General features: G+C 43.5%; 1 protein-coding gene across 1 annotated transcript; it reads right to left on the minus strand.

Annotated features, from left to right (window-relative positions):
* Positions 1-5,900: 5,900 nt before the first annotated feature.
* Positions 5,901-40,773, minus strand: fut8b (fucosyltransferase 8b (alpha (1,6) fucosyltransferase)). Its single transcript, XM_070926069.1, has 9 exons — positions 40,571-40,773; positions 30,983-31,101; positions 29,771-29,933; positions 24,884-24,998; positions 20,444-20,681; positions 14,843-15,089; positions 7,750-7,926; positions 7,378-7,528; positions 5,901-6,380 (listed from the first exon to the last, which is right to left on the minus strand). Exons 1-9 carry the CDS (start codon positions 40,771-40,773, stop codon positions 6,042-6,044), a joined length of 1,752 nt encoding a protein of 583 aa, XP_070782170.1. The 3' UTR covers positions 5,901-6,041.
* Between the last annotated feature and the right edge of the window lie 31,316 nt (positions 40,774-72,089).

Below are 72,089 nucleotides of genomic sequence, written 5' to 3' on the forward strand. Positions count from 1 at the left end.
CCGCAGCATTGTGACAACAAAGTCCAATGGGGCAAACTGTGAATTAACCCTGAGTTTAGCCAGATTATCTAAACCAGGCGCAACAGCTGTGGTGGCCAATTACAGAGAGTGATTGTTCACACTGGAAGATAACGTTGGACAGGGGGTCTCTCTTTAGTTTGTTTGTGGGTTCACTATGATTTTCGGTTCAGGTGTGATCTCTTCTTGTTTATCCTCCCGACACACAATCCTTAATATCAAGTTAGAAAATTACAGAAAGAGACGGAGAGAAAAAAGAGCATGTGAGAGAGAGAGAGAGAGAGACAGAGAGTGGATGAGCATGAAAGTGAGGCAAACGGAAAAAATGGAACCCTTATCTGGTCTGAATTGTATTGTGGTTCATTATTAAATAAAAGCAACACTCAGCACAGATTTCATCTGCTAAATGCTGAAAGGCGTCGATGACAGACCGGTTACCTTGCATGCTGATGACCTGCTGTAGTTAAAAATCTGTGTTTTGTTGTTGGAGGCGTAACAGGGAGTGATGAGGAAAAGTGCAGAACAGACAGACTGCCTCAAGTTAAAGTTAATTACCACCAAAAATTAATTTCCCGTAATAGCGTGTGAATTATAAGTATAATTAGTATTCATCTTTTTTTGCCCAATCATACAGTTTCCTCGCGGCCCAGTAGCATATGGTCCATGGTCCAGTACTTGTCTGTTGCCTGGGGATTGATAACCTCTTATCTGAACCACTTTATTTAATGGTGAAACCAAACATTAACGGTAACATTCCCTCATGACAGAAAAATAATCTCACAGTTTGCCTTCATTTTCTCTTCCAAATACGTTTGAACTGGGGTTTGTTTAAAGGCCCTGACGACTTGTGGTGTTTTCTCAGTCAGCTTCTCCGTATGAGCAGAGGGGTCTTACATGAACACACTGAAAGTTAGAATAGTTCTTACACACATTAGAGATTTCTTTATTTCTCTTTTTCCTCTGTGCTTTTCTTGCTGGTTTGAAGTAGACGGGGCTACGAATACTGGGCTGTTTGGTCACTGTTGATCAAATCTGTTCAAACCGCCCCAGCACAGTCCTGATTATTAGTTGAAGACGTTTCTTTAGCTTTGATTTCTCTTCAGTCATAAATATTTAATGTTATAGAGAAATAAGATTGGAGGCGAAGATTGGAGGCTCTTTAAAACTTGTTGACTGCTTTGTCTGACTGCTCAGGTTTCTTGCCCTGTCAGACGCATTCCCAGATCTCAGCAATTACTAGACGAAATATGAATATAAGACGTATGTTTTGTAATAAACCACAATTATCCTTTAAAACATCATCATATGCTTTCACAATATTACATTCACTGCCATCATTACCATGTATTAATACGCACTATTATGACATCATTGTCACAGTGCTAATAACACACTTGGTCTTCATCAGGCTGGTAATACAAAGCGCTTTGTCTGGTTTACAACAAAGGAAGCCACAGAGAGTCGAGTGACTGCCGCTCCATTATCTGTGCGACATCACAGAGCCCTCAGACCAGCTGTGTTCTTCATGAAACTGTCAACAACTGCACTGTTGGTACTCATGAAATTGTCGTCAAGCGCGTTCTGCTGACTTATCTGACAAAAATCAGCAGTCTATTAGTTACTTAAAATGTGCTTTAATCTTTTATCACCTGCTGTTAAGCTTGCAGGATGATAGCAATATGTAGAACTTTCAAGGCCTGCCAAATACATGAATATGAACATGTGTATGTATCAATAGATTAGAGTCTCATCTTTTCGGTCTTTAAGTAAAAATACTCTCGGCTCCATGCATGTATACAACTGAAAGCTTAAACATATGGTGTCCCCCTTCAATCAAAGCAGTCTGGCAGTCCGACAATGTCATAAATCCGTGAAAATGTTGTGTCAAAACTCACTGCAAGGGTCTAACAAAAATAATCAAATTGGTTTTAATTCAGGCAGACCTCCAAAAAGGGGTGTAATGGCTGTGTTAGACCTGCTGTATGAGGCAAAAAAGAAAATACACATTCCTTATTTTATTCATGAAGAATAAAAAATATAGATAAATAATAAGTAGAAAAAAGAGTTGTGATTTGGTAGCAAAATGTTTTTGTAGAGTTTGAAGAGGTGTCTGTTTTCCAAATAACAATGTAGTCCTCCAGTGTGCCTGCACTCCATTAGAAACAATGATTTACTGGGTTCACAGCAGGGATCACAGTTAAGTACAGTACGTACGTGTGCCAACCAAAATGCCTTTGTTCCTCTGAGTGATGATGTACTCCTCGCCGGCTTAAGTTGGTCTGCTCTGCGCCAAGAATCAGGTTCATAGCGAGTCGAGATAACAGGTGGGATTAAAAATACAGAGCTAATAAAAGCCAAACTGCCGTTTGCAGAGTTGATTTAAGGTGAAGGGGAGAAAGATTGACACCCTACTATCTTCTTTGCCAAACTGCCGATTGCCGAGTTGATTTAAGGTGAAGAGGAGAAAGATTGACACCCTACAATCTTCTTTGCCTGACAGTTTCTTGTTGGAGTTCCTCCCCTCAGCTTTGATGTGGGCCAGGTACCGTAGGGCAGAGTTCTCTTGTTACTGCTGCGCCGACAGAGTTCTGATTGGAGCGAGCCTGGACTACAATAATCATTTCCATTTCCTCTCCCTTTTTCATGAGTCAGTCAGAATTAATTCAGCTGCCCTTTTCAAGATTAGAAATCCACAAGGCGATGGCGTACCCACTTATCTCTATGTAATATAAATTCCATCAGAGTTACACGGCCACATTGAAATCTTGGTCCATGTTCTAGGAGCATTAAAAGGACAGATTCACATTTTTCAAGCTCGCCTGAAAACAACACTCACAAGGCCCATATGTACAGTACATTGAAAGAGCTACTGGTCACCGTAATTGTTCCTCTTCCCATACTGGCTGGGAAGTGATTCCTTCCTAAGGTGATTCCAGTGTAAGAGATGGGACACAAAATCCAAAGTCATCGATCTGCACAAAAGCTGGCTTTATGTACGGCAATGTCAGTCGGTCCACCACCTTAGTCCAGAGTGAAATGGCCAAATACCTGCTAAATTAATGACATTCCCATCAGCCTCAGCTGTACTTTGTGTTTAATGTTTATTAGCAAATGTAAGCATGCTAACTTTAGGTGAAGCTTTAGCTCAAGACCCCACTGTGCCTAAGTACAGCCTCAGAGAGCCCACTTTGGGTGACTATCCCTCCTCTGCAGCTCAGCAAGGAAACAAAAAGAAGGAATTTTGCACAACACAAGGACTGTGGATTTTGTCCCCCATCTCTTACATTGTAGTCCCCTTGGAAGATCTCTTCATGACCAGTATGGAGAGGAGGAAGCAATGTACCTATGGCCGTGTGAGTATTGCTCCATGACAGACTTGAAAAAACAAGAACTATCCTTCAAAGTAAGGTTGTGGGAAAATCCAACCTGTTGACACATGCGTTTTTGAGGCACTCAAATGGGAGCTTCCCTTTCAAGACACAGCTTCACGTGGGAGGCCTGCAAATGGCCTCACTGTGCTCTCAACACAAATGCAGAGAAAGAAACCCGCCTGCTAAAAACCTGAATGCTCTCCATCAGGAGCGGGGTCCAATTAACAGAATAATTAACTGAACTAACGTCTCTCTTAAACGACTGTTACAGGCCACTGTGACAGCAACGAGTGTATTTTAATTAAAGTGCCCTCCAGTTAGCGCGTGCGTTTATAAAGCCCACGAGGGACTCTTTCCCAGTGAAAAGAGATGTTCAATGAACTGCTATACGCTGCATGTGCATTGCGAACGCTTTGTCAACGTGGGCTAAATTGGTTGCGGATTGTTCAGGCGGGGGTGTGTGTGTGTGTGCAATAAAACTATTACTCTCCCCCTCACACACACCAAAAAGCTCATCTCCACCACCAGTGCTGCGGCTTTCCTTATGGGCGCCCAATGAAGCATGCAGATCAGCGTTGAAATTAAAGAGGGATCTGTAATGAAACTCCCAGAGCCCCCTCAGTAAGAAAGTAACAAGACAGCCCATAAATAAGACACAGAGAATGAGATCATAAACGATTTAGACATGCAGGAAGTAGGAAGTAGGACACGAGACATGAGCAGGAAGTCTTCTGGTGCTTTAATGACGTACCTGCGTTGTGGCTCCGCGGGGAGGGATGTTTGGTATTTGGGGCACAAATGTCATGTAGCTGTCACAAGGCATATTTAAATGACGAACTGTAATGTCTCTGTTGAAGGTACTGATCTTGCTCTTCAGTTTGAAATGTAAATCAAAGACAGATTGAAGAGATTTCGCTCTGAAATGACTAGAATATAGATTCACACTCTTGCTGAATGATTTATAAAACAAACTACTGGTACTTCTTGAGGGTAGGAGGAAGCTCTAATCCTGGGATGCCAAAATTATATCAATTTTAGAAGCAGGGTCCTCCTTTTTATGGAGATATCAAAAGAGGAACTTAAGGTAATGACTTTAACTCCTCAAAAATGGATGGATACCCTTCAGGAAATGAACCCTTCAAATATAAAAAAAAAGCCTTGATTTTCACTTTGGGAATGTGTGTAATGTAGTTGAAGCATGTGCAGCCTGATTGAACGAGCAGGTGCCACCCGTTAAGAGACAGAGGAGCAGATGGTGAACAGAATCAGACCGAAAGGAAAAAAAAAAAAATGCCATGTTGGTTTCTCAAGTTTATTCGATCTGTGGTTATCAAAGACAATGCCCAAGAACATAAGTTATGACATAAAAAAAAATGATGGGGATGAGTTTGATATGACATAGCATCATCATTTTTAAACATAGGCATATTTTTCCTCATTTATTTTAAAACAGCAATGTTAAAAGTAAAAAAACAAACAAACAAACAAACAAACAGATGGACAGAAGAGACAGCAGAGATGCCGAAAAAGGACATTATCTCAGTGGAGTGCTTCTTTTTGGTGAGCCTCGGGACGGCTCCTGTGTCTGTGTGTGTGCGTGCACCATGAGTTCACCATACTCCACATAATCTTACCATTGTTCACTAGAGGTCACCAGCGGAGTGACTGGAGTTCACCATTGTTCCAAGTGCTGGGGGCCGAGGACAGTCCCCACTGTCACCGCCAGTCTCCCGCTGGCCACACAAACACTATTCAGTCGGGAGGAAAGCCGGAAATAAAAACACACATTGCTCACCAATAACCAGGCACCAAGTCGTGACATGGCCCCTTAGACTTAAACAGCACACACACACACTTACACACATCCATCCACACACCCACACTGTACAGTATACAATGCACAAGCCCCATACACACAAAATTAAGACCGTTAAAACACTCGATAAAAGCACAATATGGTATTATAAAATTAATTGCACATGTAGAGACGAGATGGAGGAAGCACAGTGAGTGGAGCGGGGGGGGGGCAGCGGTGAGCATGGCAAGAGGAGGATACAGTACATTCAGTAAACAAAAAAACAGGAGAGAAAAAGAAAAAAGATTAGAATCAAAACCACTGAAAATAATTAAATAAAAATCAAAATACGTTTTTTTTCCAGTTTGTCATTTTTTTTTTTCAGTCATTGATTCGAAGCTAACTCTGGGGTGTGCCAGTCTTACAGTAGTCCCAGTCTTGTCTCCGGAGAGCGAGCTCGGTCAGTTGTGTAGATTTTAATTGTTTTCTTGCTTTATTTAAAATCAATGTTCAACGTCTACATCTCTACAGGCCCAACGTCAGAGCATCGGGCGGGGGAGTAGTGGTAGGGTGCAAGTCTTCCATGACCTGACATATGCACAGGCATTTACACAAGTGCGCACACACACACACACACATTCGCGCACACATACGTACATACACACACGCTCTCACATAAACACACAGAGTGCATTCTCATTCCTATCACCCCTGGGTACAGGCTTTTTCTTTTCTTCTCAGCTTAGCGCACTGAGTACGCCTCTCTCTTCTATACAAAAGCAGCCTCCTTCCCTGGAATCGGAGTCTGCGTGTTTCTCCTCACTCCGTCTCTTCTTTTATTTTTTTCATTTCTTCTTTTACTTCTTTTGAGAGTTGAGCAGTTTGTCTGCCTCGGGGTACGTCGGGTACTTCACCGTCTCGATTTTCTCTTTGACCTTGTAGGAAGGGTAGAGGCCAGTGCGGCCCAGTTTGCGGTTGATGCCTTTGGAGTATCCATCCCAGTGGTTGCCGGCCACGCCGATCACGTCGCCGGGCTCCAGGGGAATGTCCTCGCTGTTGCGTGGCTGGTGGGGGTAGATGGCGATCTGGTTGTGGGCGTTTTGACCTCCAAAATAGTAGATGTCATCCAGGGAGTAGAAGAAGGAGGAGGCGTCTGGGTGCAGCATCTGCATAATCTCATAGGCCACACGGCAGACCTGAGACAGGAACAGAACCAGGGATTAGTTTCATACTTAGATCTATAAATGTACATAAATGTACTCGTCTTTATAACAAAGCTGTAGAGGCAAGAGAGCACGCTGGTAGAGGTACAAAAGGACTTCTGGCAGTAAGACATATACAGTTAATTTCAGTACTCGTAAAAGAGGGATAAAATGCGCTAAGCTACTCATTCCACTCAGTTCCTTGAAGTGGACTAATAAGCCCAGAGTGTGAATAGGAATTATGTGGCTCACACATTATTTTTAGGGTTGGCAGGAAGCCCGTCCACTCCGTGTTATAGATAATCAGAACACTGGATGACAAATACCATTGTAATGTCAAAGCCGTAATAGATGGGCTAATTGTTTCTATGCTTTGAAACATGTGAGTGAAAATGGGACAATGAGGTTGTTGACAATCACATGATTGTGATTATCAAAATGGTTCTGGTTTGCCTTGTGACAAACTGGAAACATCAAGTGACCATTGTCTTTCCGACAGCTCGAACAGCTTTTATCAGTTTGACCTGATTTAGATTTTTTCTAAAGCCTAACAACTGAACCATCTCCATGACAACTAAGCAAACGCTGATGAAGGCCACGACGATGAAAGCTCCAGAACATTTCTGGTAAGTGGACCTTGTGTTATGAGCTTTTTTTTTTTCTTCAAATCATTTATTAGAACTGTAATTTATGTGTATTCAGTATCATGTTGTGGAAGTCTTATGGGAATCATGACTTTCCAATGTAATTCTATTTAACAACAAAATAACTGCACTTTTACTATATATCCAAACATGATTCATTTTATTCCACCGCCATGCTTCCTTGTCTGCTAGCGAGTGCACATCAAAATTCCAGTCAGCTCTCCATGCAAGTTTGGACTGCTTTCATCTCAACATTAAATCCATCCCACCCTTCGTTTTCATACGAAAACACATCAAAATAGCATTTCATGCCGTCTCTACATGTGGACTGAGGAGAGTGTGCTGACCTGTGAGGAGAAGGTGCAGACCAGGAAGTCAGTCTGAGACAGGAAGTGGATGTCCAGGATGACTCCCCTCAGCGAGTTCTCGGTGTAGCGGTTGTGAAGGCCTGCTGACCACGAGATGGAGTTATCGCTGATAAACTCATAGTCTGGATACCTGGAAGGGACAATAAGGCCAGAGTAAGTCACAAGACAAGAGAAGGTCAAATGAATATGGTTAGATACTTATGAAACATATGGATAAAAACATACTCTCATATACCCATCGGACAGACTCAGAATGGCCATTAACACACACACACACACACACACACACACACACACACACACACACACACACACACACACACACACACACACACTCCTTTGGACACTGACTTGGTCTTGGCTTCCTGCAGCAGGGAGGGATCGTCGGTGGCCAGGTAAACTCGTTTCTTGTCGACGTGGACACGTCTGGCCAGATGTTGGAACTGCTCCTCCACATGCAGCATGTACTCCTCTATGGGGTGGAAGGCCGCCTCCGTCCCCACTTTATCCGTCCTCCTCACATGGACTCTACAGAAAGACACACAGGGACATGAACAGGGTTACAGACTGGCATTGTATTTTACTGTGAATGAGAAGCTTTTCATTCTATTTCACTGCTTTTTTGTTTGGTTTCATGTAACCTTTGATGAAGGTGGTGTTGAGTTTTAGACATCTGCACTCTAAGCTAGTAGGGAGTACTAAAACAGTTACGGTGGCGGCCCTCATGTCTTCACAATTACGTATGAAATATAATGCAGCTGTGCACTTCGTTGGTGTGTTTGGACGGTGGGAGAACAATGGGTCTTACAAAGTTAAGCACAATTTCAAGGAAATAAAAATTCATGACATGCAAGACCTACTGCTATTTATCAAACTTTAAGAAGTCTGTGGCAGCTGGCGAGCTGAGCTGCCAAACCTTTTGACAATATGTTGCCAATTAGGTTCCCGAAAAACATTATCCTCATATTGATGCCTTGGTAAAGTTCCCGTAAATTAGTTTCTGTCTCACATCAGGGGTATTGTTAGTGCTAGCATTCACAAAATTAAGGATAATTTCCCTTTAACATTTGTCCATTATGATGGAGAGAGGCCTTGCACTTGTTCCATCAAGTATCTTCCATTTTGGGCTGCAAGAACTTCCTGTTTTACACCATGAAGCAATGTTTGTTTTGTGCTGTAAAGCAAAACAGCTTTAGAGCCACTTTTAAGTATAAGCTGCTTTAATGCTGAGCCATGCAGAATTACAAAGTGAGATATCACGTAAAAAATGGCATCTTGCCTGCTTCCTCAAAACAAATGTCTGTGTTTAGACACATTCAGGAAAGAGCGCTTTGACAAAATAGAAAACTTTTTCTCAGACACACACAGGATTTGCAAATGTTCACATTGTTCTATTGTCAAGTACATAACAAGAAGACTGTAGGCTTTTGTAGGCTGTCCTAAAGCATTGTGTTATATAACGGATGATCTACAAATGAATCATAATTAAAGGAAAACGAGGTGAAAGAATATCCCTGACTGCTGGTAAATCAATAACAACGCTGAGGACCTTACTTCTGAAAAACCAGTCTGTTTTTTCGTTGACGTGTTTTCACGTGTTGTAACATTTTAAAATACTTGTTCAACAGTAATTGTTTTTGTGCCAAAGTAAAATCAGCCAAAAAAAATGGCACTTCAACTTGAACGGCATACTTGGGGAATCTCTCTATTGTTGGTATAATGCAAACAAAACAAAATGCAATGGGCAAGGGACAAAGGAAAAAAGGAAAAAGAAAAGTCAAACAGTGACAGAGAGAGGAAGTTTAAGGAATGGAGTGAGGCAGAAAGATGGACAGAAAGAAAAATAACCAGCACAACTGTGTCCTTGTCATTGCTTCCAGTAAGCAAGGACAAAGACAGAGTGCTGTCACCGGCTGGACATATGAGAAAAAGAGCACAGCGTGTAAACAGAACAAAGGATGGGCAGGAACGGAGAGATTTCCTCTCCTGACACAGACGCATCTCTCAAACTGACGCTGAAACACAATTTTTCATCCAGAACTAGTCAATTACAATATTACCCAGCCACATCTGCATTGTGACTTCTGGCCTTGAGGAGCAAATGAAATTACATAATCTAAGAGGAATAAATGTATTTTTCAACCTTTACTTGTTGAGGGAAAATTGAGTTCACATTCACCTAGTTCCATCTGGGAGCTGCCCAGTACAACCAGCTGTCTACTGCTGACCGAGGAGCAGCTCCACTGGTACACCCCGGGTCAGGAGCCTTTTTAAAGACACTAAGGAATATTAGTCTTCCCCCATTCAGGATTTCTCAGTTGCTCCGGGTTTCAAACTGCTTTTCTCACCTCAAGGCCTCATCTAACTCTTCTGTGAGAAGGTAGAAACGGTAAGAGGTAGAAAAAGTAAAAGAGAAGGTTCAGAGAAAGAGAATAAACAGGCTGTACCTAATTTCTACCACTTGCCAGTGAACAATCAGTGACTATTGGGGATGCTCGCCCTTTATTTACGTGGCAAATGAAACCCAAAGAATGGAGTGCGAACAAGTGGGAGGCAGGGGTGTCGGAGTCTTTCATTCGGTCTCTGTCTCTCTGATCAGACAGAGGTCTTGACTCCAGGCTTTTCCATCCTTTGTCAGGGTCCCTCTCTCTCCTGCTCCCCCGCTTCTTTCATGTCTACTGTTTTTTTTGTTCCTGTGAACCTTTTCTCTGTCTTGCCCTTTTCTGTCTCCGTCAGAGCAGCAGAGGCCGCACTGAGGCATTGCTTAGCTCTTAGCTATCTCCCCCCTCCCTCTGCTCTCTCCCACACTACTGCCACAATAATTCAATTCATTTCTGTCTATTCATACTGTCCTGGCAATGCAGGGCAATCCTCATGGTGGGCGTAAAAACATACATTAAAGACATCAAACACACCCACACTAGACACAGCAAGTGCTGATTCTGGCAGATTGTGACAATAACATATAGACCGCATACATTTTGACAATGACCTCAGCACTCTGGATGCCCATCAGTTGCCTATGAAGAAGAATACAGCTACTATGGGCTACTTAGCCTTCAAACCGTAGCTGCAACTTGCATTTAAATCTTTAGAAAACGGCTCATATCATATCACATCTATACTTGCTGTAGAATCATAGCTTATGCAACATGTACTTAGACGTCAAAACATGTCGAAGTTGTTCTCATTCATCTGATTTCCACACACAGCAGGCAGCTGTTTTCACCACAAAGCTCTAAAAACGCACTGTATGATGTCTATGTATTACTAAGATAACACTTCATGAATAACACTCGTCATTTACTGATTTTGATCAAAAGGTACCGGGATTCTTTGTAAAGTAATTGGTTTAAACCAATCTTTCATCTGTACTTAGATGCAAGAAAATGTCAACTAGTGTAGGTTTGTAGTTTATTATAAATTACGGTCTCTTGCAATGCACAACAGCTCAGAAACTCTTATGACATTAATTGAAGGTGAGTTAAAAAAAAATAGTGAAAATGCAAATTAGTTGCTGATTATGCACCAGAGGTGCTCCAAGTGAGGAAAAAAGGAAATGCCTGAACAACAGTGTTTCCACTGCAAATTGTACATTTTTAAAATAACCATATTTGTGTATTATTATTATTATATATTTTTGCATTACTGACTATAAAAAGGTATTTTTACCTGGAGATTCTGTGATTCAAAAAATACATATAAATTGGAAGCCTCATTAATATAGAATAGACCTGACACAAGATATTATAAAAGATATATACAGTAAATCCACCTCTTGGTAACCACATTGCCATGGCGATAATGCTGCTCTGCTATCTGCAGTAGAAGCAGTAACCCTACTCTCTCTCCATCCTTACTACCATTAGGAAGCATTAAATGGTGGCAGGATGGAGCTGTGCTCATAGCTGCTTTTAGTCGGTGGCTTCCAGCCTTCCTGCAGCTCCCGTCCTGAGGGAGCAGCAGGGAGAGTGGTGGTGGTGACTGAGGCGTAGGGGGTTGGCTGGCGGTTGTTGGGTGCTCTGGGGACACGCTGCCTTTCTACCCCTCTTGGTTCTCTCTCCGTCAAACCCAGGATGTCCCACTGCTGCCGCCCTCTCGCCTTTCTCTTGCACTGACACTATGGAACTCTTTCAACCCCACTTTTACATCTCACATTCACCCCCCAGCCCCCCACTTTTCCATACACACACATATCATCTTCCCCCACAGTGCTGATAGAAGCACACAGGCACTTTGTTACAACATCAGTGCAGAGTGGAGTGGATGTATCAAGGGCTGAGGAGGGAAGGGAAAAAGAGGGATAAAAACTTTGTTCTACCCAGCACTTCATTTTCAATAACCCTTTCCCCAGTGATATGGCGGGAGAAAAGAGTGGTATATATATGTATGGAGGGGGGGGGGACACAAAGAACAGTGATAGAGATGCGTGTAAAACTATGAGAGCAAGAGAACTGTGGGTAGAGATATGCGCCCGGGGAACGTGATGGAGAGGTGAGTGTGAAATATAAAAATTTGAAAAATCTTGAAGCAGGATGAACAAATGAAGAAGAAGCAACGATCACAAATGAGAAGATGTGAGAGGACGGGGAGATTGAAAAAGTTGGGAAGAGTCACAGAAAAAAAAAAAAAAAAAAAAACGAGAAAGAAGGGGGGAGGAGAGTCAAAGAGGGCTTGGAGAAAGAGTCGAGAGCTGCAGGGGTGATGAAAGTCTGAGAGGTAAAAACCAAAGAGAAGAGCATCTGAGAAAAGACAGAGAGAGAGAGAGAGTGTAACAAGAGGGAGTGAGAACTAAGCAGAGCAGGACAAGGAAAATGAGGAAGAACGGTGAGGATTGCTTGCAGCAAAATGTTAAGAAGAAGGTGAGAAAAAGAGGAGTCATGAAGGGCGAGAGGCTGGCACAGAGACTATGAACATATGGATGCCAGAGATGTGAAGGGGATGACAGAACTAAACCAGGCTGACTTCAGAAACTATTAGAATATAACTCTTAGCGTTTGTTTTAAACTACTTCCTTTACCAGGCGGGCGGAGTCGGCCTCGGGGGACGATGCAGAAACTTTAGACTATCTCAGCAAAGTACCTGAAAGTCATCTCACATACTTTCCCATGACTGACAGCTTACCAGTCGTCGTGTGCATTGTCCTAATATGGTAAAAAACCCTCCCATCTGCTAGACCAAGTAGGTTAAAAAGAACTGAGGAAAATTATTTGCAAAGTCCTATTTGATCCAGGTTTGAAATGCTGCTCAAAGACTGGGTGGAATTATTTATGAGTCAAGAGAGACTGGCAGACAGCACATGAATGTTCGTTGACTGAGCGCCTGACAGCGATACAGAAACAAATATACGAGTAAATAAACAGCTAAACGTGTCCAACCCATTTCTTAGAAGCTGCTATCAAAAAGTAGCTTACAGTATTGTGACTGCATACATTCCCACAAGGGGTGGTCCTCATGGGAACCGAGCACATCACACTGATGAATACTTTCCAATTATGCTGTACTGGACCATAAGAAGTCCCAAGTCACTTTCAAACTGTGAGAGCAGAATCTCTGGAGACAGCACGATGCTGAGTAGTCACAATCAAAGCCGAGACAATATCAAAGGCTGAAATCAGACCTTATAATGGCACATTTGGAACGCTTGGTGTCATCTCCTATATATTCACCATTTATGCCAAGTTTCATAAAACGTAATATCAAGGTGGTGTACTCAGACATGAGGACACTGAGGTGCATTGTGTAGTATCATACGCGGAGACCATCCTGTCTGCAGTGCGGAGGCGCACTTCCATGTGGACTGTTAAAAGATAAGGATGGTATTGTTCTATATTTCTAGACACGCCAGTGGCATGGCTCTGGGGATGACAATGGTAGTCGCTCAGTCGGCCCGACACTTTGGTCCAAACTGAACCGACTTTTCACCTAGTGCCACCAGCAGATGGACATTTGTGGTTTTGGGAGACATGTCACAACAATTATTGGATGGATACTACACTAGTACGATAATACTTTGGTTTATGACCAAATGCCTGCAAAACAAATGGAAAAACTTCAGCTGTACGTTGTGTTTAGTGCTAATTAGCACATTTTGCATGCTAACACGCTAAACTAAGAACACGGTAAACATCATACCTGCTAAACATCAGCATGTTAGCATTATCGTTGCTGAATTTAGCTCAAAGCTCTGCTTTGTACAACCTCACAGAGCTGCTAACATGGCTGTACTGTAATTGTCTCTCAACACTTATCGACCTCTCTCTCTCCTGTCTGTGGCACTCAGCCCCAAGCCTGTTCTTTCCAACTGAAAATGTCAATCTTTAAAAACAGGTCTCAAATATATATATATATAGTAATTTCCCAGAACAGCTGGGCACTGTCGTTTTTGAGAATAGGAGTACATAGAACATTACTTGAGACTGTTTTCAGTGGAGGATTAACACTACTGAGTGTTTATGACACCAGCGTGGTGCATGTGGGGTCAGCTCAAAATAAACTATGGTGCATATTCTTTGTAATGAAGGAACATGTCATCCAGTGCAACAGTGTGGCTCATTTATGTTTTTAATAGTTTTTGGACAACAACGGAGCTCTATGGCACAGAGGAATAAGCTACAGTATATCAGGCTTTGGCCACACAGCCAATAATTGTTAGAAGGATATATTCATTGTTGTTTTTGGTCTTTTCATGGGATTTGTTGACAGTAGACAAAGAAAAATATAGAATATAGAAAGCCTTATCCTTTAATTAACAAAGACTATTGAAGATAAAGGAAACGCCGCCAGGCTATTTTTTTTTAATGCAGTCATTACTGGTTCGGTTTTACTGATTTTAAAATGTAAAAGTCAGCTATTTATTCAGTATTCAGCTGTTTAACCGCTTTAACAACAACACCAGATAAGGATTTGGTATCAGCAGATCCTTAGTATCAAATAACTGGGGTTGGACTAGGGACTAAAAAAACTTGGGGACATTAACACATAAAACAAGGCAGAATCAGACATATCACACCAACGCCATTAGGAAAAACTGAGTGATGAGTACACAGTGGTTTTTGAATTTCTTTAAACAAGTTAATTTGCATGAATATGAGCTGCATGAGTGTAAAGCAGTGAAGTAATGAAAAAGCAAAAGCCTTCCATGGATAAATAAAGGTAGAAAATTAACCAAACAAAACACCACCAACAAATTAAGTTACTTTTAATACTATTGTATTAACCTCGTATTAACCTCACCCAAAGCAGCGTTTGTATTCCACCACAGCCCTTACGGCTATGTCTTTGTTTTCTTCTGCCTATTCCTTCTGTTTGCTTTGATTGTGAAGCACTTCTTAAACGTAATTGTAGAGATATGCTATAGAAACAAAGTAATTATTACTGAAGTGTTTATAACCACAGAAAAAGAAGATAAAGCCACACACACACACACTCAGAGGGTCCTTACCCGATGATGGGGTGTTTGAAGCCCAGCTTGGCGGTGGTCTGCTGGATCTCCTTCTCCAGCCACGCCTGTGGTCGCACCAGGTACTTGACAAACTGGGACACCCACCAGACGGAGGGGTCGCCGTGCAGACGATGCAGGCGCGGGGCCAAGTCCTCGGGGATAGCCAGGGGCAGGTAGGGGGGCCGAGGGTGGAGACTGTCCACTATAGGCAACTCCACAACTTGGACGTCCTTATCATGGGCCTCTCCTGCATGGGCCAAAGAGGAGCATACTGAGTATAAGACACTCAAGATTCAACACTTATCCAACATTTGTGATATCACAGCTCAGGTTTAGGGCTATGACTATGTTTATTATTGTTAATGCAAACATTATTTCTGTCTACTCAACAATTGTTTAGTCTATCAGATGTCAACTGGTTAGAAATGCTCGTCACAGTTTCCCAGAGGCCTGACACAGAGGAAAGCAACAAATGCTAACATTTCCATTCAATAGCTATATCCGCTCAGGTACTGGTGAGACATGAAATATGATCTAGGAAGGCCAGTTTGAGTAACATATCCTTGATTTTGATGTCAAAACAAAAAAGAATAAAACACCTTTTATTCTCTTCTTCTTTTTTAAGTATATGGAGTCTGGAGACTTCAGCAATTTGTCAGCAAAGCTTTCTGTCAAATAACTGACAGGACCAACTAACACCTGTGGGTTTATTGAGCCTTTCAGTGTCTTTTTTACTGAAATAACTACTATACATTATGTTACTCTGATGCAGTGAGCTATTTGAGCATTATTCCTCAGCCCTATTACATTCATTCGTGCTTCCCACATGAATCCAAATCCCCCAACCCCTGTGAGTCCAGCTTTTGTAACTGACAGCTGCTCTTTGCCTGTCCTTGTTTAAAGGCCAAGGTAAGCTCCTTTCTATCAAGGCTGTGTAGGGCCAGGGGCTCATGCAAGGACCTGGATTGGAAGGTTTGGGGGGGGCTGGTGGTCTGGCATTGGCCCCTACAGGCTGGGTCTTGCTTGGCAGAAGCCCTGGGCAGAGGGTTTAGCAGGGCTGATTACGAAGGTCACCTCTCTGGGCGGCAGAAAGCCCCCATGGTCAGACCTCCATACACATCAAGGCCAACTGTCCATACACAAAGACACATACATGTGCATGATGCACACCTGCATGTGTGAACAAAGGTAAGAACCATACACACACATGCATGCAAACATGCAAGTACACGCCCACATAAATGTACATGGAAATACACACACATGGACGTGCTCCTACACAGAGTCTTGTGAACATTTGGAAAAAAGGTGATCCAACAGTGACAACAACTAATGGGGATCCAAATAAAACAACAAGAAAAAGAAATGTGCGCACACACACACACACACACTCACACTCACACTCACACAGACACAGACACAGACACAGACACAGACACAGACACACACACACACACACACACACACACAAAGCCCCGGCTAATCTCATCTCACCAGAAGGGATATGCCTGGCAGACAAAACCTTCACTCTCTTTCAGTCTTAAAACCCGAGTTGAGTTTTTTTTGTCCGTGTGTGTGTGTGTGTGTGTGTGCGCGTAAACCCCCGATTTAGTAAAAAAAAACAAGTTTGAGGCCCGTGTTCTGTCAGACTAAAGTGGCTTCTCTAACCGACACAGACAAGCCCTAATACAGCTGCAAACACATCCACAACACACTTCCAAATAAATGGCATAATGACTCATTAAAAATGGCCTTTCACAGAAAGGGTACATAAAAAACATGTTAAAAACAAGGACAGAAACAGAGGCTTCAATTTGTGTGTGTGTGTGTGTGTGTGTGTGTGTGTATGCCCGAGCATGAACTGAATATAAATTGGTAGAAGCATTAAATATTGAACAGAAAAAATATTCCCAGGCCTGTCTTTGCTTATATAACAGCATTGGCATGATTCACATAAGGGGGAATGGGCATATTTTGAGGCCTGCTCTTCTTGGCACAAACGTACAGATATGCAGTATGTCTTCCTCCCACAGCTACTTAATTAGATCACAAAGCTCCTCTAAATTTCGTCCCAACTCCAAAGCCTTTGCATATATTTCCTGCATGCATCATGACTTAAAGCACATAGGTCTGCACTGACACGGGATTCCTACACTGTATTTTAAGCCTATTCAATATTTCATAAGAATAACATAGCTATGAAACTGGAGAAGCGTGAGTGACACCATCCAGACACAAAATACAGAGCCTCTCCATTCATAATACATTTGAGATCAAGTTTATGAACTTGGAGAACTCTTGTTCCAGTCTTTACATGGCAGAGAACATTATGTTTCTCCTGCTACTCTCAGACTCACTCATAAGGCAGTAATATCTCTACGGAGCACCTCAAAGGAATACACTCTCTTTGGCAAATTAGCTCTTTGATCAACGAACCATTGTTCCACAAGAAGACTGGTTTCCCCTTTGTGTGTTCAGAATTTAGTCTGTTACACCAGGCCTGTGAGATGGTGCTAAGCTCTCTCATGCTGTCCATTGAACATAAAAGTTGTAGTAAAACAGCAACATGCACCAGGGGGCTAAATAGACAGCGGGCCAGCGTATTGAAACTCTTACTTTCTTTTTGGTACTGACAGAAATGTGTCTGTTGCGCTGAGAATCAAGTCAAGTACTAAAAACTGGCATAGAATGTCTGTTCATGTCTGTAGTCATAGTTCCTCACTAAAACCAGTGTTTTAATCAGGCAAAGTTGTTGTGTTTAGATGACAATGTACAGCATTTAAGAACTTTGGCTTGGCTTTGGCTGGAGGTTATCAAAAAAGTATACATGTACATATGTAAAGTATCGAAAAAAGTATATAGGCCACTGTATATTTGTTGTACACATGTATTTGTTTTCTTCTGTCAATTATTTTATTTTCTTTTTCAGACACTTTTTCTGACACAAAACAAATCATAAAGGGCTACCCTGTCATGACTATTTTAATGTGGATTTTCTCTTAATGTTTTGTTTTTCCCATTTGCGGGAAGAAAATCCACAAGTCCCATAATGACTTTATCACTATCTTTGATTTTCCCCCCAAGCTATACGTTTTCCTGACAGAAACACCCTGTCACAGACCCACACACAGTGCATCCTCTCTCTTTGTCTATAAATGTCTCACATCCTGGGGGAAACACTTAACAGAAAGTGGGCTAACCATGTAAAGATAAATGAGGAAAGGTGGAATCTGGTAGGGCTGCTATATAAAATACCAACAAAGTCAATTTCCCGACAATGTTAGGCAAACAACATAAAGAATTTCTCTGTATAGAACACCCAAAGCAGTAGACACATTTCTATGTGAAGGTGACCGCAAAGCATTGGTGGCATTTAGCACAAAATGATACAGCAGAGACAGGATGATAAGGGATCAGGAGTAACACAATTAGTGTCCTGAAGGGGAGCTCCCTGCCATCCAGGCACTATGCAATCCCTTTATCATCTCAAGTTATTTGCATGGTAACAAATTGTGGTTAACAATAAAACAAAAGGCCAGTATAACACAACACCCCCAATGAGATCAGTATTCACTACAGTCAAACGCTGTAATTGTACTGGCCTGGGTGAACATTCCACTTAATTAATGAGATATTCAATGTATATCTAGTTATTAATCCAAGGCTTTAGCATCCTTTGTGGTCCAGTTCCCCAAGGAATGTTATTGCCTGCACTGTTAACAAAACAGGCATGACCACAGGCATAGCCGAGTACCCAACAGGCTTACATTAGCTATGCCTAGCTAGTTAGCTGGCTTGGTCAACAGAAAATGCTGCCTGTGCAAACTGCAAAACTTTACAAGAACAACAATTCAGAATGCTAAAAGGCCTGGGTTGGGGAGTGGCGTTTGCAGAGGGTTGGCTGTTGGCTGCGAGCGGCTAGATGGCAAATATGGGTCTATAGGAGGCTGTTTATAAGACAGACACCAGAGACAGACATTAGATAGTGGAAAAGGACACATGAAAGGCAGGAGAATAAGAGAAGGAAGGCGCTGGGAGAGCAGGCGATAAGAAGGGAGAGCCCAGGAGAGCACAAGTCAAATGAAGCGATAGGAGAAAAATGAAGAGCTGAAAGGATGCAGCGATGAGAACGCTGAATAAAGCAATGAGAAACAAAATGATAGAGAGGGAGAGGCACAGTGTCATAGTGAAACCTCAAAATCATCACTGATCTCCGTTTACAAATGCTTTGGTTTTATCAACTTAGCAGAGGCAAGCACACTCGTACTGTAGGACTCTCCATTAATCATATTGAACTCACAATTACAATTCATGCCTCTACGCAGTCTCATTCATAAATGCATTTGCTAGCTTTGCATTAGTAGGGAGATCCATTTCCTCCAAACAAGCACATCGATCTTTGGTCTAAGGTATTCTGGTACCAGGTATACATATGATGATGATGATGCTTGAACATGGTGTTCATTATGGGCAGCCCACGACTGGAGCAGAATAACAACACACCTGAATAAGACGAAAAAGAGCCTACAGCCATGCCAGGCCCCACGGGTGCAGACAATCATCTGCAAAATCGCCTCCCAAACCTGGTCCTCTGTTCCAAGGTTGATCTAAACAAATCATTAAGGCTGTGTTTAGACCAACAATAGGCCTGTGGCAAACACCACAAGGCTGTGTTGGTGCAGGGGGGTTGCTACAGGTACCAGTGAGAAGATGAACCAGGAAGTTCAGTTTGAAGGCTAATTACAGGCCAAAACCCCACATAGATGTGTGCGTACGCTCCTTTGAGGTCTCCACTGGAAATAAATGAATAATAAAGTAGACATTTAATGCTGAATAGTAGATATATATGATCTATTCATACACAGCGCTTGCTTCAAGAGTAGAGCAGTGGACCTCATGCTCTGGGTTGTCAGTTCAAGTAGATTTTCACTTACATGCGTGAAGAAAAGCAGGATTTTCACATTCAACACTAGATTAAATATTGATGTCAAAGTGGATTGTTGGAAGAAATGTTTACATCGCCCGGGACAAGCTTTCAATGTGAAAATACTTTTCAGTCAGTCTATGCAACAATCTGGGGCCGCAAACGAACACACAAAGTCTTCTTCCTCAGCTAAGACTTGTTTCTGAAAGGTATTCTCACTGTAACAAGAAATGTACAGGCAAGGAGCCGGAGTTAATGAATTATGGCCAACACCACTGCTAAAACGATTCCCAACAATCTCTGTCTCTGTCAGACACTACAAGTTGAAACTTACTGTAGGTCAGAGGAGCTGGCTGTTTACTGAAATCAAGTCACAGGATTTCTTGGCAACGAAACCTCTGAACAATAACCTGCTGCTGCTACGTTGGCTGCCAAAGTGCTTTAACAGAAATTGCACAGTCCTGCTTAGCCAGGGAATTCACACTTTGTTTTCGCTGTAGCAGCACAAAAGAAGGGGGTCTGGCAGACCCTATTTTTTAGCTGGGATAGTCAAAATAAAAAGCGTGGGTAATTTGATTATTAAGCACCCAATCACGATCGTCGCAGGAAGCACTGAGGCTACGACTGTGTGTAGCTCACGATGGTGCTGACGTGTGTGTGTGTGTGTGTGTACCTACCTGACCAGTGCCCAGTGGTGGCCCCCGAGCGGTCGGTGCAGGTGTTACTGACGGGCAGGAAGACGGTCTCCCAGCCGCCGGGGGCGTAGCGCCAGTTGTGAGACTCCAGGATGAGCGTGCGCTGGGTGCCATAAGCGATCATGAAGCAGTAGACGACATGGTGGAGCTGGCAGCCATAACCACAGCCCTTATTGATGTTACACACCAGCTTTCTCGCCTTACTGCAGTCTGGGGGGTTCTAGGAGGAGGAGAGGAAGGAATGTTTCAACATCTTTTATTGCTTGACCTTCATCTTGTATCTCTCAAAGCTCTGCTCCCTGACTTGTAATAACACATGGCTGATATTGTTTTCTTTGTTCCCTTTGCCTGTCTGTCTCATACTCCACTTCACTCTAATTTTACACCTATTACCTCTATTTCTCGCTTTGTCTTTCTCTCTTTACCTGCCAGTTTCCTTTTTTTCTTCTTCTCTCTGCGTGATAACCTTGCAAATTCCTCTTTTACTAACTTTTCCCACCTCTTTCCTTCTTATTGTTAAAAGGACAAAACTGGTAATATTCTATATTTTCATATTTTAGCAGCCAAAGCCTGATATAGCCACACTGTTGCCATGGGTGACATGTTGCTTCAATACTACGAACATGTAGAACTACAGTTTAACAATGTGTTGGTACTGTAAATATTCACTCTCGCATGTTAATATGTGGCTGAATATAGTCCCCAGCAAATTTACTCTGTTACTGTTTGAGTAACTTACAGTGCCCAGCTATTTTAGGATATTACAGAGCCTTTTTTTATTAAATAAAATATATATTTGTGAACAGCTTTTTAAGAATTGAGTCTTCAGTAAAAACCAATGGGATGGGGCTGAGTGCCAATAAAAGAATTGTGAGATGGAGTAACTCATTGGGTCTTTTCCTGGGATTTGTTGACAATAAGAAAAATATAGAATATCACCAGCCTTATCCTTTTATATCTCTTCCTCCTTAATGTCTTCTTTTGTTGCTCTTTTTCTTCACGTTTCACTGCCCGATCTTGTCCTTTTCCCTATGCCATTATTTTTTCCCTTTGCACTCTCTCTCCTTCCTCATACCCCTTTCTCTTTGATATTCTCGCCTCTTCTCCTTATCCAGCCCCCCCATCTCATAAATTAGCTTCAATATCATACAAAGTCTGAAGGGAAGAATACCAAATGAGAGGTGCAGGGGGGAGAACGAAGGATTTCTCTTTTCTGCGTAAATAAGAAAAAAAAGAAAACCGACAGAGTGACACATGCTGTGTTGACGATGAGTCGCCGGGCGGGTTGTGATTCGCCCGGCAGCCGGTCTGAGCGACTCTGAGACGCTCGTGCCAACTAGCTTCCTAAACAGCAATTACCGGCTGATGGGAGTGTTTTCCTCATTAGGCTGCTGCAGCTGTGGATGGTTCACAGTAATCAGGCTGCACGGCACCCAACGGCTAACGCTGCCTATCACGAACTAGCAGAAGAGGAAGACAGGGAGGAGGAGGAGGAGGAGGAAAGGAGAGGGAAGCGTGGAGGGAAGGAGATGAGAGGATAAAAAAAACAAAAAACGAGTGGAGATGAAATGAGAAAGAGGAGAGGAGGGGCAAGCAGAGGAAAAAAACGAAAGGAGAGAAGAGCGGAGAGGAGGGGCTCCTTTTGGTGCTGAAAACTGATTACTACCACTGCTGTTCAATAACATGAACAGAGTAGAGCAGCCATCGAGCTGACACAACAAGCCACACAGGTATTTCCTCCGAGTTACAGGCTGCCTTCAGACTCACTACTTGCCCCACATGTGCGAGCTAACTTACTGTACTAATAATCTAAGGAACTGCAACAAAGTCTGCACGAGGTCTATGTGTGGCATGAGCCATGTGGCGTGGAGGCCACCAGTGGATCCTAATGATGAGGCTGGAATGACTCTGAAGCGCTGAGAGACTCGGTTCAAGGATAATGACGGCAGATGCGCGCACAAAGGCAGCCTCTGAGTACCGCTCTGTACTGTAGGTTAAGTGCCTGTTTAAATTGTGTGCTTTTTGAGTGTGAAACATAGAAGCAGTTGCAGAGTGATTCAGTTCAGAGAGACCGCAGTGATATTGTTTGTGTAGGGAACAACTGGATATGAGAAATAGTATGTCAAGCTCAGGTAATTATGCACTGTGATGCCCACATTCAAAAACCGTGGTGGAAGATGAAAGGAAGCTGAGCACACTTGAAGAAGTCTAAAGTAAGACATTTTGTACAGGTAAACGTCTTGTTATTCTCTGTTACCAACATTTACACTATATCAAGCTCATTCCAGTTTTTGCATTTCCCTTTGGGACACTTTTAAAGAGGTTGTAGCACATTTTACACTTGAACAAGCAACAGTGCGGTATTTAGAAGGACTGGGTAGTTAGCTTAAACTCTAACATCCACCTAGAGAAAACTCAAATATCATAATCATAACAAGTAAGAAGACGTTACTCATTCTCATAAAGTTTATCATTACATCAAGGTTATTATCATATCAAACCCCATTATTTGTACTATTTAATACTGACAATGTTTCTCAGCAATAGCCATTTAAAGTTTTGCATTCTGTAAATGCAGATTTCATTGTTGCTTGCGGAGTTTGCCTTTCCCGCCCCTGGATTCAAATTGTGTACCTATACGCAAACCATTTACAGAAAAGGATGCAAGTCAGTGCAACACACGGATTTCAATTAGTGCAGGAGACTAAAGTTTGATCAAAAGTTCACTGTTACTGTGTCAGAAACAGTTGCCTATTGACACATCCAGCACACATGGATCAACATTAGTAGTAATGTGGAGCCGTGTTGGTGTCCACCTGACAAATGCCAATCCAATATTCATTCTCTTTCCGCCAACATCTGAGGACTGCTAAATGCTGCTAAAGTCGCTAACTTTGTCTATTTGCCGTTTGGTGCTTTGCAGGTAGAGTACGTTTTTAAAGCTTTTTCACAGAAAACAGCTGCCTGCTGCTACCAAAAATTAGCTGATGAGAACAATGAGCTGAAAGATGCTATTAAGCTCCATAGAGCTGACGGGAACTGCAGAGTCAGGTGTTAATTCTCTATGTGCTCATGACTATGAGCAACCTCTTTCACATACACACAGTTATGTGTTCTAATGTTAATATAATCAAAAACTGATTATAACTGCTTTAAGGATTATAACGTTAAGGTACTGCAAACACCCGTTGAGTGACAAGTGATCTCTGGCAAATGTAGTGCAAAAAGATCAAAAGCATGAACTTGCTCATTACAAATTAATGCCGCTATATAAAAAGGCTCATAGTGCAAAAATAGATGAAAAGCATGTCCAACAAAAAATCCATCTGAAGAAGCCAGCCATGTTCACTGAATGTTGTGAGTGGACAGATGGAGCAGACGCAGAGATGGAGTTAGTTAAACCAGGAATGAAGGGAAAGGCTGGTGCGGGTGGCAGAGACAGCGGGATAGGAGGGAGGAGTCTGTCTGTGTGTGTACATATAGATGTGTGAGTGTGTGTGAGAGAGATAGCAAGAGACACACACACACACACAGGGCATCTCTTTGCGTACGAGTGCATCAATCTTGTGGCTGAGCGTGTGTGCATATGTGTGTGTGTGTGCGCCAACTGCTTGCATAGGTGTGGGTGAATCCATCTGTGCACGACTGTGTGTGTGTGTGTGTGTGTGTGTGTGTGTGTGATGAATTAGTGATGGCAGCTGGTGGAGCGGTGTGATCCCTCAGCGGTGGTGACAGCAGCTGTTAGTGGTGCTGTCTCCGCCCAGCCAGACTGACTGGGTCCTCTTCATCAAACACACCGGCTCATTAATGCTGCAGGGGCCCGGTGCCGCTGCGCACCGCCCCACCCGAGAACCCGGCAGCACCAGAGCTGGGGAAGCGGAGCGGGGAGGCTGGGGTTGAGTGGATGTGTCATGGGTCTGAGGTTGTGTGTGTGGAGCTGTAAGCATATGTACATCTATCTAAGCCTGCGTACAATGTGTGTGTGTTTGTGTCTGTTTGTGTACTGCGTAGATGTTTTTGCATTTCTGCATATGCGTGTCAGCCAATCTGTCATTTTGCAAGTCTGCATGTGTGTCTATGTGTTTTGGCGCATGCGTGTGCGTGTCACTAAACCGCTGACAAGCAACAAGAATCCTGCTTGTCAGATCTGACTGCTGAAACAGTCTGCTATCACACCCCTCACCTGCTCCTCGTAGAAACTGATGCCGACAGTTATGGATGGTGCAAATGAGACAAGCAAGTGTGAAAGATGTCCTCAAAAACGCATATGCCCGTTTGTATATGCGAGGAAAACATACGCTTAAATGCTTACCAGGTATTTGTGTCTACATGCGGGTGTGTATATGACTCCGTGTGCGTGTGCATGAGTGAGAGAGGGAGTACGAGGCCAGTTGGCTAAGCAGCAGGTGTGTCTGTAGATACCTGTAGGTAGGTGATTCTGTTCTGGACCAGGTCCGACAGGTCTTTAGCTTCCTTCACTCTCCACTCGCCCACTCCGTCCGCCTGGCTGAGGTAGTACAAGTCTGTCATGATGGACCTGCAGCAACATACATGTTTCAGAGCTGTTAGTATTTAAATAACGAGCTAAACAGAGATAGCTACAAACTCTGTTGGGCCCTTTTTTTTTTGTGTTTAAGAGCAGCATATTCTCCAGTAACTGCAGACAAAGAGCAGTACCTCACCAACACTTTTTCTTTGGCATCAGTGTTGTGCTAATGATAACCACTCCTCATCAAATCTGTGAACGTTGCCCAAACTGCTAAATAGAAGAACAGGCAGCCTAGGTTCATATTCAAACAGCAAAACCACATCCCTGAGAGGTTGGTACTTAATAACCTTTGCAAAGAACCCTTCTTACACACTGTAACTAAACATAACACCCCATTATGTCAGACACTTCTCTTTTTCTCTCATTAACAAAAACTGTATCTGGACCATTTGTCAAGCCATAAGGTTTTAAACCACTGTAATACACAGTGTAAACATATTAGGGATGATGAAACATGTGACCTTATGTCCTTAACTAGCACATCAACAACTCTATCATGCCTTGCTCTATAAAAGCGCTTTATTCCCATAGCAGCCATTTCGAATATGTGGCAAGGTTTCAGTAACCAGTTCACAGTCGTGACGCAATCGAAAGGGTTGGGAAACCAGAGAGAGAAACACCCTGGCAGTTACAATGTGTGTATGCTAAATCAGAAAGAAAAATATATACACTGAATATCCACAGGTTTTCAGCCATATGCATACAGCTTACACAATCACCCTCAGGAATGTAAACATAGGCGAAAGCTGCGTTTGGATTCAAAAAAAGTAAATTAAAACTCATTGTGTTAGGAGAATAATGTTTCTTTGGATATGAATTTACTGTATATAATATCTGAGATTTTGTAATACTTTTTGAGTATGTCTTTAATTATATTCACTGTAATTGGGTATGGTAGGGTACCGCTGTATTGGTGCTATGTGTCAATATGTCGAGTGGGATTTGTTTTTTGAATGTGATAAGCAGAGAAAAAGTATGTGTTGCTTGCTAGCCCTTTTTTGTACCACGGCTGCTTGTTAACGTGTGAAGCATTTTACTGCTGCCAGTGTTGGTGTTTTTTCTCTGGTCTGTTTTCATTTTCAGGTCTGCTCTCTTTGATTTAAAAACATAATTTAGACATGACGGGTTCAGGTAGGTTTTGCAGGGGTCCATTTCAGATGGGCTCCAAAATTCCTGTAAAGACCTCTAATCTCTGGTTGTGCTGGACCATTGCAAATCAACGAGCAGAACTGCTTTATGGCAATACTGAATTCACAGGACTTGTGCATTAATGTGATGATGATCTATTCCACCTGGTTATTTTATCTATAAACAGTTTCTAAAAGAAATCAATCAAAATAATGAAGTACATATATCGTCCATATCAGTATTGTTCACCCCTACTTCAATATGCAGACGTGTTATGTCAACATGATGTCGACTAAGTAAACTCACATTACGTACTTGCACATCTCGTCTGTGACCTTATTTTTGTCCAGATAGGATCCCCATCTTAGTCATCTTCATTTCAAATCATGCAGGAGTTTCAAATCCTCACGTAGAATAAATGGACTTTTACTAAGATTCTGCCTCTGTGAGTTTCCTCAACAAAACTTATTATAGTAAACATATGAATCATGTGATTGGTGTACTCCAGCAGGCAGACTGTGAAGCCGACACCCTCGCTAACAAAAGTTCCCATAACATTACGTGGCCCTTTGGATAAGAAAGAACATCCACCAGACAGCATATGTTAACAGTATGCTGTGTTAACCATTACCAAGGCTCAACATGCGTTCAGGATATTTATAGGAAAAGTGTCGTTCCTGTCACGCTGACTAACAACAACAGCGTCTCTCTGGTTGTTCAGCTCTTTTTTTGGATTAAGTCTGCCATCTGCAAGCCTTTGACAGGGAATTTGCGTCCATGTCACACACTGCCAAATATCATGACCATCCACTTAAAACATGCACAAGAGCTCTGATATATGCCACTAAGGGCAGACGCAAACACATCACACACACACACACAAACACACTTATGCAAGCTTAATTTATTACTCACGTCTTTGACCCAAATCAGTCACATCCTGTGTGACTGAGAGTCCTTATGCACAAATTCACTAGTGCGTGCAAAGACACACACACACACACACACACACACACACACACACACACACACACACACACACACACACACACACACACATTTCAAATAAACGTACCATGTCCCATTTCAACAGGGCAGCAGGGTGAATAGTGCCTTTCTCTACAACTAAGACAGTATCATTACTCATTGTATCATTTTGAAGCTGGAACCACAATGTGTGATCGAATGTCAAATTCACGGGGGAGCCATCACCGACCCTCTGTGGGAAGGAAAAGCAAACCCGGCTGCCCCCAAAACGTAACAAGAAGGAATAAACAGACAAGCCCTGAGGGATTTGACAGCAAGGCAGGGGAACACCACACAGTCACGAAGTCCTGCAGTCCCGACATCCCTATGTATAGGGGGTGTGTATGCTCTCGTGTGTGGTCTTGTGGCATATGTGAAGCTTGTGGGCCTCCCCAGTGCTTCTGAGTGGCTCAAACGACAGACGTCGAGGCTGCAGCCGCTGGGCTTGGCAGCGGAGCACAGCTTTCCTGAGTACTGATGATGCAGCAATGGGAGAGCGATTACAAGGCTTCAGAATTACAGCGTGTATATCACCAGGCCAGGTGAGACACAGGGAGGAAAGACAATGGGTACCTACAGCTGCTCTGTGACATGATGTGAGCCACTTGGTGGGAACTAAACAGTGACAGTGAGTTTACCCAATCTGAAACCCCTTAACCCCCAACTTGGTTGTTGTTTCCATTTCCTTGCTCCACACACACAACAGCTTCAGCCATACTGTCCTATCTGTCCCGTGGCATGAGCATGCAGTGCTGTACAGTATTCAGAACTTTTGGGATTCATCCTTAGATTTTATTGTTACACAGCAATAACTTCGATTTGGGGGTTGAGTTTGTCTAAAACAGCATTCTTTATTTGCTTTTCTTTGTTTCAAAAGTAGATTAGAGCTGCAACTATCAGTCGATGAATTGATAAACAGAAATGAATGAATGTAACAATTGTGATTACTGATTAGTCAGTCATGAAATTCAGTGGTTTCAGCTTCTCAAATGTGAACATTTTCTGGTTTTCTTACTCTTCTTCGACAGTAAACTGAATATAGTTTATAGTTGGTCAGATAAAACTATATATCAAGATGTTTGAAAAGTTTCCAGTTGCCATATAAATGCAGATGTTTAACTTTGAAACTCAACTACATTATTATAGTGATAATTATTATTGATACACTGGCAGCAGTACTGTGGTCACTTCCTGTTGCAGACATTTGAACTTTGAACCGTTTCATTTCATCTATAAAACGTTGTGAAACTGGAAGCTCTTCATGATGCAGTGATCATTTTCACTGGGAGAGCAAGTAAGTAACTGCATACTTGTTTTAATGTGCTACATTCTTATTTTACTTGAGACATTTTTGAGACAAGGACCTTACCCACTTACTGAGCAGAATTGAAATGAGGGCGCAGTGCATCGAGTCAAATATTTCATTGCTCTTTCCACCTCTGCCCCTATCTGTGCTGGCTCTCTCAGCCTTTGCCTGCAGCACATACAGAGAAAGCTGGGGGGGGTTTGACAGAACGTGAATGCATGTTGAAGTCTGTGACTATATGTCTGTGTGGACGGGTTGAGGAATCAGTCTGGAAAGCTGCTTAGGCAGCAATGACTAAGACAATGGGCCCTGTAAGCCACTTCAGCTGGATTACAATGAACCACTTGGCTAAGTGACACCAGGACTTTCCTCGTTCAGCGGAGTGGAAGCTGGCTATCCAGATGACAGAGAGGAGTGTCTGTGACCTTTGCCCTTTGATTCTCTGCAACCACTGCAAGTGCTGCTTTCAAGTTCCCCCTGTCCAATATCCTTGTTTCAATTTTTGACATCATCAGTAGGCAGTGCTGGTAAACAGTAGCCTCTAATCAACACTGAAGGCAGCTACAAAGAGGAAACGGGGAGAGATTTAAAACAATGATACACTTGATTCTGAGCTAATTCTTATATAGAAAACCATCTATCCAGCCAGGGCTTCTGCTAATGATTATTTTCATTATCAATTCATCTGTTCATTATTTTGTTGAAGTGACTGAGTAGTTGTTCAGTCTTTAAGATGACAAAATCTTGTCTAAACACATGCAAGAATTTTGCTAATATAAAAACATAATATAATATAAAATTGGTTAAAATTGTGATTTATATCAGGAACTGTCTGATCAAAGGAAATAAACAACATAACCAATCTAAGCATTCAATGTTGTCTTTTATTACTTGACAGATCAATAATCTGTGCTACCAATAGATTTATTGCTCAGTAACATCAGTTAGGCTAATGGAGAGACAGACCTTGATATTAGTGATATGTGACACTTAACACTCACAGCACTATAGAACAATCACTCTGACATTTATGGGCAATTTAGTTCAAAATCAGCTAAGGGGAGGAAGCCTTGGTGGACATAAGAAGAAGACGCCAGGTCTGTTCGACCTTCTTTCTGGAGGTGACGGCGTTATTCACTGAGGCACTGCCCCAAGAACAATAGTCAATCTGTTATTTTTTTTTACTGATTTCAGTGTCAGCTTTGCCATGGATTTAATGGTTTCCTTCAAATCCCTGTGGAACACCTTGACATTTCCACTTGTGACTATTTCCTACGTGTTCAAGCGACTATATGCCCACCTCTCCTGGTGTCCCAGGTCCTGCAGGAGCGTGTCGGCGTACTTCTGCCTCTCGCCGGGCTCAACGTTGGCCAATTTCTTCACCTCGCTGCGAACAAAGTACCAGAACTCCTTAACGCCATTCTCCACCCTCCTCCGCAGCTCCTCCTGAGTGGGCCCAGGACCTGCAGGGGGGTTAAGGAAGACTAGCTCACGACAAAACATAACAAAGATACTCAGCTGGCATGACATTTGAGGCAGTGGTATGATCAGAAACAATGAATTGATGACGTTAACTTCAAAGCACCTCCGTGGGAATATAGCTGGGAGGAATAAGGCAGGAAAAGATGCCAAGAGGTCTTTAGGAATGTTTGAGCATTACATTATGTGAGCCTAAATAGGCTAATGGCACGAAGTAAGGTTTTGTAATACAGCCAATAAAATATTCCTCTTTCATACTTTGTCCCTGGGTGTTGCTTTGACCTCATTAAGGAGCACTGATCACTGTTTTTGTGCCTCGTGGCTCTCTCTCATGTGTTTTCTCACACAGTTCTAACTACAGGAAGGAACTCTATACCCCACTCGAGCCAAACAATATGGAGTAACCCACATGGATAACACAGCTGCCTGCTCTGGTTTCTGTGGAGAGAAACAAAAAAAAAAATCGAGGAAAGGGAAGGACAGCCTCAAGCAGGAGGAGAAGGAGGAGGTGGTGGTGGAGAGGGAAAACGCTCTCCTTTTTACCTTCCCATCTCTCTCTTCTTTTCTCACTCCCTCCCTTGGTGGAAAAAGCTGGAGGGTATTTTTAGCTTTTTCTTCCCCTGCGGCAAGATGGAAAGGCTGACCCCATGCTGCCCTCCACGCTCACATGTCCTTCTTTATTTTCTCTCTGTCTGTCTCTTTTCTCTCCTTTCTCACCCTCTCCAATTCTGCCATTGGGGCATTCACACATTTCCCCACTCACCTGACAGCTTTCCTGCCCCGCTGACCACTGCTTAGAGTGGCAAATACACACATAACCCTGCCCATCTGCCATCATCGCTGCTGAGCTACAGCAGGTTTAACGCTGGACTAGACTAAGAATCTTGCTGCGGGCGAAAGCTCACAAGAGCCTTTGACTGGTTTTATACCATATATAGTCAACCCCCGCACCTTCAAAATCAATCCTTTCATATTTCCAAGCTCTGTGCCAAATCCTTCCCTGCAACCTTTCAGATGGCCCTGCCCTGCTTACCATCTCCAGTGAGTTTCTGGAAGCTGTGGATCTTCTGTTTGGCTCTGGTTAGCTGGTCCTCCAGGGAGCGCAGTCTCCCCGCAGCCAGGGACCCAGCTTCTGCCTGACCCTCTGGTATCCTGGGGGTGAAAGACACAAGGAGAGGATGCGATGGGTGAGCATGGGAGCATGTGCACATCGATAGAAGGAAGAAATGTCCTACTCTGCAGAAATACTCTGCTGAAATTGTAAAAGCCCAAGTAAACAAGATGATTCAGTACTCAGTGTAGTGCTGCAAGTAATAATTACTTTCATTATCAAAGGAGCTATGAATTATTTTTTTGATTACTCAGTTAAGTAAAAGAATAATGACAATTCATGCCCATCATAAGCTTCCAAAGCCCAAGCTGACATAATCAAGTTGCTTATTTAATTTGAATAACAAAAAACGCACAAATATTACATTTACAACAAGTCACAAAGCAAATCATGACATTTGAGCAGCAGTTTGGCATTTTTACTTGCTGAATTCCTTAAATTATGAAAGAATCATTAAAATTGCTGACCATCACTGACTAAGCAACCGTAAATTACTGGATCACTTGTAAGAAATGGTATTACACATGATCTTACCAATGCAATAAGAATGAGTTCAGACTGGAGCAATCCCACAATTTTTGCTTCACTCATTTGGGCCTGGCCACACCACAGATGAATTAGCTTGGGTCAGGCACCATTTAGGCCGTACAATAGATGATTGACAGTTTTCTCCCTCACTTGCACTTCAAAGTCTACCTTTCCTACACGTGCCTGGATGTACACACCACATGCTTGGCTGTAATTAGTATCTGCTCATGATTTTCATTCTGGAAACCACGGTGGTTGTTCTGCAAATACTGTGAAATTTCTCTTAGACCATCACCCAAAATCAGTCTCTGAATAAAGCTGTCGAGAAATACTAGAGGCCACACATTTGCAGAATTCTGCTTCGTTTGCAATCTACAACACTTAGTTTTAATAGTCAATGAGAATGTTTTTCATCCCAACATCCACTGTTTAGTCTGATATGTATCTTACTGGGGTGATTCTCATTTGGATGTTTCTTGACTTAAAAGTTGCAAAAAAGTGAAAACTGAGCTGTGACGGCTGACATCTTTTAGTGTTCACAAGTGAAAATTCTATTTCATTTGCCGAGACACCACAGCAGAGCCTCCTGGAGCCCTGTCCCGGTTTATTTATTTTAAGCTCAAGATTATGCACAAAGTACTGAATCATTTTCCATGTTTGTTAGGTCCGGCCTGCCTACTTCTGAACAACACATCCAAGCATTATATCCTGTTTCAATATCCAATGACGAGTCTATGTACTGACTGTCCAATTATGGAGAAGAGTGGCATTTAAATGCCATTTCTTTGTGACTTTAATTTAAAAACTACACAAAAAAACAAAAGAAATTACGATTACTATTCCCCCTTTGGTTAATGGAGCAAAGAATGCCTTTATGTTGTCAAGTAATGGGCCAACATTTTAACTAGTATTTCAAATTTAATTTAAAATTAACGCGCCAATACAAAAAAACACAACTACATTAAAGCTATCCAAGTGCAGTAAATAGATTAAATATAATTTATCATGGTGCTTTGACCATTTATCTGTAGCCACACTGGAAATCCCCTTTTATTACTGTACATACTGTATGCTGATTGGTGCTGCAGTGATCATGTTGGTCTGTTTATTTTATGTGTGAAGACGGACTAAAAAGATCCATTGTCGAACAAAACATTGCACAAACATCAAAAACAACTAACCATCCCCTTACACGGGTTCTGCCACGTGAGAATGCATGAATGAGATCTGTGCTCAAAAGCATCAAACTGAAAAGGCTTGGAAAATTTACAGCTGATAATCTTGTAAGGCCTGATTGGTCATTATAGTAGAAATGATGTTTGGGCAGTCTTTCAGTCCATTTAATGAATTCCACATTTATGTAATAAGCTATCAAGTGCAGATGTGTAAACTGATCTGTGTTAAAACTGTATGTTTTCAGTGTTCTGGCAATTATGGCTCCCTGGTAAATACAGATATAAATAAGATATAAATAAGCATGTTCACAGCTCTGTGTCGATGAACTGTGAGTAACTAATGCATGCATGTAATGAAAACGCAAATGAGCACTCTGACATGCTCAGAACAGAGTTCAAATCAGCCAAGGAGAAAAAAAGAACAGCCACTGACATTACACCCAATCAATTCCTCTACATAAAACTATTCGACTACTAAAATGGAATATATTCGAATGCACAGGGGCATTTGTGAAGTGCTGCAAAGGCCATGTTAATGAGTCATCAAGGCATGCAAACTCAATTTGCTCCCTGAGTGAGGAACATCAGTCGCTGGCAGGCATAAAGATGAGACTTTTAAAATTGCAACAGCCCTTCTTGCTGCACAACTCCCCCTTCACTGTTCAAGCCTCGGTCCCTGAGAAGCCCTGGCCTCCCACTTCACTGAGCACTAACTGAGCATTGTGCTTCAAAGCCATGGAAATAACTGAGGAGAAAAGGGAGGATATTTTAACTCCTACATTATGTAACCTTTCAATGCCTTTGTGGCATTACAGGTATTTAGATGTTTGTCTTACATTCATGCTCCTTTTCTCTGTGAAACATGTGGTGTGCCCATTTCTGCTGCCTGACACAGATCTTTTGAAATATGACCCAGATGTATTTCCTTTCCAAGTATCAACTACTGTCTATTCTCACAGGTAAGTCTGTTCAAACAATATTCAACAGGATCTCCCCAAAGGCCACACCCTAACCTGCTAGTTACTCCATTGTACAGGAAGTAGGGCTATTTCCTAAGTGACATCATTTCCCAGGGGTTTTAAGAGCTGCTAAAACTGTAACATAAAGCAACACAATATCTCTTCGAACAAGGCAGAAGAAATAGGCCAGACCAGCACAGGCTAATGAGTAGAGACGTGGTGCAGAGGTTAGCTAACATGCTCCAAAGAGACATAAACTGCTGAGACATAATGCTGGTGCAGGCAAAACACAAGCATCCCCAACCAAGATATGTAGATATAAAATATATCCAAACACTCAGCGGTATCAAAACCCACAGACACACACACAGAGGAAGGAGGCAAACACCGTACACAAATACACAAATGATCCCTGACGGTATCTCTAGAGGACCTGAAGCAGAGACTAGACGAGGCAGCTGGATTCAAATGCGTCTTAATCAAATGATACAGGAGAGGTAACAGATGAGAAAAACTCTGACTCGTGGGAGGTGGGGCGGAAAGGTGGGGGGAAATACTGCGGAGTGAAAGACAAGCTATGAAAGCAGGGGGTGATGAGCCCCACCGGCACTAAGCACTGAGCCGGAAAGCAGGTGAGGTTCAGCATGCAACCCAGTTTCCTCTGAAATGCTGCCCCAGCTGTCGCTCCATTGGCTCCTGCCCCTGCACCCAGTAACCATGGAGTTCACAAGGTGATCAAAGCCGGGTGGAGCAGTTTGAACGATGGGGGTCTGGGTGGCACTGCGGTGCATACATATTTCCGAGGTAAGACTTAATATACTCTGGTTGACTTCAAAAGGAAACCTATGTGCTGACCTGGGAAGCCATACATATGGATGGAGATGTAAAGTCTTCTGGGAGAGGTGTAGATGAAAGCTGGCTACATGAAGGCAATTTGCCTTTACATTAAGAAAGAGCTTTGATTCACTGTCCCTACGCTAAGGATGTGTATATATGTGTATATACATATATATATATGTGTATATACATATATATATATATACATATATATATATATATACATATATATATATATATATGTATATATGTATATATGTATATACACAGTACCAGTCAAAAGTTTGGACACACCTTCTCATTCAATGGTTTTTCTTTATTTGTATTATTTCCTACATTGTAGATTAATATCGAAGACATCAGAACTATGAAGGAACACATATGGAGTTATGTAGTAAACAAAAAAGTGTGAAACAAACCAGAATATGTTTTATATTTTAGATTCTTCAAAGCAGCCACCTTTTGCTTTGATGACAGCTTTGCACACTCTTGGCATTCTCTCAATCAGCTTCATGAGGAAGTCGCCTGGAATGGTTTTCCAACAGTCTTGAAGGAGTTCCCAGAGGTGCTGAGCACTGCTTTGCCTTCACTCTGCGGTACAACTCATCCCAAACCATCTCAATTGGGTTTAGGTCGGGTGATTGTGGAGGCCAGGTCATCTGACGCAGCACTCCATCACTCTCCTTCTTGGTCAAATAGCCCTTACATAGCCTGGAGGTGTGTTTGGGGGTCATTGCCCTGTTGAAAAACAAATGATGGTCCCGCAAACCAGATGGGATGGCATGTCGCTGCAGAATGCTGTGGTAGTCATGCTGGTTAAGTGTGCCTTGAATTTTGAATAAATCACCAACAGTGTCACCAGCAAAGCACCCCCACACCATGACACCTCCTCCTCCGTGCTTCACAGTGGGAACCACACATGTAGAAACCATCCGCTCACCTTTTCTACGTCTCACAAAGACATGACGGGTGGAACCAAAAATCTCAAATTTGGACTCATCAGACCAAAGTACAGATTTCCACTGGTCTAATGTCCATTCCTTGTGTTTCTTGGCCCAAGCAATTCTCTTCCACTTGTTGTTCTTCCTCAGTAGTGGCTTCTTTGCAGCAATTCGACCATAAAGGCCTGATTTAAAGGTCTCCTCTGAACGGTTGATGTTGAGATGTGTCAGCTACTTGAACTCTGAAGCATTTATGTAGGCTCTAATCTGAGGTGCTGTTAATTTGCGGTTTCTGAGGCTGGTAATTCTAATGAATTTATCCTCTGCAGCAGAGGTAACTCTTGGTCTTCCTTTCCTGGGACGTCCTCATGAGAGCCAGTTTCATCATAGCGTTTGATGGTTTTCGCGACTGCACTTGAGGATACATTCAAAGTTCTTGACATTTTCTGGAATGACTGACCTTCTTGAAACTGTTGTTTCTCTATACTTAGTTGAGTAGTTCTTGCCATAATATGGATTAGAACAGTAGTTGAATAGGGCAATTCACTGTATAGAACTGTGTACCAACCCTCTGCACAACACAACTGATGGGCTCAAACACATTAAGAAGGCAAAAAATTCCACAAATTAACTCTTGACAAGGCACACCTGTTAATTGAAAACCAGTTGACTGCCTCATAAAGCTGATTGAGAGAATGCCAAGAGTGTGCAAAGCTGTCATCAAAGCAAAAGGTGGCTGCTTTGAAGAATCTAAAGTATAAAACATATTCTGGTTTGTTTAACACTTTTTTGTTTACTACATAATTCCATATGTGTTCCATCATAGTTCTGATGTCTTCGATATTAATCTACAATGTAAAAAATACAAAAAAAAAAAGAAAAACCATTGAATGAGAAGGTGTGTCCAAACTTTTGACTGGTACTTATATATACATGTATATACACATATATATACATATATACAGTGCGCAAATGTGTGCATCACTGCACTGGTATGGGTCAAAGACTGGACTGACATGTTCCAGTCTTCCCTGGGAACTCACTATGTGTTACACCAAACCACTTGACTCCAATAAGTCAAGCTAATAAACCACAGGAATGTGCTAGTGAACCATGAAACCCCGCTACCGCTGCTCAGAATCGGTTTGAAAGACCTGTTTGTAGAGATAATGATAAGAGCATTGCTGTCCCCATATCTATTGCCTGTATTACAATATATTGTATATGTACTACAGTAGATGTGTGTATCTGTTGTGTTTGTGCGAATAGTTCTGCATTGTGTCGAATCAGTTGATCTTGTTTCTACGACTCCTTCCTTTGCTGCATCCATGTCATGTCCACTGACTCAAACTGTATAATTCCAAGTAAACTGATTCTGAATGGTGCATTCTTGCTTCACATGCTTCAATGCCTCAGTACATCCAGAGCAGGCCAGCTCCGCTCTGAGCCCTACTTGACAGAGATGTCCTGACCACAGACAGCTCCCACAATGGGGCTAGTGTGTGCGGTAGTGGGCCTTCCCTCGCCGGGCCTGAGCGACGGCCGGGTCGATGGGAGTTCAGGTCTGGAAGCGTCAGCAGCATTTGGGTTTAAACCATTACAGGATAAATGAGTCCTCTCACTGTCTCTGTACACATGGGTGGACAGTGGCGTCACCCACCAAAGTACAAAGTCTGTTTTTACTTGAAAGATAGGGACCCAAATTAGGCAGACATATGCAAAAAGTAGACACAGTTTTAGTGCAGTGACTGTGGTCTCCGGATCTCATCCCCTTCAGTCCTCATTTTCCATTTCCTCCTTGCTGCTCTTTACTTAGTGCAGTCCTTACACCATCCATCATGCTCCTCTCCTCTTTGCCTCCTCTGCACCACCCTCCATCGCTCTGTTGGCATGCCTAGGGGATCGATCAGGTCCTCATCGCTCAGCCCAGCTGTCACTCTCACCCCTTGCTCCCTCCGATGTCACACCATCAGGCTGGCGTGTGTCATTGTCTCCGCAGGGGCCGTGGCTTCGTGCCCGAGGTGACTGACAGCTGCAGAGAGGGCGGAGCCAGACAGACCGAGCAACTCGACCTCATGCTCACCTCTCATTAATGCTGCTGGGTGATTGGTAGGTTGGCAAGCTGCCTGTCACTCAAATCACTCAGGAATGGCCTGAATAACCGAATCACTGGACTGAATCTGTAGGCCAGCCAGGTGATACTAATTTGAGTCTGAGCGTTGATTGATAGATTGATTAATTCCACCTGACAATTCCATTCGAGAAATTATGGAGAGTTCAGAGAAAATAGCTAAAACATGATCAGTAGTGTGTACAAAATCCATTGAGCGGGCTGAATAACTAAGTATCTTCATCTTCTCAGTGATGCTACACAAACTTGCAATTTGTGATCAAGAAAATCAATATCCCATGCAAACTGCTTCAGCACGACTATCACTCTCTATCATAAAAATGAACAATGTAAACAAGATCCCTTCAGGTATGTAATGAATGCACAACACTGCCAAATAATGCATTACACATCCATCTAGTGCTGCTGTGCTGTGATGGCACTAACCAAGTTAAATCCCTCTCTGAACTATAAATCAATCTCAATGCAGTGGGTTACTACTGTGCAACAACTCAACACAAAGGTGTAATAATGTCAGTTTTATGGGTTTAAATCTCTCTGAGGCCACTCATAAAAAATGAATGCGCTAATGTGAAGGTTAGGTGCTTTGGTTGAATCCTTTATTATCCAATGTCAGCAGGACGCTTGCAAAGAACTGGTTCTGCCTCTTGTACAACATTCGGAGACTCATGTTCTCAGTCCAAATCTGCAGAACTAGTAAGTCAGTGGATTGGGTTAGGCATGCGTTGAGCTAGTCGATCAGTGAGCTAGTGAGTTGTTAAATAGTCAGTCAGTCTGTGACAACCTGCCGGCTGGAGTCTGGCTCGCTGCCATGCCTCTGTCAGCAGTTTGGTAGTGGAATGAGGCGGAGGAGGAGGAGGAGGAGGGAGGAGAAGAAGGAGTGAAAAGAGGAACAGGAGGAGGCGATGGACGGAGAAGGGAGGGGCTGTGGCAGGAATGATGGGCAGCTCACTAACAGCCTCTTTGCATCTATTAGGGCTCTAATATAAGGATAAGAGACACTACAGGATGAGGCGGTGGTGGAGTTCTCTCTTGGGCCTGTATCTGACCACTGTGCATGCGCGCACACACACACACACACACACACACACACACACAGACACACACACACACACACACACACACACAGACACACACACACACACACACACACACACACACACGCACACACACACACACACACACACACACAGACACACAGAAAGACACAAAATTGAACAGGACCAACCTCTGTCTCTGTCGATAGCTCATATAGCTTAACATCAGCAAGCCAGTAGCCTGCTTTTGGCTTGCTGTGCCGGATACTTAGCTGAAGCTTAGAGGGACTTGAGAAGGCACTGTAGCGCTGCCCCAGTAAACAACTGTGGAGGCCTCGGTCCCAGATCAACAACCGAACTCAATAACAAGCAACAAGCGTGCAGTGTGTCGGGGACCCATCTGGACACTGGTCGACTGAAAGCTGTACTTGTTTTTTATGCCATGAATTCCACCTTTGTTTTTGAGCCAATTTTGAATAATTACAAAAGCAAGGGATTTAATCAGGGACCAGCTGTCTGAAGCAACGTTTGCGTGTGTGTTTTTATGTTTGTGTGCACTGATGAGGGCCCCGCATCAAAGTGAATCGGAATATCACAAGGGGAGCAGCAATGGCAACATCTGAAGCTCGGGTTCCCTGTTAATATGGCGCACACCAGGACACTCTACTGCATTCCCTTCACATGCATGCACACTCACAGACGCACACACCCATGTACAGACCTAGTGTTTATGTGTAAAGAGAAACACTGTCAGCTTGCGGAGATAAGAGCAGAACCATCTGTCTCTCTATTACACATAGCTCGATTGTGTGAATGATGCTGTGTGGTTAATGGGCTCTTACAATGTGCTATTGTCTACCAAAATACGACAATGAAATCTGGTGAGGTGCGTGACAGTCCAACACACAGCATCTCCGACACCACTGAACAGCCTTTGATGAAACTTTGTTTAAATGTATGCGGCACATGATGCTGATTTAATCAGATGCTGATTACATTTTCACAAAAACTTCATTGCCACATTCTGGCATTTCTAAAATGACTCTGATTGGACTACCAGGGAGCTAGAGGCCAGATTTAATTGCTGGACTTTGCAGAAACTTAAGGGAATGTTGCATTGCACCAGAAAGCATACTGACCAAGCAAGCAAAATGGGTGCATTATATTTTTTGGCTCAACACTACACAGAATCTCAGATCCACAGATGCAGTAATGACAAAACTCTGATGCATTTCACCAAAGCCCGAAGCCCAATATACATTATAAACTATTCTACTTTGTTGCTCATGTAGATGTTCAGAAAAGCTCCTGCCTTCTTGCCAAAGCCAAGGATAAGCACATGTTGAGCTGTAGATTATAATGGAAAAGAAAGATGGTGATGAGGTTTGTTTCTGAAATACCCTGCTTACCTTGCATTAAGTATGTTTACTTGAACACTAATATCCAGATTTTTTTGTCTTATCTGTCTGGGAGATGTTGTTTTAACGCGAAGGAGAAACTTGGTCATTTATATCTTTGTACATTATATATTTGAAGAGCATCCAGGTGTCTGATCTTCTGCGTGCAAGCAGTGTATGTCTTTTCACTCCTCAACATCTCGGCCGCTCTATTATTTCTGTACCGACTGAGTCACCTCACTTTGGTTTCTGGCTGCCTGGACTCTGTTGCATTTACCACTCTGCTGGATTTTGTTTAATCACCAGTAATGGAAACCAAGAGCACTTATACAGTTTATCCTCTGCATTACCAGGGCTGTGTCATTCTTTCATTATTATATTGTTTATCCTAATTTCTTTCTATTACTGACTCACTTTACATGTGCAACCACATTAACAGGATAAAAAATGTGTGGTGTTGTTACAATCAAGCACCTCAGTTCTCAAACATCTTGCGTGTTGTTACCTGAGCGATTCGGCCATGCGCCGCAGGTCTTCATTCTGCTGCTTGAGTCGCTCTAGCTTGGCCAGGATCTTGGAGAGCTCCCGGCTGGACCGCTCCGGGTGCTCGCTGTCCCTCACCAAGTGACCACCGATGTAGAAGAGGAGTGTGCCCCAGGCCAACAGCACCAGGGTAATCCAACGCCATGAACCCGCCCAGGGCCGCATGGTTCAACCTCGCCCACCCAAAAATGCCTCTTGGTGTGCCTGTACACCCACCGACCCACCGGCCTGCCTGCCGGATGTGCACACACGTTCTGTGCCCCGTCACCACAGCGCCAATCTTGGCAGCGGCATCTTTGCAGGGATGGCGTACAGTAAATGACAGATGAGAGGGAGATGCGTTTGTGGCTCAGGAGCGTATAAGACAAGGCAGCGAGGGTTTCTCCAGCGATCAACCAGCCTTTCCCGTGTGTGCTAAAGCATGGCTAGCATGCTCGGAAGTCTGTGTTTTGATAGCCCGATTGGTGTCTTCTCCCCTCCACCCAGCTCCGTGTTGACCACCTTGTCCCGCACCGTCTTGCTGTTTCCTTCCTGTCCCACGGGATTCTTTTATTAGAGTTGTGTCCTGTAAACAACAACAAAAACAGACATGGCAGTTAGTTAAACTATTTGCTCAAAGTTTTGTCTTGCAAATGCTTTCTGTGCTTGTTAGTCAAACAGAGGCAAATTAAAATCATTGAAGAGCTCGGCACGCAAGTCAGTTTGACAGACAAATACTTCTGAATAGGAGCGCAAAGCAAGAGACATGCCTCATATAGCGCCATACACAAACAGAGATCACAGAACAGGGCAGACAGGCCGACAGATACAGCCAAGATGCTGCAGACTGGTCCCGACATAACCCTGTCTCAGCAGCCTGCAGGATTGATCAGCATGACACTGCAATTTGCATTTACATAGTGATGTGCAGTCCCTGAGCTATGCTGCACTGCTGTCGAAGCAGGACAGGGATGTTCCACTTTCCACGTCCTGCCTGCTTGCACATTACACACACACACACACACACACACACACACACACTCTAGTTTCTCAAAAACTCACACACACACACACACACACAGAAGCCATCACACAACCAAGAATACATCTTTCATTTTATTAACACCCCATACCGCATCCTCAACCACAGCCTACCACAACCCACTTACAACACTTTCTCCCTCGCTCTTAGTTAAAGCATGACTAAGGCCCAATCCCAATCCTCGTCACTGATGACATAAGGAGTGGCGTCCCATTTCCTAGGAAAATATTTCAACCCATGCCCCTTGTAGCTCCGTTCTGAAGGGCCACTACCCTGTCAAGGGCACTTCAAAAACTAGGGGTGGGGCCAAGGGGGGGATTGGGATGGGGCACAATGGATTTGTTTGGAGACGGCTAAATCCCACAAAGGTCTCCCCGAGCATTTCCCTCCTTCCCAAGTGCCCACTGCCATCCCCGTAGCCTCTGTTGTGTGTGTCAAGGTGATACGGTGAGCTCAATGGAGCAGAGGGAACGAAAAATCCCTGGATCATCACTTCCCTTTATCCCAAAGCAGCAGGGGAGACGGAGATGGACGCGTGCCGGGTTTATGAAGCAACCTTCGCTGTCAACTCCCCAACAAAGCCCTGCCACGCAACTGAGACTAGTCCTGTGATGGGATGAAGACTGGCAGGTGTGTGTGTGTGCAGAACATCTAGGTTTGTGTGTATGCGTGCTATCATCTCTGAGTGTGTACCAAAGCGTGCTGGAATAATGCCAAACATCTTAGACTTTATGTGAGTGACGGTGGTGGGGTGGGGTTGATTGACACGTCGCAGTGTCTCTGGTGCTTCTGTCTGTGAGCGTTCAAGACAGAGGAAAGTGTTCCTGCTGGGGTTCGCCTGGCAGCACAGAAGTAGGTTAACAGTAGCTCATCATGTTTACCATGGCAGCATAGTTGATATGTAGGACATAAATGGTGCCATGCTGTAATACCATAGAGACTATTCATGCTTCATTGGTTGAAACTGCCCAGAATATAGCAGCTGAGATCACTGAAACAATGGAGGTGCAAACTATTCTCCTTCATTTCTTACTGAATGATGTGGGATTATTGAAATCTGTGCTGACGTTCCTTGCCGGTGCTCCTGTTGTGACTAACCTAGGCTGACACAAGGGTGGCTTCTCTTTATGCATGCAGCACAAGGATGTGCTGAGCTGTGCTTTATTATGGAAAATAAGAGCTGCAAGAGGGTAGCACTCCACCAGCTAATGCACAACTGGGACTTTACTAAAAGGCAGGCTGCAAAAACCCTTGTCACTGTGTTTGAGGAGCCATAATGAGGTTTGTGTTCAGTAGACTAAAACTGATAAATATAAAACTGTTGGATGAGGCAGGCAACTGCTGGCAAATAGGATAGGAGAATTTTTCTGAGATAACAGTCCCAGTTAGTTGGCCTGCTTATACTTGAAAATCAAGCTACACTAGTAATATATTACTGGTATATTAACAGAACTTTGGGGAAATGAACATGAACTCCTTGCAGTTGGCCCACCAGGGACACTGGCTAGTCAGTGATATCAGTCTAGATAACAGAGAGAAAAAAGCTATAAAAAAATTTTTCACCCGACTATAACAAATGCAGTAAAAACAAGCCAGTTTTATTTAAAGGCGCACTCCACTCTATTTGACTTACGCAAGTCCCCCAACTTTATGGAAGTGCAATACTGAATTGCTGGAGTGCCGCTTTAATAGCCTTAAAATACAAAGCTAACATAATTTCACAAGGTCAAAAGAAAAACGATCAGCATAATCAGATAAAAAAAAGACTAAGCACATTGATCTGTCTCACTAAAGGACATAAATGTGAATATTTGATAGTTGGAAATGGCAGTGGAGTCTGCCGACCTCACACTTTTGGTGAAATTGTTACACCGTCCAACGCCATTAGTAGCAAAAGCAAATTCACCCTAATGTTTGAGTGTAGGTTGTAGAACAGTGTGAGCTAATCTGGTCACATTACTGGGAGGACACAGAGCGTAGAGGTTAGGTAACAGAACCTGAGATCAACCGCCTGCAATTAAATACTTGAAACACCCAATAATCATTATTAAAGGCATGTGCTATACTTCCGAGGGGACAAATCCTGCAGGATTATTGGTTAATTCCGTTTTAAAATTAAAGCCATCTTTACTAACTGCACATTTTGACAATTAGCGAATCCAGTCAATGGCTTCAGAAAATGAGTGAAGAAGGTTTTTACGGTTTCTTTTCAACATGCCTTTAGCCTCGGCTGTAATGTAGTGGCGAAGGAGAGGAGAGAGGAGTTCATGGTCCCTCTGTCCGTAGTTTCAGATTGCTGCCTTAAAGAATGAGGAGACATCTATTGAGCCCTGTGTCAGCAGAATGTGTCTTGATTAAAGAGAAAATGATAGTCTACAATTTATTCCACTGATGAAGATCTGGCAGTGTAATATTCCACCAGAGATATAGCCGAGTGCGAGCAGAGCGCTGAAGATTTTTGCATTTTCTCAAACCTCTCACATCTGCCCTCCAGTTGCCACGAACAGGGGACTACATAAATAATGGAAATTATAATAATGTCAGTTAAATAAATAAATAAAAGTCCCCTACTGTGGCACAATCATTTCTAAATTGGACTGTGTGACAGATATGCTGACAGTGGCATTTTTGAGAAGTTGGCCATATAGTGCCTCTTTTTTTCATTCCGCTTTCTTCCTCCTCCGTCATCCTCCAAGTGGAAACATGAGTGTGAGGTCTTTCCTACTTTGGACAAAATTAAATGTGTAGTCCTCCTACTGTATAAGTGGAAGGAGTAAGTGGGCTTATGCGGCTCATAAATGGGACCTCTTGTCTGCGCCACCTACACACTCGTCCCCCAAATCTTCCTCTCGACCTTATGTTTCAAACACCATCATTCTCCCGCAATGTCCTTCACCTTGTTGTCATGGCAACCGTGGGGGCTGCTCGGCCGGTAAAGGCCGGCGTGGTACATGTGGCACTGTGGGGCGGACTGTCACCGCTGTCACAAAATGCCCCTGTGCTGCAGCAACATGCAGGAGCCTGAGGGGTCAGCAGATATGACCTGTTTTCAGTCCTGCTGGTGAATCTTCCAACGTGACTCAGGCCGCAGCAGAGGTCATCTATCAGCGCGCGCCGGTCTCCAGGCAATAAGCACCGTGATGAGGTCCACTACTGAATTATGCATATATATATGTCGCTTCTCATCTATGTTGGTGCAGGAAACTGTATTAGTGTGTGTTGCTAGGGGCAACCGTAAGGGGGATATGCAGCAAGATGTGGTACATGTTATGGCATGTAGCATGGTGGCAGAGATATGATGCCTGTGTCTTGAAAACATGCAGCTGTCTAACAGCATTGAAAAGTGAAAAACATCTATAGCTGTGAGGCAGAAATATCTATTTGACAGATGAAGCTGAATGTGACTTATGATTGGACAGGAGCTGTATTTTTGTACCAATACTGTCAAAAGTCCATCCCAGTACAGTATATGACCAGTTTGATTCTTAACATGCTCTCATGAACACAACGGAGGGGGCAGCTTGCAGGTGTCTGGACTACAGAAATGCAGCAAGAGAAACATCAACTCCAACTCTGGCAGCAATTTTTAACCATTATTTATCCAGGGATGGTTTGCTGAGCAAGCTGTTCTTGAGAAACAGCCTTCTTTATAGCCATAAAGCTACACTCATTTCCACCTGATAGCTGCCTGGTGCGGCCACAGATTCTTACAAATGACCACTGAGCAGCTTTTCTGGCTATTTTCTCAGCTGGTCTGGAGGTTCAATCTGGCGACCTTTCAGCCTCTGCCCCAATTCCCAAGGGATGGACCACACTAGTGTCGGGAACACAGGGTTGACACATTTCATATCTAAGTACCAGAACCTTCATAGTAGTGGATCCAACAAAGAGAGGGAAAAAAAAAGGATCAGGAGTTCATAATGTATTCATTCCAAAAAGCAGCAGCAAAAGGAGAAAACACCACAAAGGATTGTAACATGAAATGTTTGCCCCCGTTTCCTGTCATTTGCAACAAAAACATTACGCTTAAATTTTGAGTGTGATACTGTGATTTTTTTTTCATCAATATGAATATAAGCAAATGTCTGACTCATCCAGCAGCAGAGTGCTCCCACTCCCAGCGCTCCTTTTCACTTCTCGGTTGGCTCAGAGCCGAGATGCGGAGACACCCTTAGCTTTTTGGGGCGCCCCAGCATTTTATATGCATGTGTGTGTCCATGAGTGGGTGTGCGGGAGTCACCCGGCTCGTTCAGGTATGCCTGACTGGACGCACATACACAGAAATACACCCTCACACACATACAGGAGGGTGGTGAATATTTCATGAGCTGCTGTTTACTTCACAGCATTTCTAAGCTGAATGCAGAGGAGTCCATTAACTTAGGCTAAATGGCAGAGAGAAAGCCTTGCGTGGGGACAGGCGTGGGGAAATAGAAGAAAACAAATAGATGGTGACCTGGGAGAGTTAAGGGCATGACGCCCAAAGTAACTGCGCTGGGTTTTAATACACACACAGAGAAAGGCCCGTAGCTAACACAGAGTACACAGAGGTCATGTCCTCAGAATTGTTGATGGGAATTTGGGGGTTTTAACTCACTGCGAAGGACGTGAGGTGTTTTTGGAGTCTTTAAATGTGACTGTTTTTAGGCAAAAACAATTAAGCTCAATTGAAATAAAATGGAGGGATTTAGTGTTTCTCAACCAGAATCATACTTACAATGTGGGGGAAAAAACGTAAAAAGATTTTTTGGTAGCGAAGCAAGCATTTCTTGGAGTGGTGGGGTCGCACTGTGGGAATTCGATTTCATCACCTCAGTATTTTTAACATGGTCTCTGCATTTTTTAAATCATGGCTACGGCCCTGTACACGCCAAAGTTGTGGAATAAAAAAAGAGTAGTATCTGTATTTGTACAGTCTGTGCATCTATAACTGACTGATAAAGGACTTTTGAGGCCGATATAGATAACAGAAACGTACAGACAATAAGTAAATAGTAATAGTAAATATTAGTACATTTGGAACAGCAAAAAGTACTTAGTAAATATGGATAAAAACATACAAGGCCAAATTATATCAAACCCAGAATTCTAGCATTCGACCAGTTCGATTTAAGATGTTTGAATTTCAGCGGGGCTTGTGGGTGCTTGGACAACACCAATGTATCAGTTGCAACATCATCTCCAGAACTATATTAAACTTGAATTGGGAATTGTCAAACATACATAAAAAAAAATGGGCCAATAAAACATTTATTGCTGCTGTTTACTGCTCTGCAATTTGTTGTTGTGGCAAAGCAGCCAACTGCCCCATGGCCCCAGACCACAAGGGGTCCCAAAAGCCCCAGTTTCACTGCATGTCAGTTGGTTTTGTTAAATGGATTAATTGGAAATTTCAAAGAAATACAGTATCAACTAAGGAAGGTCCTGCATTATTAGCCTATATTGATACCAAGTCTTGTAGAGGGGCTGTATGTCAAAATCTAGTTTTAAGAGCATTATTATTTAGTTTATATTGCCCCCCCATGGTGCATTTTCCCAAGTTAAGTTCAATCAAATTACCACAACTAAAACAATATATTATCCAAGAATAGGGCGTACTGGTTGTACCTGACTTAATGCGAAGAGGAGGGGCCCAACTGCCAATCTTTGCTCCAGAGCCTCTTAACAGGTTAATTCAGCCATGCAGATAAAGTATATCAAAGTCAGTCAATAAAGTCGCTCTGCCAATGTAACGGCTGGACTCTAACGGGTGGTATAATTTGTAAAGGATTACCAGACAGTATAAAAATCTAATATTTGTCAGCTCTTGTCAAAGGGGGTTGTGTATTCAAAGAGCGACACACTTCCATCATCGAGCACCAACTATCTGAGCAGGGCCCCCACTTGAGCACTGAAGGCAGCCCACCTCATCGCAACTTTGGGATTAAGCCTTGCAGAAGTGGCTAAAGGTCTCAGAGAAGTTCTAGCCATGCAACCGCTGAGCCTGCTGCAGCTTGGCATTCAGTATCAGAGCTAAGCACACAGCCTCTCCTTCAAGGTTATCTCTGTGGAGAATTCGCTGACAGCAGGATACACATGCACACGCATTCACACACGCACGTGCACTCACACGGTGACACAAAGATAGGTAACCACACATACAAACACAGTGGCACGCACACCGGGGTGGGGTGGGGGGGGGGGTGGGGGATGCGGCATGTTTATGCTGGCGGTTTATGCAAACAAGTTTTTAATTGGGACAGAGGGACATATGATTAGCAGTAAAAAGCACCAATCACTCTGGTGTTTTATCACTTTTTATGTCCAAATAAAAACGTGGGCCTGGGCGGGGGCCCCACCTGCCAACCCAATCTGTCTCCTGACGAGTGAAGGTGGATCTCGGGGCTCAGACGTGGTCAAGGACAGCATTGTAAATTCACCGTGTCAGTGAGGGTGATGAACTGGCTCTGCAACAGTGTGTGTGTGTGTGTGTGTGTGTGTGTCTGTGTTTCAGAGAGAAGGGAAAAGAGCAAGAGTCAATGCCACTCAAGCAGCTGCATGTATCATGCCAAGAGCAGAGAGGACATTGAGTCTCAGAGTGTGTGTGTGAGAATTTGAGTGTATATTTTTGAGATGAGAGTGCTGCAGAAAAAAAATGTGGAACTAAACATCATTACAAAATTGATCATTTACTTCATGCACAGCAGTGTTGAGAAATACAATCCTCTGTGAAAGCCAGAGAGCGCGCTACAAAGAACCTTGACCGTAATTATTTATGCGAAACAGAAAAGGGGACGCTCAAGGTCTGCGTTATCCATCTACCTTGAGCTACAGTGTATTGCTGCTTGGATCCACACACACAGGCACACACACTTCCTGTCTGTTCCAGTTTCTGTTCCTCGTAATGAGTCCCAATGACGGCTGACCTTTCACGGCCTGGGGTGCCGGGGAACGGGCTAGAGAGGTGGGGGCAGTGAGGGAGGGCGGAGGGGCCTGTGGTGACCCCATACAGAGGGTGCCAACCTTCATTCAGTCACTTTAAAGAGGCTTAATGACTGACTGAATACACAAGAGAAAAAAAGAGCGAGAAAAGAAGCAATAATAGAAGAAATCAGTGGCCAGAGAGGGAGGGAGAGGAGGAGAAATAAAGAGGACAGGGAGAGAGAACAGCTACTGTTACACTGTGCTAAATTGTGTGATTTTTATCATCTGAATACGGACGCATAATGTGATATGCCTGGATCCACTGAATATGGATTCTGCTCAGATTACAATCAGACCTTTGAAACAAGTCTTAGAAGTGGTCAGACTCACATTATTCTTACAATTCTATGTAATTTGGCTGCAATCCACAGTGAGAGCTGCATAAAAAGACGGAAAAGGGTGCTCTGAACAGTATTTCAGTTAGCACCTATAGGAGATATAACAGGCATTTTCAGGTTAAGTGTGGATGCCCAGCTGTGTGAACCAATGAAACACTCTTTGTGATCAGATATCAAACATCACACTGAAGTGGGCTAAGGTGTAACCACAGTCCGAGTGACAGGGCTGGCAGGAAAGTAAAGGGAGGAAATCAGAAATGGCACCGCAGTGCGAACAGACAGAGAGGGTAATGTGTCTGAGGTTGAAGCCAGCGGTTACGGGACACAAGCAACAGAGGAAGACAGTGAGAAAAATTGTCCTGATCTCCTATCGCAATCTCCCAATAAAAGCCAAGATTGACGAGAACAAGGGGCTCAGTGGTCTCTTGTGCAATATGTTACGTTTCCAACACAATAAGCAGTGCACCCCAACCCTGAACGCTCCCTACCTCACTCATCCTCTGCAACAGAATTTACGGTCAGCGGTTAACTCCCATTATACCCTGGCTCAGGGCAAAAGCACACAGCGCCACAAGTCAAAGTGTCCTCTCCGAGGCCGAGGCTTGAATGATGAAGCAAGGAGGGGGAGGGGGGAGAAAAGATGGAGAGCAGAAGAGAGAGGAGAGAAAGAGGAGGAAGACTAAGAACAAGGAAGAGGGAAAGTAAACAGCACAAGAATGTCCAGACAGCAAGAGAAAACAAACAGTCACAAAGAGAGACAAAGGGGGAAAATCAAAAAAGGAGTGTGGTAGGAAAAGTGGGAGCGAGGGAGGTGGTAATCGGAAGAAAGATGGCGGCTGTAGACACAGACAGAGGGGGAGATGAAGAGTGTTCCCCGGGGGGCCCCGAGTCCTGACTAATACAGAGAAGGAGTTCTATAAACAGCAGTAACACACAGCTCCCACCGATTCATCGCTCTCTGCTACATTACCTCCATTCTCTTGTCTTCAACCCTCAGCTCCTTTGCTCTGTGACCTTAAATCCCCACCTCGGAAAACACGTCAGCAGTAACAAGTAACATATTTATTCATCCTCTGTTCAGCCTTAAAATCTTGCTTTTTCCAAGACGAGAGAGAGAAAAACATATCTGGCAGGACTGCAGGAGACTTCCGAGACGCTTGTTCAAACAAATGCCTTCTTGTACTAAAGCACCATTCCATTTGGAAATGTCATCGATTTTAAAGAAATTCTTGCATGAGACTTAAAATGAAAGCTGTTTAAAACGACTCTTTTCTGCGGGTTATGGAAAATGGCCTGGTGGTTCTGGGATAGCTGGGATGCCCCCTCCAAGCAAGAAGTCCCTCACTCTCAGCTCTCGTCTTTTCTGCGTCAACTTCACCCTCCACGTTTCCTCTTCCCTTTCAGTTTCCTCCAGGTGCTCCAGTTTCCTCCCACCCTCCAAAAGACGTGCATGTGAGATGAAATGAAAACTCGAAATTGCCAACAGCTGCATGCATTGCTCCTTCAGTATTGGCCCTGTGATGGACTGGCGACTGGCACGAAATTAATAATTGACAAGTCGAGATGGGTGTATTTGTGCCGTGCTCCAGCCTGACTGCTGTCCTGGCTGACTGCTGTCCTCCTCTCAACTCTCCGCTCCACTCCCTATTGCTTTATTCTGGTCGCTGGCTTCCTCTTAACTCCACTTCCTCTTCCTCATCTTTGCAGATTTTTGTTAGAGCTTGACATTAAAACCCAAACCCACTGGGACCTGCCTAGAACAGACTTGGGTAAGCTTGCACTGAAGTTTCCATTTAATTGCTTTGCTTTGGGTCAGGATTGTTTGAAAATGTTAAAATACTCTTACCCTCGCTTAATGAGAAATTACTAAGCAATGTTGGGATTCGGGGGGCTTGGATATAACCGAGTTTGGTTGTAGATTAGACAGAACTGACTCGAGTTTGGGACAGCTTGGGCACGATATCCGAGTGAATATCCAATTTTTTGCGCGTCATAACCTATGCTTACCAACCCCCTCTCTGTCCTTTTCCTTCCATCTTTCTTCAAAGAGCCTTGCCTCTCCCCTGTCCCTCCACCACGGCGGCCTGCATGCGTCACAACACAAGCCATATTGACAGAACTCCTCGTCCCCGTCAGGTTGTGTTTTCTGCTTCGGGTCCGCACTCGTTTGTTTGCCTGACTTCTCCTCCGTCTCCTCCACTCCGGCTCAGCGTCTGGCACTGTGTCTGCTCAGCCCATCAGCTTCCGCTTGGATGCTCCTTCCACTTGATGTGACCTGTTTGTAAGTCTTTTGTAGTTAATGTATATATTGTGTAACAGCCCCATGTGTAGACCCTCGTGGAAGGAGTCTTGTTTTTGTCTGTGATGGAGCACTGCAGCGACGGTTGGCATGATTTCGTTTGACCGGTTCAACAAAAGTTTATTCAAGTGTTGTAGGAAAACAATCCTGTCATCGGGCTGAAGGGCTTTTGCTTTGCCAGAGACACTAATCACATTCACTACATTCAGCCTTGACTTGCTTGACTCCAATACACCATTGGTTGTTAGTGCAATGAAACTGACAATTACAGGCTACAGTGCAAACATTCCCTCTGTGGCTTTTCAAAACCAGAGGCTTTTTTAGTGTAGTCAGTCGGGCTTGGCCCTAAATGGTTCAACTCTGCATTCCTCCGGAGGACAATAAAAAAAGACACAAGACTCAATGAAAAAAAAGAAACCTGCCTCACCCTTAACCCTAAATGCGATTAAAGAGAAATACTGGCACACTGTCTTCCCTGACCCCTATTAACGGAGCCTGAGAAAACAGCCACCACATCTCTCCTCTCCACACACCCTGCCACTAAGCAGGACCTGTTGCTCAAATCACATTAACCAACAGCAGATGAAAAAACTCAATACACAGCGTGCCAGGCTGTGCTGACGCTGAGCTGATGCAATCACACCTACAAAACACGACCCCTCCTTTACTGCTCCGTCCCTCACACAGCAAAACAGAGAAATAAAATCATGTGTGGCCGGAAAATAAAGGAGCATTTCTGCCTTCCTTCTATCCAGTGCAGGCACCGCCGAGGCCTTATTAATACTTGGTAAAGCCGGAGCAGGAGTTTACACAACATGACTTTGTAAAAGCGGAAAGTGAAGGGAGAGACTAAACACTTCAACTGCTGGCGGAACATTGTGATCCAACAGGGAGCAGCTGCATCCTTGTTTCAATAACACACCAACAACAAACTTTCCCCCTTCCAGTCGCGAGGATCAGTCGAGAGACAACCCGCGGGGGAGTCTCTCCTTCACCGTGCTCTTGGACACAACGGCTGCCGTGTTGCACATTAGACGTGGGGGCAACATTGCACGTATGTAATGCTACATGTGTGTCTTGTCAACAACTGACACTAGTCTAGACAGCACAGGGAACTCCATCAATCTTCCTCTGGGGATGGTACCGGTTTGTTGCTTATTCAGTTCCCTTGTGCAGTAATTGGGTTTTCACCCCCTCACTTGCTTGCAGCTCCTATCCTCCGAGTGTGTAACCAGCCACTGCGCACAGCTGTCATGTGTCTGGTGAAAGCGGTGTGACTGACACTCATTGTTCAAGACTGAATATGCATTTCTCCCTCCAGGACTGACGCATGCCAAATGAAGGACATTACCCTGATTGATGGCATCTATTTATAATAGAGCTCTCTCTTTTCGCTCTTGTACAGACCTTCTCTCCATTTGTCTCAGTCTGCCAGGCTGACCTTTGACAGGCCCAGAACTAGAATCCACCACTGGGTAAACAGAGGGAGCTGAACGTGAATGCCGAATCCAGAGTTATTGAAAATCTCTCATAGTTCACCCAACTTTCCATTAAGGGGTGAAAAAAAATTCACCCTTTCGCTGCAGAAATTATGCATGGGCACAGGGAAGGAGCAGGAGGGGTACTCCTGAGCACCAAGGTTAGATCACAAACATAATCAATAATGCACTGCCTATTGTGTTTCGGCACTGCAGTCAGCTCAGCTCAGTTCCATTCAAGTGAATCCACAGTGCCGGACCGGCCAGGCCTGTGCTAAGTCAACAGTCCGCATGAAAGACAGGTCTTCTGGAAGGCGACGACAGTAGAAACAGCAAGGAAGAGGAAGAAGGAATGATGGCCTGAGCAGATGAGAGGGAACGTGGGCGGACTTGGCAGGAGAACGAGGCACAGAGGGAGTGCCTGGTTGCCACTGCTGCAGATGTTGTTTGTGAGTCTTCACACAACGTTGCACTTGATCTGCAATCCACCAAAAGGGATGGAGACTATGGCCCTGGGCTGAGGCACTAAATATTAAAATAATGATAATAATATAGTACACTCACATTGCGATAAATACTTCATTTGATACATTTAATTTGAGGTAAACTGCTAAAATAAGTCTTTGCACTCCTTCCCCAGCTCTCCTGCCATGGCTCACGACAACTTCCCTGCCGCAGCCTATCGATACTAGGCAAGCTGAGCAAAGAAATGCTTCCTCAACGGCTAATCCACCCCTCAGGCTGCATCGATGGTTTCATCTTCACCTATGCAAACCACAACAGAAAACCCGAGGACACAAACGCAGTTGACAGCGTCTCTGTCCGTCATACTGCTCATTGTTTATGGGCCTTTGGAGTGCATTAAAACGTATAGCCTTACTTACCATACAACATCCTTATCCACACATGTATTACTACATGACATACACAAGAGTTATTTCCATTGCCATCCATGTGATTGCTGCTATATTGCCTTGTAATGCAGATGGCTCGTGCATCTCCCTCTGAATTATTGATCTGCTCATGTGTAACGTAAACACAATAAACAGACATGATGATACCTCGCTGTCACAGCACACAGGATATGAATGTGTGTATAGATCACTAATCATAGATAAACATAGACCATCTGGAAAACTACTCAACATATGAGATCACAGAAACAACTCGACTGTGAAATGCATTTGCAAATTTCTTTCATGTAGATTTTCATATTAAAAAACCACAGGGCGGAGTTTGTTTTTTTATTTTGTATCTTGAGATAAAAGAGGGTTCTACAATTCAAACACCAGTTTCAAATTCTTATCACATCCATGTGAATACATGATCCTTGAGAACCACATAAACCTACAAGGCACATTTTGTATAAAGTACGCATTGATCTTAGCGCTGCTCAGCTGGCATTGATCTAATGCCAGGTCTGCGAACAGGCAGGGTGCTAGCTGGATCCCGTGTGCTTGTGTGTGAGTCGGTAATGGTCTCGGCCTGTCCGGAGGTAGAAATCTCCTCCCCCACCTTTTTGCCTCCTCAGTCTGTCGGATCTGATCCTCCCAGTGTGTCCTCTGTGGTGTCTGCTTCTGTTCCCCTTCCTGTCCGTAAGCTGAGGGCCAGCAGAGGGGAACAGGCTTCCAGCGCCTTGGCCTGGTAGCCTGGCTCCCCACAGCCTAGTCATTACTGCTGGCTAACAAGCAGAGAGCGAGGGACGTCTGCGGCTGCTCTTCCCCTTAACTAACAAAGAGAAAGACCTCACGGGTAACTGTGGGAGCAGCAGCAGCACAGAGGCAGAGGCTCCTGCTGGACTCTTAATGGTGCTTTCTCATTATACGCTGTCTCTGGGGGAAAAAAAGATGTACATGCTGGGCTACAGGTCCTTTCAACTAGGCATTGTGGGACTACAGGGGTAGAGAGGAAGGAACACTGTGCACGACCTGTCACATGCCAGTGCTTTGAATTATCTTTACATAGTGATGCTTGTGTGTGTGCATGCAGACGTGTGTTCTGTGTTGTCCTGTGCGTTCAGCTGGATGTTTACACGCTTCCTTAATGTCATCTTATATTTTTGTTGATGCCAGGGATGTCAGAGGAATTCCTTGGGGGGAGGGGAGGGGGGGGGGGGGGGGGGCTGAAATGAGTTTGACTTGATTTGATTTGATTCCAGTGGCTCCAATAGAGCCGGGGGCGACACAGGGGGCAGGCAGGACTCACAGAGCCCATGCGTACGCAAGCACATGGCTCAAACCAAAGCACAGGCGCACAGGCGCACGGGCGCACATGCTCACGAAAATATACATCATCCCAAACACGGACACACACAGGGACACATCCTGCCGTCTTTAAGGCCCACAAACTTGTGGTACATGCAGCGTTTCCCAATAGCTGGCAGTCAATTTCAGTGATGGGGGACGGAGGCGTGGGATATGTTTATTAAAGACTTGTAAAATACTCTTCAATCCCCAGCCCACCACTTGTTCGACAGTAGTATTCATTAATTTTCAGTTGTGTGTCCATATTGAAGTGGGCTGTATTTTGGCCGCATTTTTGTTGACATTTCATTTAGTCAGCTCAATATCTCATCCTTGCTCTGGCGCGAAAGTATCTCTCAAGCACACAAGACTAGCATTACCAAACTTGCTCGAGCAGATTTACTGGACTCTTATACTCTCCAACTGATCATCGCCAGTTTTGTGAAATATACAGTCAATTATCTCCGTAGCATCTTGTACAGGCTATGGTTCAAACGCTGTCACTGTGTTCAATATATGGCCTAGTGACAGCTGTCTCCATATAGGAGGACAAAGTACCATAAGATCTGTAACTTCTAATGCAACCCAATGCAATAGCCCTGCAATATATCTACTTTTGTGAAGGTTATAATACACTGTGTCAGAGAGGTGTTGACTCAACTCCATAGTCATTTTTTGAAGATGATGTCTGTGGTGGTGTTGTACTGGATTACATTACGTTGTCAGCGTTTTCATTATTTTTCGATATAACAGAAACACCTTAGTATTGCATTGCAATATGCTGTTAGGTGTTATTTTTTTTCCACTGGACAAAATAACACGAGCACCATACATTTTAACCAACTGTGACCTCAAAACTCAGATCAACATCTCTCTGACACAGACTCAAACATAATCAAAAACTCTAAGCTTCACAAAAGGTGCAGCAGCATTGATTGCGAGGCTATTGCATTGGATTGCATTACAGTTTCACGTAACTGTGACCCATACATGTTGCATCTTAAGTGCAATGTAATGATCAGTGTAGGTCAATGAGTTACTATTACTGCTTCTCGGCATTGAATCTGCACAGATTTTCACAAACAAATCAAAAAAGCTTCTTGAGAAAAAAGGCAGATCCAATTCCCTCTACTTAAGAGAAATTAGATTTTGCCTGTTTGTTAAAATAAAATTTTGATGTTGGGATTTTGATATTGGTGCTGAAAAGGAAGTGATGATTGAAAGCTTACACATACAAAACGTACTACTACAAAGTAGCAAGTCAAAACTCTTTTCAGACAGAGTATGACTCAAGAAATGACTGAACGGCTTCGACACTTCTACCTACACTCACCATCAAGACAAAGGCAGTTGCTTAGAGGCATTTTACTTCATGTGTTCATCATAAATACACAACACACGGTTTGGAAATACCAGGCATAAATACCAGTTTACTGCATCACAGCAGCCAAATTAAATATAAAAACCCAAATTTACTTAAGGGGCCATTCATTCACCTGGACCAGCTGCCCAGTTCAAATCAATGTGTGTAGAAATGTAGAATCTGCAAACAGCTGTTGTTACCCTCCTTGTTCCTTCAGTAGCTCACACACCAGTGACACACAGTAGACACCAGTTACCTCCTCACAATCCAGGCATGTCCCCCATATGTACACAGGTCACGCGGCTGATCTTTGACAGAGGCCTGCACAGAGCCGCCCCGAGACCAGAGCTCTGACCCCTGGTAATGGGTCTCTGAGGGGGGGGGGGGGGGGGGGCAAACCTATTCAGCTCTGTACAGTTGTAAACTGGCTGGCTCCTCCCTTGGGACTGACTCCCCCACACGCTGCAACCTCTTATCACCTTGCCTCCCTCCTCCACTGCAATGAAGCAAAGTGACGCTGTTGCCAAGGTTACTTGGGGGGGGGGTTAGGTGGTACAGATGAGGTGGTTTGTTATCTGCCTACATGGTTGATGTGAGACGAAATATGATTGTGTCCTGGTGGTATAGGCAGCGACGGTTGATGGGGGTATAGGAATTTTGTACTTTTGGGGGCATACAGGAAGAGTAAATATGTATGTTTCTGAGAAATTGCAAATATATCGGCATATATGTGTGTGTGTGTGGTGTGTGTGTGCGCGCATGTCTAAGCAGAGCAGAGGTTGGTGAAGCTTAGCCGACTCTGTGGAATGTAAACTAGTCACTGCAGCACTCTTGCCTGGCCTCAGTCAGACGCTGCCCCACCGGGGATCCAGCGTGTTGTTCAATGCCACCGACCCTTCGTGCTCACACAGGCCAGCATCCAGCACACGGGGCCACCATCCCTGTTAAAACTACCTGCCTTGCACCCACCTTGCGTTCTAGTTTCCACGGTGATTCGCTCGCCTTGTCTCTGTTTTCAAGCATGTGCAGATAAGTAGAGTTTGAACAAAAGCGAGCCGTCACTGACCATGCATTATCATTTCACAGCTATTTGATACCCGTGCCTCGCACAGCCGCAGTTATCTCCCTAGATTGCCCAAGGGAGGGTTCAATGCTTTAATCTAATCTGATGACAAATGATTTGATTAGCTCGGCCACTGATTAACCTCTTCCTCTGTGTTTTGTGCACCTATAGCTGAGCAAGTCTAATTTCATAACCCCCCCCCCCACACACCACACCACTGGATGTGGCTCTGCAAATGTCAGTGTTGGCTGCATGTGTCACGGACTTGATGCATTGTGTGTGTGTGTGTGTGTGTGTGTGTGTAACAGTGGCTCCGCTGCACCCATGGCTCACCAGCCATCTGCAGCCCACTGAGACACATGATGATGACGGCTGAGTCACCCATTAGCCCAAATTAGAGCCATCCTTCCACCATTCAAGACAGGGCCGCTGGCAATGCCACGCAGTCAAGGCCATTACGGAAAACACGCTCTAAACTGATTTTGCTCTGCAAATACCATTAGCTGGTGCCCCAAGATTATAAATATCCGAACTCCCAATCTGACGAAGAAAATGGGCTCGGATGGGGAACCGTGTTACGAAAATCCTGCATCAATGTCACGGACTTCTTCACTGGTTGCCAGAGGGCAGAGTGAGGAGGGTAATGGCTACGACAAGCCAAAGATGAAGGAACAAAGACAAACAGTGGTGAGAGAGGGTTTACATAGGCAGCTACGATTGCTTCTGGGGGAGTTTTATGAGCAAACTGAAGACACATTGGGTGAAGATAAAAAAAAAAAAAAAAATCACAGCTTTGTGTTTAGCAGAGACCCCCTACATTCACAGTTACATGCACAGCAGCTTTACAAGACTTTAAAAACTCACTGTAATCACTGTTGGAAGGGAAAAAAAGGTTTGAAAGTTTCAAACAAGTGCTCTCTAAAATAGCTGCAATAATGGTGGGCCATGCTGTTCAAATGGCCTTGGTTTGGTAAACAACTGTCCTGCATGTGGGCCAATTTGTCAAAACAACATAGCCACTTCAGGCCTGGGGAAATTGCCATTTGGTCCATACAACCTATTTCGATCCACTCATGTTTCCGTTTTGCCACAAACGCACCCCAACCCACCCGCCTCTTTCACCCGTTCCTTTACTTGAGGGTTCCTGCCGAATGCCTACAGCTGTTGCCTAGCAACTAAATATTCACCCTGCAGAAATCCGCTAGATTATTATTTCTTTCCAAGTTTCACATTTCTGAGAAAAAAGGATATCTTTGTGATTTCAAGTTTACAAATCCCAGTAGTGCACAAGCAGCGGTATGCTCTTCAAATGAAATGCACAACCCTCCGTCACATCTAAAGAAAGAAACCGGTGCAGAGACACCACGAGTATTTTAGGGCAGATGTAGGAATTAGAACAGTGTTAATAACGAGTGAAACCAATGTACTGGTTGGAAACAGCACAATACAGATGACCTGCTGTGCATGTGATGATGTTAAGTGAATACAAATTGGAGAGAGGATTTGAACTTGGAGGGTGAGATACACAAACCAGAATGTATCATGCTTTCCTCAACATTTTCAAACGCCGCTTTGATTTCAAAAGGAGCTAAATGTGTTACTCACTTGATTTAACTTCTTGTTATCCTTTTGTTAAAGCAGGTGTCTTTATTGAATTTCCCTAATGAAGAGTTTGCAAACTCTTCATTTCTACTGTGTTCATGATGCTTTCATATTTCGACTGACTTGTGGTGTTCCCGTCCGAATGCTCAAGCAGTGAGAGTACTTTTCCCTTGCAGACTGAGCGTGTGTCTGTGGCTAGCCAGCAGAGTGGGCTGAACCCTGGACTCCCCGTAATATGTCTATTTATTCAAGACAACAAAGGCCCTCTGTGATAAATACCATTGGGTGGAGACTCACAATGCAAACAGTCAACATGGAGGTAGAGTAGTCAGAATTTTCTATCTGACCGCTGAAGAATGCGTCTAATGCCACTGACGGCAGAGTTACCAATTCATTTGTAAAAATATGTTTTTATGCTGAAAATGCTTTGATGGCTCGTTTCATTTTACTCTTCTGGACACTTTCTTTGCAGCTATATTGTGTATCTGTTAATAACAGCTGCAGGGGCATTATTTACTATAATCATGGGTACAACAGTAATGCGGTTTCATACAAAGTAGAGACAAACTATTGTAATGTACTGTAGTTTCCCCACAGTCACAGATGCATGTGTAATGGAAGATATTTTCTTTTCAGTAACACACATGTTGAAGGTAAAAGAGAAGGAAACAACCAAGATAAAAAGATTTGAGGGTACAAATCATTCATTTGGGCGCACAAACTATCAATAATTTTAGCAAAACCTGCTGGGCTCTACAAAATGAAGATGTATGTTGGTGAATTGAAATTTTTTGTTTGAAGATCGTGACGTAGAAAAACGGCAAAAAAAATTGCCATTTTTAGCTATAAATTTGCTGTCAATGCTACAAGTTTTGCCAGAGAGAGGCGGTAGCATCACTGACATTTTAGAGAATCGATCTCTCTCTCTACATGCCAGTTGGGATATACTTAAATCCGTCTTTACAGTAGAATTGATCAGACAGCTTTGGTAAAAAGGATTTAACGATGCATAGGAGAGTTCTGATGCTTGCAGTGATACATTTGCACGTTCACCATCGTGACTGCGCACTCAGGGAAGTCAGGGAATAAGTGTACCAACACAGACAGCCAGAGGGGCCTGTTCTTCTTCATAATTAATGTTGTTCTTCGGAGGCCCAAATGAGTCTGCTTATCTGATGTAGGCTCTATACATGACTGCTTATTAGGATCACGCCACGTCAATCTCATGCAAAAATATGAAAATGACCTGTGAGGGAGCAGGTTTGGAGCTAGAAAGCAGATTAGCATGAAAGGAAGGGTGTCACAAGCTCATGTCAGGCCTCTCAGTGATGTTCTCATCATCAGATCCTGAACCTGCAAGCTATCAGCCCATCAGAGACATTCCTCCTGCTCCTCAGCTCGTGGATATAAATGTGGATATCAGCAAACCACCACCACTGAGGGTAAGAAAAAATCCAATATGGCCACACCAATCTCTGGCTGTCACAGAGCCCCGCCTCGTGCATTTGCGCTTATGCAAATATTTATCTGAATTCACACTTGGCTTAGTTTGACAAGAGCAACCCAGTCTTGAATGGCTTTGGATGCAAAATGGTAATTACTCCTGAACCAAGCTGGAATAATGAACTTGTTAGCATGCTCAGCCTCCTGGAATTCATTACCCCGCTTGACGCCGCACTCCTGATCTGTTTTCATGCCCAACTGCTCAAAGGGAAGCTCTGAGGGGAGCCCTGAAGCAAACAGACATATTGGCTGTGACATGTCCAGAAGCCACTGGAAACTACATACATGTAGACACACACATATCAGCTCATCTAATGGGACTGATCAGTCTTGTCCCTGCTTCCTACTGTCTCATGTGATCGCACGCAGACTCTTCAGAGGAAAGCATGACTCCGTGCAAATCAGAGGAAGGTGGAGCTAGAAAATCTTAACTGCTACATTTCACTTAGCCGTTTGAAAGAGAGCATGACCGTTTCAAACCAACAAACAGGACTTGATGAAGGCTGTTAACATCGATGTCACCAATTAGACAACTGAAAATATTTTATTTTATTAAATGTAGGGAAGGCAGCAGTTTGACTAGTCTGGGAACTATTTTTGAAACAGTTAGGAGCCCTCTGGGGAATATCACACTTGCCTAAAAAGCAATAATTTGAGGGTTTGCTCACATTTCACATTTTCTGTCAATGTAAAACTAAGTTTAGAATCTTTCCCATGCATGCACCCTGATTGAAGATCTCTTCATTGCCATTTAATTCCAAATGTCAAAGAAAACAACACTTGAGACTTTGAATTTCAGTAATCCATTTTGTAAAATTGCATCAGGCTGTAAACAGAAGCTCTAGCTTCAGTTTCATATTAATGCGTAAATTTGAGAACAGGAGCTGAAATGAGACAGGAGGAAGTGTCTCTTCCTCTTTGTGATTTTCTTTTAGACAAAACTTTGTGTGGTTTTCCATGGCTTCCTGTTGATGATGAACCAAAGAGTATGCTTCCACAGACTACAGTTTGTAAAAGTAACACCTTTTTACATGATTACAGCCTAAAATAGCCACCCACTGTGGCATTAAACTGTGATAATTATTCGGAATTTGATCCTACATATTGAAAGTGAAAAACAACTAAAACAAGTAAGTAGCAAACATCATATTGAATTACACAAAAAGCAAGACAATGACTTGCAGAGATTCAAAACAGTACAGGAATGCAATAAATGGAATTGATCTTAAATAATGTGTTCTGGCTCTTATTACCTGAATGAAGCAAACTGCTCTCAAAGCACCCTGCGCACTCATTCTCTGCTTCCTTTTCTCACCGTCTTCCCCACCAGCTGGGTCAAGGACAGATCAGGGGCGACATGCCTGCAGTCAGCATTTGTCCTTTTTTATCTAAGGAAAATGCTCGCAGGCACTCTGCCTATTTGTCCAGCGTTTGAGTCAATCACACCCCCAAACAGGCTTACAATCAATGCACACACTGCTGATTACATTTCAGATGGGTATTTGGGAGGTAAACATTTGAATGGCAGTACAAACAGACACAGTACTGTGACAGACACTGCTTTGTGCCTTGCCAAGTCTGTCACACAGCAGCGACTGCAGATTCATGATCACATTCTGCCACAACGCAGCTATGCCAGTTCCTTGTAGAGACTGATATTTATGCAATATTGGTTCCCTCTAATGTTGGCAATCTACGACTATAAACTAATTCTATCGTTGCCCTCCCTGTGACTCACTCTGGATACAAGCACTGGCTAAGCGCCTAATATCTGTAAAATATAACACAGCTTTTTACCAGTATAATTCAGCACCTGGAAGTGAGGGAGCTTTTTTAAGGCTGCAGTGTATCTGGTGACAGCTAAAGAGATTTTCAGGACCAGAGCGTTTAATAGAAACAGCTGGGCAGCATGTGGGTTAATGTAATGGCTTTGCATGTTGAGCAGAAGTGGTGCTAAGCTCGGGCTATCAGAGAGTCATCGACGGAGCAGACCCGCCACTCCATCTCTCTCACGCTCAGTCTCGCTGGCCCCGTATCTCCAGCTCTCCTTTTTCACTCCCCTCTAAGCACCCATCAATTGAGGCAGTGAAGCCATCAGTGCCCACGCTTAGCCCGCCTGTCTCATTGCTTGGATGGCCGTGTGTGTGTGTGTGTGTGCGAGAGAGCTTTAGTGTTTGAGGGTGCTTGTGTGTGGAGCCCCTTGATTGGACTCTACAGCAGAGGCTGGAGCATTAATGAACACTGCCTGTCACAGTCCCAGTCCTCTTTGCAGATCTCTCGCCCATCACTCTGGCCTGATCTAAATGGGCTCTCTTTTAGTTTTCCCTCCCCACGGGCCGCTCTGCTGGCTGAGGATCACCGAGATCAGTGGAGGCTTCTAATCCCGGCCTCTCGCTGGCCTCTCTGCCCACATCCCTGAAGTGTTTGTTCTACCTTGGTAGTGTTCAAGTCAAAATCAGGACCAACGTGAACTGATCCTCCTCCTTGGATCATTTTGACAAAACTTCTGGGAAGACTGCACTTCAATACAGTCTGGTTTTAAAGTTTTTCAAGTTTGGAAAATGCCACCAACACACCAATTGCACCTACATGTACTTTAATAAAGTAGCATGATATAATTTGGATTCTTTGTCCGTTTGCCAGCCAGGATTTTAACTAAATGTCAGTGATGGGGCAAGGAACATTTCATTATTAACATTCATTGTCTGGTGAAATAAAAATGTTACACAATTCATTCAGCGAAATTAATGAGGAAAACAAATGAGGAATGCACCGACACAGTAAACTGAATGGATATCAGCATGGATGCTGACTTAATTAAGCGGATCGGATGTGACTGATCGACATTAAGTACAGTTTCTTCGTTAGTGTCATTTCAAAATGTAATGTTTCAGCTATTAGTTTTTGAGGCACAGTAGGCCTACTTAATTTCTAGGGATAAAATCTGATAAACTGTCGAGCACAAAATACTTGAAATATGCACAACTTTAAAAATATTTTTCATGTATGAACATCAATACTTATAGTTGGGAAGTAATATGACGTTACTTCCTCATGTTACTTGCAGTGTGAAGGCATTATATAGATGTCAAATTTGGGGAAAACTATTTATTAAAATTTTGGAGGGGAATAGTATTCAAAAAAGCACTTTTTCAAACAAATTCCTGAAGCTAATGAAATTATTCAGGTCCAGAAGTACCAGGGAAATCCCAGCCGATTGCAACTAAAATTAAATTGTCAGTTTTTCTTTCTTGAATAACAAGTGTGAGTGTAGCCTTGAGTGTTCCATTACTGTAAGTTCCACTGCATATTATTTCTTCATTAAAGTGATGTGCAAGTGTTTTGAGTTGAGAGCAGTTGGCTGAAAATACATTTTTGTTTCACAACACAGCAAGTTTTTGGGTGTAACCAAATTCTCTGCTGGAGTGTGACCATAAAAAGTTACTGAAAGAGCCAAAAATGCACCATTCTGGATTGTCAACACATCAACACTCAGCAGAAGCTCAGCTCAGGACCACACAGGGACAAAAGTCTTCCATCCTCGTGCTACAGCCCTGCTCGGCGTCTGCAGAGCAATAGCACACACCCAAAGAAGGACGCAACCAACGTCAACTTGCGTAACATCCTTCCACTCCACATTAGGAAAGATCTCTCATTATGAATATGCAAGGTTGCAGTAGAAGCAGGCTTTTGTCCTTACTGCCATGTTTTATTTAATGAGCCTGGGGTTGGTTTGACTTGATTTGCATGTGCTTGTTAGAGAATCACACAGTGCCACTGCTCATACCCACACACTCCCCAATATAGGGACATTTTGATTCCATTTTTCGCTTGGCTTGTCTGTCAGTTTACGCGAGCAGAAGGACCATGACTCAATTTTCCACCAAGGAGGATGCTGGGGCTTTCATTTGTGTGCACTTTTGCATCAAGGATCGGAGGTTCTGCTGTTTCGAAGTGTATGTGCACATGTGAGCATATGCGCGCGTGTGATCCGAGGTGTGTCGTTTGAAGCAGAGTGCAAGGGGGAAGCAGTGGCTCCCCTGTGAGGGAAAGCTCTGAAGAAAATAGTGCTGATGTGGTCCCTCTCTCCGACAACAGCCAGCTAATACCAAGTGGGGAGACGGCAGGATACGAACTACATGAAAAGGCCTAAAAATCTGCAGCCAGCTAGAATACGTCTTTGATAACAGAAAGGGAAAAGACAAAGATGTAAAACTCCCCTGTCTCCTTCCCTTTCTAATCTCAAAATGGCATGAAAATATGGCTCATACCATACTTGGCAATTAATAGCCCCCAGGGCAGAAATGTGTCCCACTTTGATGATGTCAGTGCTTTGAGGAGTGAGGGACAGGTCAGTGCTAGCATCACGGACATCAGAGGCCCTTAGCGCTGTGGCGAGATGTCAGCCCAACTAGCGCCATCGCCGTGTGATGAGGCCTGGACAGACGTGCAGGGGGGCCAAACGTGACAAGGCAAGCAGAAACGGGGATGATTCAACCCTGCAGTAAGGATGGAGGCAGACAGGGAGAGACAGAAATGCGAGGAGAGGGGGAGGAAGGAAACAGAGAGCACTTGGCGAGGAGAAGAAAGATTGAAAGGGAGACGAATAGGAGGAGGAGTGGGAAAGGGCAGCGGGAGAGATGATCATGATAGGGACCACAAATGGGGAGTTTATATATACAGTACAGAGGAATTCACCAGGGGGTGAAAGGAGGAATGTATTAATAGAGAACAGCGCGGAGTGAATGAAGCATGTTAATGAAAAGGGGTGCTGCTGAGCACAGAGAGCGAATGGGAATACAGCTTTTGAATAGCTGAACCTCGCAGCAATAATGACTGAAAGGCGCGATGATAGGAACCAAATTAAAAGACGAACAAGTGGACTGAATCAAAGTTGAAAAATAGAAACCAGCGACAAGGCAAGGAGATGATATTGTGACCAGAAGTGGCCCGGGCTGAGGATAAATAACCCCTCATCACCCCTTCCCTCCCTCAACACCCACATGTACCCACAAGCAAAGCACATACTGTCCAACCTGCTCCAGTGTAGCTGCTCTGTAGCACAAGAAGAAAACAAACGTGCGGTTCTCCTGCAGAACTCCCCGAGCGAATTTGAGCTGCTGCATGAATGTGAAACAGGGCATTGCAGAACAAGAACGCACATCCTCTGCAAACTTTCACTGAATAATTTAATGATCTGTGTTTTAAGAAATAAAAGTCTGTTTTTTCTATTTTCTGTTGCTGACTGATCCAATGCCACAGAAATTCAATCTAAAGGCAGTTTGTGAAAGCTTTTTCATTTGCTCTTATAAGACAAATAAGTGTCTGATAGGTCCTTAACAGGACATATCCTCCTGCACACGGAAACTTAAAATGGTCTTGTGTGTGTGTGTGTGTGTGTGTGTGTGTGTGGCTATGGATTCATATCAAAAGCACGATTTGTTTAAAACACAAACAACCGCATTGCTTCGTTCTAATGTATGCTTGCTGACACGTTTTTCATTTCACAAAAGGCATATGATTAAATTGCAAACACTGCCTCTGGTTGAAATTGGTCAGTCAGGCTTCTCAGTTTTTGCGATGCGTATGATTTATTTGAGGGTTGTTTTTTTGTATAATTTCTTCTTACTTGCCCTCAAAAAAAAAAGCAAGAACAGAAATGCCCATTGAAATGTCAAAAGGTTAAAGGAGGACATCAGCAGTTCACTTCTGCTAATAGGTCAGGCTACAAGACTGGGTGTCAGACAAAGGCTCACACACACACACACACACCTTAGATATTTCAAGTCATTCAAGATCATTTTCCCATTCGTCTGACAGTTGTAATCTGAAGCAAACTGACGTGTAAAGAACCACTTAATTGTGACAAGCATACTACCAGTGTTATTAAGAGTTTTGACCTTGATTTCCCTTCTCCATGCACCTTGGACGTACGTGAAGTTGTGCCAGAAAAACTGTAATCATTGCCAGATTAACGCTAATGAGGAATTTTGTACAAGACCTCTTTTATTTTGTAATTGTGTACTTTGTTACGAGGAGCAGGGGGTGTGGGTGGGGGTTGGAAGGATAGAGGGAGTGTCGTGTGGGCAAAAGGTGTGGTGCTGACACTATGGCCATCTGGAAGGCTGGTGGGAGCTGAGGACCTAACAGAGAGAGCAGACTGCCACCTCATACACACACCTGATCTCAGGCCAGTGTGTGTGTAGAGAGAGAGAGAGCGAGAGAGACGGAGAGGGATTGAGCACAAGGAATATTACAGATATTGAGAGGGGGTGTTTGTCCGGCCATTTAATACAACTCTACGCATCTGTCAGCTGCCTGTGTTTATACATCAGACCAAGTGAAAGGAAAATGAGTGGAGAAAAAAAAAAAGCCTGGGGAGCAGTGACAGATGGAGAGAAAATGAGATATCACAAGTGTGTCACATCATATTGACAAGGGTGTCTCTAAACAGAACTACTGTTCCTTTGATATTAATCACATGACCTGAGCCATTTGTGTTCATATAACACAGAAACCGTAGAGCGAATGACAAATATGATTAGCGGGAATGACACAATAGTGTAGCAGGAAAGTGGAAATCCCGGGATGAGAAAATAAGTGCAAAATCCCCCGACGTTATATTTTTAAACTCAGCGACATGGAATGAAATGGGATCAATGCATCGCCGAAAAAGAAAGGAAATAGCTAAGCTACGTCCTTCACCACTTTTACTTTGGAGCAGGGTCCTTGTCTGACAGAGTTCACTCCTATTAAAGCCAAAGGTAAACTTACTGTGAAAATTAATTTCAGCGGTTTCATGCTGACAGAAGGATGCATTTGGGTTAGGGTTAGTGAAGGAAAACAAAGCGCTGTATAGGCGTTTGACTCCACAGTGTGGACCGGCAGGCAGGCCCCTGAACAGTCAAATCCTTTGCAAACAGGTCCCCACTGCATGCCAGAGTGCAACAAGACGAAAACATCAGAGGTGCACCAACAGCATCTGTGACATCAGTACTGGTGCTGAAATACTCATATGCTCATACTCTGCATCAGAAAATGAATTATTCTGTTTCAGATACCAGAACTTTTTATGGTGCTTTCCCCCCTCAGTTTTTTCATTATAAGGAAAAATGATCGGTGTGAAAATTCTTTATCTAAATGTGAAGAATGATACAAATGAAACACTTTACAGTATGTTACCTTCTGTGAATGAATCTATTTGATGCACACTTTCATTTAACTGGTTGATCCATTTAATGAAATACTGTATTGTTTGTATGGTTTATATGAACTTCTATTAAATATAAATTATGCTGCTTTGCTTTGCAGGGACACTTTCCATTTCCTTTTTTCATTCTCTTTGCCAACATCCTGTCGTCAGCTTTTTCAAAAGGAATCCTTTTGAGGCATTATTTGCTTTGTTCAAAAAGGATATCTTCACCTTTATGGCCAACAGACTCCTCAAACCAGCATTCCCTCAACTGCCCATTTCACAACCATCTCACCACAGCCAATCTTAAGGTTTTTGTGTAACTGTGTGGTAGTAAAAGAGACTGAACCTTGAGCTCTTTTAACCACCTTATTATTACTATCATTATTTTCTTGATCAATTCATTGATTGGTCGATGAAATGTCACAAAATAGTCGAGCCAGGAGGCTTATTTTGTCTCACCAACATTTTAAGACAAAGATATTCAATTGAGGCCTGCAAATAACAATTATTTTCATTACTGATTTCAGATGATTATTGTCTCCATTAATCGTTTGGTCAATAAATCTCAACATTGGAAACTGAAACCATACAACATACAACATATTTTGGCTTTTTTGCTTGAAAAAATGTAAACAATTTGAAACTGTTGCTTCATTTTCTGTCAATTGACTTATTAATTAACAGCTCCATTTCCTGGTTTCAATGGGTTGTGGTTACCTCTTTATTGCTGCACCATCCCTGCCATGGAGTGCACGTAAAGAAACAATGCAAAGCTGCAGTAAGTGTACACAAACTTTACACTGTGCTGTGTTTGACTGTTTCTACTTCAACAGTCAAACGCAAGTTCGACTTTGCTGTTATTACACCACTGCCTTCAGCATGGTTACAGCAGGTCTGACACAGTCTGGGTCTATTGCTTCCTGCAGTGTTGCCTACATAGTGGGTCAATGTGCACACTAACACAATCATGCACAAAAACACACTAGTATGCATACAAACACATACACAGTAAGAGCCCCTTGGCTATACAACCACTCTCTTGTCTCCAATATAATATATGTTGTTTGTTTGCTGGACCTGAGCTAGCCAGCAGCATTACCCTGATGCAGCCAAGCGTAGCCTGCACTGGACACACACTCTGTCAACGGCAGTAAGCAAGCAGAGTACTGCACTGCCAGAGATATGGAGCAACAAATCTATACCTCTCACAGAATGGGAGGGTGCGGGGGATATCTAGCTACAGTATATGATCGAATTTGATAAACAGCGGGGTCAGGAAGCAGGTCAGCACACCATTAAGTTATTCTGACAATTTTGATCCATTGCACGCAATACTGGGACGAGGCACTGGGCGTCACCTGAGAGGGGTAAGGGGGGAAAAAAACGAATGGAAAAAGGAAAAACTGGCAGGAAGCATAAAACAAACAGAGACCGTCTTTACTGCAGGAGATGAGACGAGATAAGAGACATCAGAGGGAGAGTCTGCTTTATCAGAATGCAACGAGAAACCAGGAGGAGAAATGCACTCCCTCCAGGGAGAGGGGAGGAGAAGGGACGGGCAATATGGAGGGGGAGAGCTGAGGTAAAACCGTATTATAAATCAAGTCTTTGGAATCTTTTGACTTATTGCAAGATTGTTATACTTGTAATGACAAAAACCTGTGTGGATTCTTTTGGATATCTGAAAATACAGTATATTGGATAATCCTATGGAATGGAAATGGCGTGTTAATATTCTGCTCTTTACTGTATATAATGGTCTTCAGCTCAGCGAGGGGAGTTTGGGACTCGATAGGGGGAAACCAAGGCCTTTGTTTAATTTAACTGTTCAATTATCAGGCAGCTAATGGCCTGGTAAATATAATGGGTTAATAGCTAAGAAAGAAAGATCAATCATCTGATTTCCATTTTGTGAAGCTGGAGAAACGTCCAATTTAGCATGCCTGTATACAGTATGTGGGTGTGTGTGGGTATGTATGTGTGAGTGTGTGCTGTTTAGTGAAGAGCACAGAGCAGTGGTCATTTCTGCGATGGGTTTTCCATTAGATTTTTGTGTGAAGTAGAAAAACTGACCTAGTATCAGCTCTTAGCTGTACATATCAGGAGGTCATTTTCTGTAAGCCGATGATCCTGATGTTTGGCAGTCTGTCATGTCCATAAAGTGGCTGTTAGCAGCTTGCAGAGTGTAGGTCAGCTGTCTAAAATGAAAGGGGCAAAAAAAGAAAAATTCTCTCTAGTCACAAAAAGATTACGCAGGGGGAAAATAATTTTTGTAGCCTTTATATCCTAAAGGTATGTTGAATCATGGTAGTTTCAACATAACCTTATGTACAGTGGATTCATTCAGATTAAGTATTTCAAATGCGTGTGTGTTTGAGGCCGTGCATGTGGGCATGAGCCCAATGAGGCAGAAAGGGTGCCAGTAGCCTTTGAGGAAGGAGCATGTGTCCGGCATCCACTGCTGTTGTGCTGGGTCACAGATGTCACCTGCTACAGCAGCCTGCCTCACACCACTCGCCCTCCCCCACCACTTGCCCACTTGTAAACAGCACTACACTGGAGGCGAATACAAGTAGCCCACAGTGTTAGTTATTTGGATTCTAAATTATTGTTTTGTTTGAAAAAAAAAAAAAATCAGATTCAAACATGGGTCACAACTGTGTCCAGAGTGTCCTCAACAGTCGCTCAGAGTAAATAAGAGAAATGTTATCCAGAGCTACTGGCTATGTTATGTGGCCATGGCCTTGCCAAGTACTGACACTGCAAGTTCAAGTGAATTAAACACTGCTGGCTGGTGGGTTGGTAGCATTAAAAACAGCAAATTAGCCTGGGAAGAAGCCTGGCAAAGGAAAACATACTTAGATAATGTCAGCCACAAGAAGAACTGTGAAACCCCCATCCCACAAAATAAATCAACTATGAGACAATGACGTGTGTATACATGCGAGTGTGTGTGTCTGTCTGTGGCAAGAGCGTATAGACTCTGCTAATCTTTCAAAGAAGCTCCCTTGCAATGGTGTGGTCATCTTTTTGAGAGGGCCTGAAATTCCTTTTGCACGCCTCGCCACTTGTTTGCTTGAGAAGCTGAGAATGCTTTACCACATGAATCCTCCGTGGAGATTGTTGATGTGTGCATCTTTCTCGCTCCCTCAAACACACACACACACACACATTAAATGTGCCCACCCACACATCACTGACATTTCTTTTCGCAGCGACTTTAAATTACCACGCATATTAGTGAAGCACTGCCGAGACCCCTTTTTATTATTCCTCTTAATCTCGTGTGTTTACGGGGTCAGCGGCTGCCCCCACTCCACCCTACGCCTTTCCTCTCCCCTTCACTCCTCCTCCTCTGCACTCTCCGGCTCCCCCCTGCTAGCAGAAACAAGTGGTTACACCCATAGTCTCCCATGGAGCCCCTACTGCACTGCACCGACAGATCAGGATAGGACAGCATGGCACGCTCCTGCTACACGCCGGCCTCTTCTCCCTGCACTTGCCGCCAACCAAACCCACTTGCTACCAACTGTGACTCTCATAAAAGCCAGCCAAGCAGTTCTGCATGCCAGTGCAATGTGTCGTGATTTTAATTAATAATCTGGAGTATTTTTCAAGTTTTTTTGGGTTCCAGTTGGGTGTCTAATAGCTTATGATTTCCAATAAAGATTAAAGCCTCAGTATGCTTTAAACAAAGTGCTTGTGTAGTTTTTCTGAATTAAGGGGACTGCATCTGTCAATTTTTGTAACTTTCCGAACTGACAATCCGAATAACATGCCCACTTCAAGCAGCCATTGGTCAGGTGTGCGGAGCTAAGGAAGTATGCAAGCTCTCTCAAGCTCTCTTTTTTCCATTCTTCTCACAACTACTCTACCTTTTGTGTACACAACCAAGTGAATGCCTTCGAAGAGAAACTTTCTGAAAGTGTGCGCCGCTACCTCCATTTGAAAGATTCATCGGGTCACGTCCCTCTCTATGACAGCAAGCTTTTCACCCCACCTTTGACTGTGGCCATTAGGAACACGCATAAGCACTTTTGGCTTAGGACATGTTAGGATGACACTTTGTATAAATTAGTTAGCTTGAAGCACACTGAAGAGCTAGAGGGTTGATAATGGACTTGTAGACCAACAGTAAATCGATTCGGTGCAGAGCATGCTGTACAAGCTGCATGAATAAAGTTGGCAGATGTTTTTGGCTTTAGTTTAGCTATGAAAGGATAGCCTTGTTAACTTCAGTCCTTTGAGAGAAGGCAAGGAACCTCGGCGGTAAAACTTATTGTCTTGGCTTTCAGTCAATGTATAATAGTTAATGGCAAACTACTCTTTTCAAGTTAAGTTTTGGAACAGAGTGCTAAAGTTTAACATTCAGGTAGCGTTCATAAAATGGTGAATGAGGTGAAAATTGTGATT

Source organism: Enoplosus armatus, chromosome 19, assembly GCF_043641665.1.
Source record: "Enoplosus armatus isolate fEnoArm2 chromosome 19, fEnoArm2.hap1, whole genome shotgun sequence".
NCBI classification, from domain to species: Eukaryota; Metazoa; Chordata; class Actinopteri; order Centrarchiformes; family Enoplosidae; genus Enoplosus; species Enoplosus armatus.

Bases quoted from the DNA above. Each gene is read 5' to 3' on its own strand.
- fut8b (XM_070926069.1), bottom strand. From the start codon at position 40,773: ATGCGGCCCTGGGCGGGTTCATGGCGTTGGATTACCCTGGTGCTGTTG. The intron at 31,102-40,570 runs GTAACAACACGC...TTTCACCCCCAG, and splicing joins CGCATGGCCGAATCGCTCAG to GATACCAGAGGGTCAGGCAG. The intron at 7,927-14,842 runs GTAAGGACCCTC...GTCTTTCTGTAG, and splicing joins TTCAAACACCCCATCATCGG to AGTCCATGTGAGGAGGACGG.